At 38.6% G+C, this 72,089-nt stretch overlaps 1 protein-coding gene across 2 annotated transcripts; it reads left to right on the top strand.

Annotated features, from left to right (window-relative positions):
• Positions 1–32,632: 32,632 nt before the first annotated feature.
• On the top strand, positions 32,633–58,864 carry fam174b.L (family with sequence similarity 174 member B L homeolog). Of its 2 annotated transcripts, none has more exons than XM_018253242.2 (3): positions 32,633–33,459; positions 50,751–50,888; positions 55,089–58,864. In XM_018253242.2, exons 1-3 carry the CDS (start codon positions 33,185–33,187, stop codon positions 55,090–55,092), a joined length of 417 nt encoding a protein of 138 aa, XP_018108731.1. In that variant the 5' UTR covers positions 32,633–33,184; the 3' UTR covers positions 55,093–58,864. The 2 variants fall into 2 exon arrangements, with proteins under 2 accessions (XP_018108731.1, XP_018108730.1); XM_018253241.2 differs by having other exon boundaries at positions 32,638–33,459; positions 55,086–58,864.
• Positions 58,865–72,089: the final 13,225 nt, after the last annotated feature.

The raw sequence follows: 72,089 nt of genomic DNA, 5'->3' as shown, positions 1-72,089 counted from the left end.
CTCCAGCTCATACTGTGCAATGTAAAGATTTGAAACCACATCATAAATCTCATGTACGAAAATGTGTAAAGTTTGTTACAGGTCTAGTCGCCTATAGCAAGCAATAGGCAGTACTCATTGTAATCACAAGTTCAAAAGCAAACATCTTATTTGTTGCTTTGGGTTACTGCACCTGGGTAAACATCGTTCCTTTTATTACATATAAGTACAGGTCTGTGAGAACTATCTGCCAGATGTGGATGGTCCAGGTACAAGTAGTTTATTGCAAGTTGCTGAATCATACTGGAATCAGCCAATCAGACCTGGTAAATATGTCAATGACTCACAGGATAAACATGTTGGCTGCAGAAAGGACAAATAAAATGTTAGGTTGAGGAACTGAAAGATAAATCATTTAATATATACATAACTGATATCAATATATAAATAACTATGAATAGTTTTACAAACCATTTGTAAACCAGATCTAATATCCATTACAGTTTTTTTAAGTGAAGATTCCCTTTAAGCACATTGGAAATGGTATATAATACAGACAGTTTCAGAGATCTCTTTAACTACTGCACCATATTCCAATGAACTGGTTTCTTCAAATGAAGATTAAAACACAATAATGGAATTAAGATAAAATGATATTATTAGTCACAATGATATACAGGTATGGGATCCATTATCTGAAAATTTGCCAGCGATGGCTTTGCAGGTAGCACAACGCTAATTCACTAACATGCGAAGTTGCACCCAGGGCGCTGAACGCTGACGAAGTAGCGCTAGCGTTAATTCGGCAAGCAGAGCGAAGTTGCACTAGCGTTGGCTAATTTGCATATGGCTGTATATGTTGCAGCAAATACATTACACATTACATTTCAAAAGCCCAGGGAAGCTTAATAAAAGAAAATAGAGTTGTTATAATGCCCTACATATGAGCGTTTTTTGGGACTTAGAATATTGGAATATTATTCAACTAAATTTTGAGGTCCTATCTACTCTATTGCACTTTGCCTGGTCTGAGGTGGCAAAGGCAAGTCTGCCGCAAGAGGTAACTCTAGCCATTTAATTTTTCAAATTTCAAGCCTGTGAGCTACAAAACACAAAAATTTTGACATCTGGTGCAACGCACTAACGCTAATTGAACTATATCTGAACCCAAATCTAATTCTATATAAATAAAATTAAAGAAACATTTAAAATCAATTTTTAATTCCGTAAGTTGCAATAGTAACTGTAATGATTTTAACAGGATCTGTGGGTTGCTACAGCATGCTTTTACGTTTTTTTAACACTAGATGGCAGCAGGGCTCCAGGTCTACTTTAGACTGAAGAAATCAAACTAAAATGTTTCTTCTTGTGTTGTGTTACTATTTTCGTGTATGACCTGGAAACACAAGCAATTTGCAGAATATATATAAGGTATTATTTCACATATATACACCTACAAGAACAAGAACTAAACAAGTGCTGCATATTAGAATACTTCTTACTTTTTTAACATAACAGTTGCAGCCCTTTTCTGAAAACAGATTCTGGCCCTGGGCCCCCTCATGTACTCATATAAGTACCTGTGCCTGATGCCAGTTTAAATAACGCTTGTGAATTTTAATTACATTCCCACTTAAAAAACTTATAGTCTGGGTAGAACTGACTACAAATCAATCACCTAGTTGTAAAGGGGTGGTTTGCCTTTACGTTACAACATTTCAATTGGTGTTCATTTTTTCTTTTTTATAGTTTTTTAATTATTTGCCTTCTTCTCACTGTTTCCAGCTTTCAAATGGGGGTAACTGACCCCATCTAAAAGCAAATGTTCTGTAAGGCTACAAATATATTATTATTGCTACTTTTTATACTCATCTTTTTATTCAGGTCCTCTCCTATTCATATCACAGCCTCTTATTAATGTCAATGCATGATTGCTAGGGTTATTTGGACCCTAGCAACCAGATTGCTGAAATTGCAAACTGGAGAGCTGTTGAATAAAAAGCTAAATAACTCAAAAACCATGAATAATGGAAAAAAATTAAAACTAATTGCCTTGGAATATCACTCTCTACATCATACTAAAAGTTAACTTAAAGGTGAACAACCCCTTTAAACTGAGACTAAAGATAAATATCTGAAGATTTATTAATGCAGTGCAATGCAGACGGTAATTTTCAAAAGTCGATCGCCATTATTTTTTACCTGCATGCATTTTTCCAGGAATTTTAGATAATTGTAGAAACCGCTACATAGCAATAAATACCAATACCACTAAATACTAATGACGGAATTAGCTTCAAATTCACTTGGTGAAAGTCCACTGGGGGAACCACTGAATTAACATAAGGTCAAGGCTGGCAGTTTCAAGGTTGATTAGCACCCAGGAGGGACATTTTCTGACCAGGTCAGAATTAAATAACAGTAAATTCACTGTTTATTAAAGGTGCTGCATAAATCTATAGAACAGATGCTAAAAATGCAGTGTTTTTTTAATTTAAAAAATGCATAGTTTGAGATTTCTCTGAATGAAAACAATAGGCATTAGGCATTGAACAAAGGGGTATACTGGCCATTTAATTCACTGCTGGGAAATTTGCAATTAGCAAAAGAAGTAAACCAAGGACACATCTCTTCATGGATAATGAAGTGTTATGGATTGCCACAGAGCTGAGAACAAGTCATACTACAGCAAAATGACACATCATATTACATGTATCCTGCAAGGAATTCTGATCAAGATATATGTATCCGTTTTGCATGCTAAAGACTTCAACAGAAATGCAAAGCCATTGCACAAACCAGATCAAATGTCTTCTGTTTGATATCTGACATCATTTTATGACCGTTTAGTGATTAAGATCACCTCCCCAACCCCTGGTGCCTCTCTAATGCCTTTAAATGTCCATTGTATGTTTTATTATTTTTTATTCTAACACAACAGAAGAACTTGGGTTAAATCTTCCCCCCATGGGGAATTCATACCCCCATGGGCCATTGCCCTAAAGCTCAGTGGTCAGTACAGATCCCACATAGTATTCTAATCCTCAAACTAAAACATAGGGTGGGAGTTAGAGATGATCCATGTTGTTGGGATCTTCTTCTTCTTGTTATAATAGGGATTTGCCCTAAAGCTTGAAAAGTGAAGAACTAAGATTAAGGGCAGATTTATCAAAATTCAAGTTTGTGAAAGAAAATGCTGATCCAGTAAACAAAACAAATACAATTTTTTTTCTTGAATGCTAGCCAACTCGATCTTTGATAAATCAGCCCTTAAAGGGAAACTAAAGTCTAACATAGAATAATGCTAGAAATGCTGTATTCTGTATACTAAACATCAACATGAACTTAGTGCACCAGAAGCCTAATAAAACAAATGATTTATGCTTTCAGTTGCCACAAGGGGTCACCATCTTGTAACTTTGTCATACATCAAGGCTAGACCAAGACCATGCACATGCTCAGTGTGGTCTGGCTGCTGCTTAGGGATTGTCATAATTTATCAAAACAGCACAAGTCAAATAATATCTGCCAGAAGCCGATACAGCAAGATTAATGATCAGAATATGCAGACTGCACTGGGTCCTGTGTTGTCATGTAATCTAATGTGGATTTTATAGTTTTTGTATTGTTAAATACAAACTTTCTTCAACTCTGCAGAACCAGCGGCTGCAGCAAAATAATCCTCCAAATAGAATCCCAGTTTATCTGTTTAAATCTGGCTCCATGAAATTAGTCCCTGCAACTGAAGTTGAAAACAGAGGTGTAAAGATGTAAAGGCAAAAATAAAATCCCATTTTTACTTTATTAACTGAAAAAGACATATATCCCCAATACTAAATCAGTACTGTTTTTATAAGAAACCTGACTGTATGCAGTAAATTTCCCTTTTACATGCTCTGTCTGCTGCGGATACGAATCTCTACTCAGTCGCCAGCCGCTCTACAGGGAAACAAACAAAGCTGCTTGAGTTCTGGGAAGTAAGGTGGGAAGGGGCTCCCACTGCTGTTTAAAAGTATGATCCTTTCTCTGCAGAGCAGTTAGGGACTATCTGAAGCTTCCTATACACAGCAGTCAGAGCAAGTAAATGAATTTCACTGCATACAGTCAGGTATCTTATAAAAACAGTAGACATTTTTTTTTTGACTTTACATTTCCTTTAAGTGTATGACTTTTACATTGAAGCTCTACTTTTGCTTCATCGACTATTAAGATTTTCTTGACTGAGCTGAAGATCCTTGGATGTATCTGTCATCTTAGAACAATTCCAATACCTTGAATGCAGCAAACGGGTGATCCTAAATTTATTACATGGCGCTCCAGACACTTTACACAAGTTTGATCATATGTAAAGTGTCTGGAGCACCATGTAAAAAAATTGGGATCAGCCCTTTTGCTGCATTCAAGGTATTGGCTCTTCAATTGTTTCAGGAATATTTAACTGGCGTGTGGTTAAGCCATTGCTAATACGGTACCTATATCCCCCATCTGCGATAACTAGTTTTGAACGGTATCTGTTATCTTGCCTTGAACATACAAGCAAACCACTACAGCAGAAAAACTTCTACGACAGAGGCCTAAGGTAATATATACAATCAACATTTCTATTGTGTAAATAAAATAGAAGAGAGACAAGCCTAGATTAAAAATGTGTATATCATTGGTATTTGGAGAACATCACTTTGAGTTTGGTCAGAGGTCCATATAACAACAAGGTTACTGTTTAAATTTCCATGCAAAAACAGGATTAATGAAAACAATGACGTGCAATTTGTCATTCTGCCATGTTGTCTTTATCAACAAACAGTTGGTGCTTCATGATAACTGCCCTTCAACCTTTTACTGAATCATATAACCAATTCCACAATTCATGAAGGCACGTTCTTTGTATTTAGCCTTAGAATCTGTATCCTATTGTCTAGCAAAATAACAGCAAGTAAATTGTAATCTTTATACAGTATTTAAACAGTGACCTTTTGTCATTCCAGCCTCTAGAAGGGAAAATTCTTATTTTTGACCTATACCCCCGCAAAAATATTGTATGATTTCTTACAATCCTTTTAAACAGACATAGCCTCCATCTATTCTAAATGGTACAAATTGCAAGTAAAATACAGTTAAAGGGGAAGGAAACCCTTTTGGCGCAAAAATCCCCCCCTCCCTCCTGGCCTACCTCCCCCCCCCGGGCAAATGCCCCTAACTTGTTAGTCACCCCTCCGTTCAATTCCTCTCTTGCCGAGTTCATGGGCGCCATCTTCATCCGAGCGCTCTTCTTCCTGTTCTGATCGGCGTTTGGCGGTGCATGCGCAGTAGGAGGAATTTGTCGGTTGGATCTACTGCACATGCGCCCGAATTTCACGAAGTTCTGATTTATTTTTTCAGAAACTTTGCGACTTGTGCAGTAGATCCAACCCGGCAAATGCCTCCTACTGCGCATGCAACGCCAAATACAAGAAGAAGAGCGATCGGACGAAGATGGCGCCCGTGAACTTGGCAAGAGAGGACCTGAATGGAGGGGTGACTAACAAGTTAGGAGCCTTTGCCCGGGGGGGGGGGGGTAGGCCAGGGGGGAGGGGTTTTGTGCCAAAAGGGTTTCCTTCCCCTTTAAATCAGGATGAAGATTGGATGAAATTACCAATAATACTATTATGCATGTAACTTTAGATAATTTAGTATTCATGAATGTGGCTGGAACAGAAGGCTCATTGATTAAAGGAGAAGTAAAGCTTAACTAAAGAAGTAGGCTAGACATGTTGTCCATTATGTTTTGAGATTGTACATCAGCCCAAGGCAACCACAACCTTTTAGCAGTAAAGATCTGTGCCTCCTAAGATGCCCCAGTAGCTCCTCATCTTCTTTTCTGCTGATTCACTGTATGTGCTCTGTGCTGCTGTCACTTACTGAGCTTATATAGTACACATAGAATATAAATGTCACAGTATAAGGCTGATTAGTAATTAATAACAATAATTACTACAAGGCAGCACAGAAACTAGAGCAACTAGCATGAATGCAATAATCAGCCCTGTAGCATCATCATATATTACAGGCTAAGCTCATTTTCTGCTTGATAATTTCAATGAACCCTAAGCTTAGCTTCTCAACAGCTGCTCAGAGTCCACTGAGCATGTTAGTGTTGCGGACACTTTCCAAGATGGTGACCCCCTCTGACAAGTTTGAAGTCCTGGATCATTGCTGCTATTGAGAAGCTGATACTTTAGGCTGGTGCAATATAGTGCAATATAGTATAGTATAGTATAAGTGCAGTAAATAAAATATGGCATTTTTGGCCATATTCATTTTTAGGGTTTATTTCTCCTTTAATAGATCTATAATAGAGAGAGAGAGACATGTAGCGACAGACTCTGCCCATGCTTGCATCCCCTTCTAATTCTGCCGGAATCATAAATATACCTTTTGCTAGTTCTCATTTGTCATGGTAATGAATAATGAAAAAGATATGGAACTGCTCATTATTCTGCCCAGAGGGCATTTAACTTGTCTGTATTTGTTGTGGGCTGCTGCCCCCTGCACCACACGCATAAAAACTAAAGCATACTGCACTTTTTATATACATTAAATGCTTTTAGAGACAAGGTGCTGCCAGGGTGTAGCAGTGGGGATCTGCGGGCAGGATTTCTGCCCCTCTTGCTTTGCATCTTATGCTGTAGCCACAGCAGGGAGCAGCCACAACCATGTAGTTACTGGCTGATTGAAGCATTCTGTTATGACATAGACCTGTGCTGCTTTCTGCCCAGCATTTTGTCTCTATTATTATTATTAGTATAAATTTTATTCTTGCAGTGCTATGGATTTTTAGCTTTTTTTTTTTTGATTGAAGGGGGATACAAGTGTTACAGATGACTATTTCCAATTGACATTTAGGTAGAGGAATCTTCAGTAACAACCCTCCTTTGCAGAGAAATGAGTCACAAACTGCAATCTCTTTTCAAATGTCTGTCTGTGAGATCTCTAATCCATTGCAGGCAAGGACCTACATTCAACCAGGGGTCACCTTTTTTGCCTCCTTCTACTCACCCCACTCAATGGAAATAATTCCCTCATGGCCATCACTTTCCATACAAACTTGCATCGTAGCTTATTCAGTACACCATATTCAATCTGTCCCTCTCCATAATTATGTCCTTTAGACCAGGGTGAAATGAAAAATGAAAGAAGTATTACAACATCCTTTAACATATTTTGTACCATGAACAACGGTATATTGTTTATTTGGATAAATAATTTATGAACACTTAATGCACAACTCACCAATCTGACACAGTGGTCCAGGTGCTCCAGCCTCAGACCCTCTGCTCCAGTGAGCAGACAAACCATATATATATGTGACAGGAAAAAGTGGGTGCTGGACATTCGGAGCAACTCCCCCCAAAAAGGGCCAAGCAAAACCTTTATTCAAACCTTCATCTCTCAAACCTTACACATTTCTTGTCCCAGAGATACTTAGGGGATTATTTATAAGAGTCCAAATTTATCTCAATATTTTCTGCTACAAACTCCGATCAAATCCACTCTTTTTTATGCTTATTAATTATTACATTTTGGCTAAAATTTGATTTGCGTGAAAAAATCAGATTTTTTGATCTGATTTTCACTTTTTTTTCGGAATTTTCATCCGAAAACTCAGAAAACATTGGGGGATTGCACAAAACCCAGTGCACATCAAAAAATCATTTGGGACGTCTCCCATTGACTTATAAGCAACCTTGACAGGTCTGAGTTGCTTGATTTTCAGATTCTGACTTTTCCATCCTGGGGGTTTAATAAATTCCGAAAAATTTGTGATTTTTGCATTCGGAGTTTAGTAAATAACCCCCTTAATTATAAGTTTCTTTATATCATAAAACCTGTGTCTCTTGGACACAAAACGCCTAAGGCTTGCTGAAAGTTAAAAAAAAAAAATTTAAGCATACTTTTTCACTTGGCTTTTTTTGTGTTTCCTCTGAGTGCCCAACACCCGCATTTTCCTGTTTCGTATATTGTTCTTTTGGACCACTTTGAATAAAAAAATTAATTTCTTTATTTTTAACCTGCATTTTATCCATTAGCAATAAGTTGGCCTTTCCCTTTTATTTTATGATACTGCCAAAATGCTGCCAATTAGTCTGAGTCTGACAAATTCTTTATAGATAATTAGTAAATCAAAAATAAAAAGAAATGAATATACATAACCAACATAAAGAAGGTACTTAAGAACATGAATTTAGTGCCCCACTTATTTAGTTCTAAAGCAAAAAAAATGCAGTTTAACCTATTTCACATGCTTCTATTTATGTAGTGATATTGTTAATGATTCAACAGTTAATTGAAAGCAAGCAGGAGAGAAGACAATGCAGCATTATGAACAGAGTCTCCCAGTTCTTTTCAGGGCCGTGGAATGGAATTTAGTACAAAATAATATCCTCATTTCTTATGACTGCTAATCAGCTGATTGCAGTAAAGAAAGAATCAGCTACATATTTTCCCAATCACTGACGGGTCGAGAGTCCATGAATTTTATAGGTCCATCTTGTGAGCGTTTTGTGGTGGGTCTTTGATAAAGAACAGCCCCTCCCATAATGTTGAATCACAATTATAAGCTTGTTCTCCTCTGGGCATGTTAACAAAAACTATTGTACAAGTCCAGGCCTCTTCCTCTTTCACTTATGGGCCAACTATTTTGTTGTAGGCAGATGGAAGACATGGGATTTTGTATGAAGAAGCCTTTTCATTTAGATTGGCGCTGATAAAATTTATTTTCTGGCAGATAATGGTGCCCTGGTCTAGTCAAATGGAAAGGTTATTTACACATGTTTATATGGTTGTGTGCCCTAAAGACCTGTCTGGCACTGTAAATGTTAATTATGTGCTTAATGGTTAATTATTTTTATATTTATGATTTTATGATAGATATATAGCTGTTGATGTGCTGTTGGCTTCATATAAGTGTGGATCTTTTAGAGTTTTTTCCCAACATTTTTCCCTGTCAGGTAAGTCACCTGACTGAGACTTTCATTTTATGTGCGACAGGAACCTCATATCATGAAAAAGTATGTTCATAATTATTTTTATTTTACATTTATTTTCTTTTTATATTACAAAAAGTTGTCTGTAGAAACTCAATTTTGAGAAGAAGTTCACTGTTTAATTCTTACCTGTTGAATCACACACAATTGTACTCCACATGCAGCAATGGCCTCCAGCCATACTGTAATGTTATCCAGCTGCAATGCTTCCCTCATGACACCATCATGATGTCATCATCAGGCACCAAAGGCCCTTTAAATTCAAAACTGCGTTGGTACCAGAATAAAGGTCTACTAGTTAGTTCCTGTGCACTGTATTCGTTATTGCTTCTATAGTTTCCTAACCTTTGGCCATTCTTTGCTGCTACCCGCTTTGACTCCTTTCTGATATCATTATTATGGCTTTGCCTCAGCCCTCTGGTTTTTAGACTTGGAGTCAGGGCTGGAACTAGGGTTAGGCAGAAGACACATGTGCCAAGGGTGCAAGGGTTGGGGGGCGTTAGACATGTACCTCTTCCATCACCTAACCCTAGTCTTGACACTTGTCCTCCCACTAGTCTTCTTGTAGCTCCCAAGTCTCACTGTTAATGAGCTCATATGCACAAGCTCATGGGCGGGAGCTACAAAAAGGGAGTGAAGTGGCCTAGGCTACCTGGTCGGCTTGGCCCAACTCTGCTTGGACTTTGGCTGTTCTCCCAGACCAACTTTATCCTCCAAATTACCAGGTTGCAACAGCCTATGGCCCTGACCTTACCTTTATACCGATATTATCATGTATATAATATTTTTATCACTGTATAAAAACACTATACTGTATATTGCTTAATAAAGTCTAAATACAAGATTATTATAACATAAATAATTGAAATAACTTTTGTACTTGACCAGAGGATTCCTGTGACTTTAGTGTTCCAGAGCAACAGTCCTGTTATGCCTAATGGCTGAGATTGTATCTAGCTATTTTTATAACAGGAACAACAATTACATTTGCTAAAAACTGCTTGGTAATTTTAGCTCAAAATTGGATTCCTAACGCATTTTAAATGTCCTTTCTTTTTAGGTGATTCTTTTTATTGTCTAAAAATCTATTGCCAATACTTTTTTAGTGTTCATGAAAAATGGAAATGGTAGAAAAATGGTGGAACAAAATATAATATAAATGTACAATATAATGGAGTAAGGGCTGCTCACTAATCCAATTGCCTATTGTCATTTAATTATAACAAAGCAGGTGATTAGTCTCAGCTCATCTTGTATAATAACTGAGGCTTTCTTATTGATGAAAGTAAGGTGATGAGTGTGTGTGTATGGTGGATTAATTCATTAATTAATGCCATTAGTTGAGACACACCATAGTTCCCCCTACTAATAATGTGGGGGGTTGTATACAATATTACTGGGGTGTGTGACTACATTCACATGACCACATATACCCCAGGGCACATTACAAAAACACTATATAACACAGAAATCACAATTTTATTACTTGCAAGTGGCTTTGTGAACTTTTACATTTAATATGTTTGTTTGTTTGTGCTTTGCACTTCTTACATTTGTAAATGAGCATAAAAATGTATATTTAATCTATTGCCTGGGCTTAACCCAGGGGTCCATAACCGTTGTTACCTGTGAGCCACATTCAAATATAAAAAAAAAAGTTGGGGAGCAACACAAGTGTGAAGAAAGTTACTTGAGGTGCCAAACAAGGGTTGTGATTGGCTATTTGGTAGCCCCTATGTGGACTGGAAGTCTAAAGGAGGTTCTGTTTGGCAGCACAACTGTATTTTTGAACCAAAACTTGCACCCAAGTCATAAATCCAAAAATATGCACCTGCTTTGTGGCGATTGGAAGCAACAGCCAAGGGGTTGGTGAGCAACATGGCTTGACCAATCTCACAGCCTATTAGATGTCCACAATAATGCTGGAATTTGGAAAATATATAATGTGTGCCGCATGCAAATCTGCATCCAAAAATTTTATTTTGCACTTTGTACTTGCTTCAAAAAAGTGTTGTCCTGTTTCTTTAAGGTTTAGAAGTTTAATAGCACAAGACAAGTATGAGGGGAAAAGGTAATTATATTACACAGGATGATTTATTGTTGTGAGTTCCCCTTCTGCACGAGGAGATATTACAGCTGACTTTGGGCTTGTGGAAGGAACAAACTGAACCCATTATCAAACACCCAAGGTCAGAGGTTTTATGTCAGTTTGTTCTCCATATACTAAGGAAAAAAAACATTTCCAAAGAGATGAATGAGCTGCAGGCCATGTGACACACTTTCTGAAGCCATCCAAAGGTAGTCGGTAAAACAACCATGTATACATATTTACTGATAAAAGGCATTATTGATAAAAGGCATGCTAGTCTGTACTCTTTTGACAGTAAATAATCAACAGTAAAGTCAAATGTACAATACATTTAATTGTGTACTCTATAAATGTACTGTATATTGTCAACTGCCTGGTAACTGTACTAACATGAGCACTAGCTGAAATATAAGCTGTTTTTATCTGAATGTGTATTTTACAGATAAATCTATCATAGACATGGGGCCTTGTAAAGGTCATCACACCCTTGTATACTTTTCACATGCTGCTGCCTACATATATTTATGGCTTAGCAACTTATCCTTTGACCTTCTACCTGTGGCTTGGCAGCTGCCTCACTTCATCCTATTCATCGGTATATCTTCAAATGTGAGAAAGTTCGAGTGTGGAAGTGTGTCATGTACAGAACATGTTTACATAAATATACATAATAGTTGCATTATATATATATATATATATATATATATAATTTTTTTTCTACATAATATGTAGTGATTTAGGTATGAACTATAATAAACATTAATAAAGAGCATAAGGGAATTCTTGGTATGAACAGTTTATAAAGCAAGTGTATAGCACAGCATGCAGAAACAGCAGGTTTCCATTTGTAGGGAAACATATGCATACATATACATGCATGCAAGAGAAGATGTGAACATAACTGTGACAATCTCATCCAAGACGTCACTCTCCATCCCCCATAAATTCAGCAAACATCCTATTTTTATTACCACCCTTTTTTGTCTTTTCTTTGGTCTTGTCTTGATGTTGAGTGTGAGGGGAAACATGATGTTTTTTTCTCTGCCAGCAATTGCATTGCCAATAACAGTCATCAAAATAATCAACAGCAAACTTTGCTTTGCACATGACAGTGACCTGCTCTATGACTGGACAGTCAACAGGAGGTTGAGGAGGTCTACTGTTCAAGTGTGGAGTTGATCTTTTCTGCATAAAGTGACGTTTCAGGCAAGGTTTTTGTGAGAGCAAAATCTGCAATTGTAGATGTGGCCATCAAAATTCAAGTACCAGTTAGGTGACTGCTGTTTGAATCTTCCCTAATGTCCATAAATGATGGGCTATGAAGATCTGTACATTAGTACAGGGCTCTCTTTAACCAGCACAGACACAAAGTGCCATCCTGAAAGGGTTAGATATAAGTATTTTGCATGGGACTCCAAGGGTTGCATTTTTATCACCTTTAGCACTCCTGCACTTGACTCTAACCCATTGTAAATGGCCCATATATATCTTCCAGTATAGGTCTGTCTTTTATTTGATGTTTAAAGTTAGTATATCTTACACAATTTTTTATTTCTTCTATCGCTAACATTAGTTGGCTGTACTTATGTTCCGTATCTCTCTCTGCTTCAAACTAGATACACATCACTCATTAGTATACTATTAAAATAAATACTGAAGTTAATAAGATAATGTTGAGCGATTTGTTGATCTATGCATGGTTCATCTTGAAAATCTGTTCCCAGAATTTGATTGATACATACAGATAATATAGACAGATATGAAGCAATTGAAGAGCCAACGTTGCTGGGTTGCTTTACCCACAAATAGAACAGTGTGTGTGTTTGATTGAAGCATATGCACTTATTCATTTCTCATATTATATTTATCTGCTATGCTTTTTCAGCAACAGTTCTATGTATTTTGGCTCTATATTCTCCTGCATTCATTGTTCCAGCTAAACTAGAATACTGCTATTACTTGTTAGCAGAAATATTGTCTGTCAAAAACCACAATGACCCTTTGTAAATACATGTATTTCCATCCTACTTAATTTGTTCTAACTGTCCATGGTGTTGTTATGTAGGTCAGTAATAATATGCCCCTCTTTTCTTATGGGTGAATGGTCACTGAATACACCTACCCCAACGCGTAATTGGTAGAGCATGACATTGAGGTGTGGCTGTTAAATTCGCTGTGCAACTAGGCATTTATCCACCAGTTGGGAGGACCACTTAGCTTTTTATAGTCATGTTAATGTGGTTGGGAAGAGAGTAGTGGGTTTAAGAGGAGGGCATTTCCCCTCAAAGCACCATTTTAGCATATGAATGCAGTACAGAGGAGGTCATGTATTGAGACTTTTTTTTTGCTTGCAAAATAAAGTTCACATCTTTCAGTTGCTGTAGCCCTTGTTTATTTTCTAAGGCTGCATTCACAATAAACTTGTTCTCCTCCACTGGATAGGGATGCAGTCTGTCAGGATGTGTTTTACAACACACATGAGCTCATGTTCCAAAAGGATTTGTTTTTATTGTGGTTTCTTGCCTAAAATCCTTTTAGCAAAACTGTTTCCTGCTGAATGACACAACAAACGAAGTGGCCAGGAAGAGGGACTGGCTGTAGGCAGAGCAGGGATTGTGGGCGAGATCTTTAATTATAAAGGTTTCATTAGAGGATGACTATTTATGGGATTGAGGTAAACTTGCTTGCCGCCCGGCCTACGCCTGTTGGGTAGATCAAAAAACAGTAGCTCATTTGCATTTGTAACTTGGTGACTTGAAAAACTGAAGTTGAAAAAATACAGATTCACTTTTGAAGATGCCAACATGAATTTTTCACTTAGGGGCCGATTCACTAACTTCGAGTGAAGGATTCGAAGTAAAAAAAACTTTGAATTTCGAAGTGTTTTTTGGGCTACTTCGACCATCGAATGGGCTACTACGACCTACGACTACGACTTCGAATCGAAGGATTCGAACTTAAAATCGTTCGACTATTCGACCATTCGATAGTCGAAGTACTGTCTCTTTAAGAAAAAACTTCGACCCCCTAGTTCGCCATCTAAAAGCTACCGAACTCAATGTTAGCCTATGGGGAAGGTCCCCATAGGCTTTCCTAAGTTTTTTTGATCGAAGGATAATCCTTCAATCGTTCGATTCGAAGAATTTTATCGTTCGATCGAAGGAATAATCGTTCAATCACACTATTTGCGCTAAAATCCTTCCACTTCGATATTCGAAGTCGAAGGATTTTAATTCCCAGTCGTATATCGAGGGTTAATTAACCCTCAATATTTTGCGATTTTTGCCATATTTAGAAAGCTCTTATGACATTTACAGTTTGAAAAAAATGTGCAATTCTGTTAAATAATACACCACTCCTATCCAGCTCTATAAATATAACCATGCACAGGACAAATATATTTACTGTGTGAACCATTCTGCCCTATGCAAAATTTATAAATGAGCCACAGTCTGTTTTATTACATTACCCTTGTAGAAGAAAAACTATATAGTATAATACAGTATATTATAGGGAAATGCTACAGTGTCTTATAAATAGCTGGTGGTAGATTCATTACTTTCATTTTGATTTGGCACCTTGTAGAAATTAAAGTGGAAATTAAAAGCATGGTTTTGGGGAGGATACCTCCTTGGTAAATGGACATATTAGTTGTAAAAATAATAAACAGAAGCAGAAATGCAAGCTGTTCTAGAGTATAATGATCTCCCCCTGACCTGATGTAAATTTATAAAACACACAATATATAGGCCAATTTTAACCCCCTTGTAATGAATAACAATATAATTCAATCCATAAATTATACATATCTCGTACTAAAAAAGTACTTCTCAAAGCCATAAAAACAACAGGGGATAGAGGCAAAAATGGAGGTCTTCAATGTACGTCTACAGTAATTGGTAAACAACTATTAAAAATAAATCAATAAACAACAGATTTAATAACATTATTTCCTTAAAATGGTAATAAATATGCGTGCAGAATTAGAGTAAGTAACCTACTGGTAGCTTAAACCATATGTCAGTTCCAATAAGACCACTCTGAAAGAGGGTCTGCAGCACATTACAGGTTTTTATAATTTGTACTTTTTAGGAGTCTTAAATTACAAACAAGTTATGTTTAAAGGATCGTTTGAAGATCTGGAAAAGGAAATAAACAGTGTGACATTTCATTCTTTGTTTTTCTCCAACATTCCACGGAGTTGTATGGTAAGTAAGTAAATATCACACAGTTCCTTAGAATAATCCTTCTATGTAAACAGCACAATGTACTTAGCAAGAGCAAACATGAAACCCAGATCAGTCTTGCTTATATGTTAATCTCTGGAAAAGCAATACACAATATGTCAGCACAATATAAATAATAGACAATAATAAGAGAGAGAACCAAAGAATATCCCAAGCCATTTTCTAATACATTATTTATAAAGTTGTGTAACCAAAAAAAATTGATGTTGAAATATACCAGACTGTGGCACAATTAATTTACACATTGGTTTATTCCAGTTACGAGGATAATGTGAATTATGTTAGTCATATACACCTTTATAAAAAGACAGTTCAGCACTTTGTAATTATTTTTTCTCAATTGTGATACACAGGGGCACATTTACTAAGGGTCGAATATCGAGGGTTAATTAACCCTCGATATTCGACCATCGAAGTAAAATCCTTCGACTTCGAATATCGAAGTCGAAGGATTTACCGCAAATACTTTGATCGATCGAACGATTAAATCCTTCACATGAACGTTTCGAAGGATTTTAATCCATCGATCGAACGATTTTCCTTCAATCAGAAATAGCTTAGAAACCTTATGGGGAAGGTCCCCATAGGCTAACATTGTAGCTCGGTAGGTTTAAAGTGGCGAAGTATGTAGTCGAAGTTATTTTTAAAGAGACAGTACTTCGACTATCAAATGGTCGAATAGTCAAACGATTTTTAGTTTGAATCGTTCGATTCGAAGTCGAAGGTCAAAGTAGCCTATTCGATGGTAGAAGTACCCAAAAAAAAACTTAGAAATTTGACGTTTTTTTACTTTGAAATTCGAAGTTTTTTTACTTCGAAATTCGAAGTTTTTTTACTTCGAAATTCGAAGTTTTTTTACTTTGAAATTCGAAGTTTTTTTACTTTGAATCCTTCACTCGAGCTTAGTAAATGTGCCCCACAGTGTTAATTAACACAACAATGGAATTCACAGTGCCATATATTGTATTTCACTTATTTGTGTAAATTATTTTACACCCATGTATAAATCAAAAGATCTAAAGAGGTGCTTACAGGCCCAAATTATTACCTGTGTCACTATTCAGTCTCATGCATTTACATTTTATATGCAGTTGCAGTTGCATAAAATAATGCACTGAAGTTCAACTTACAATTCTAACTATGGAAATTCACATAACAGGAATGTATTGTTGTTGCAATGATACAAGTAGAACCTCACCCAGTCATACTAATTACAACTTCAAGGTAGATGGTTATACCCTTTTTAGGAGGGACAGAGGAATGAAAAAAAACAGAGGCGTTTGTCTTTATGTAAAGTCAGAATTAAAGCAGTGCACTAAAATAATTACCAGGGATTGTACTGGGGTGTGTGTGTGGAAGCCCTATGGGTAGAGATTTCAGCTGGATTTAAGATTACAAAGGAAACTTTTATTAGTGTATGCTACAAACCACCCAGTATAAGTGAGGAGATTGAAGCCCAGGTACTATTACAAATGGAAGGCATTTCACAAATAGGTCAAGTTGTTATAATGGATGACTTTGCATATCCAATAATGGGATAGCCAAGTCAAAAAAAGCAGGTGTGTAAATATGCTAATTAGCAACTATTTCATTCAGGTAGCCAGAAACCTATTAGGAAAGATGCTCCTTTGGATCTGGTAATTCCAAACTTATCTCTAGCTTTTGCATAGGCAAGCATTTTTAGGGAACGGTGATCATAACACGGAAGATATATTTGATGTTCAAACTTTTCTCCAATGGGAGAAAGAAATGTTGTGCGTCAAAAAAAATGACACGCGTCAAAAAAATTTGTCCCCGTAGACTTTAATGCGTTTCAGCAAATTTTTGTAGAGGACACTGTAGACTCTGCTTTCCCTGTAGTTCAAACATATCTCTTCTCCCCAGCCATGCTTGTACCTAATCTGGTGGGAATGGTGGTCACAATGGGTGCTGGGAGGAATGGTTAGGGGATGCTGGCGCACTGTTGTTATGATGCGGAATACACATGTGAGTATACTGTATTTCCCTTGTAAGCAAGAAAAAGACATCTCAAAGTATAACCTTTATGGCTCAATAAAAGAGATTCTGAACTACACAACTAAAGAACTAGTTAATGACCACTGATGGATGGGTAAATCATGAGAAAATCGAAAAGACGCTAAAACATTTGGTAAAGGGTCCAGAACTGGTATTCATCCCAGGGTACTAAACAAGCTACGTTATATGATTGCCAAACCTCTTTACTCAATTTTCCAGGCATGGTCCAGAGAGTTTCGAAAATTGCTACTGTGATGCCACTATTCAAAAAGGGATCTTATTCTTAACCTGAAAACTGTAGGCCTGTTAGTTTGATATCAGTGGTGGCAAAGCTTTTGGGCCAGGGTCTTAAGGCATAAGATACTTGAGTACATTGCAAATCACGATGCTATGAGTTTCTCCAGCATTTTTTTATGCATAATAGCTTTTGTCAGACTAATCTAATTGCTAGCTATAAAGGGATGAGCAGAAACCTAGACACTGGCAGAGGATGTGAATTCCATATGTATGCAAAAGGAATAAATACAATTGCAAATAAAAACTTTCAAAAATATTTACACCTATAACATGTTACTAAATCTCCTCTAAATAACAGCATTTACACAGAGATGAGAATAACAATATTAAAGTCTACACAGATGACAGTCCAAGGTATTTACCACAGGAGCGAGATACAGACTATTTGCAAGAATCCTTTCCTAACTCAGCTGAGGAAAAGTGCAATTGTACAGGCATATTAAAGAGTTCCTGCGTGTTGCTCTCAGAAAAAAAGCTACTTTTATACATACACTAAAATGCACGGAAATGCTTTCATGTGTTACTTAAACCAAGGTATTCTATACTTTCATGGGGTGTTTTATACACAGGGCAGCCATCAGGGGGGGACATGGAGGAAAGATGTAGGGGGCCCGAGGGTAAGGGGGGCCCGGTCACGCCACACTTACTTGATTAGCTGGGTCCCCCCATCTGCAGACTTGGGAAGGCATGGATATTTAAGGGGCCCTGGCCACCAATTTTCTCATAATGGGGGGGGGCTGGCCACCAATTTTTTTTCTCATATGGGGTCCTAGCCACCAATATTTTTTAATGGGGGGGGGCCCTGGCCACAAATGTTTTTTTATGGGGGGCCCTGACCACCAATATCTTTTTATTTTTTATTAACATGTGGGAACCCTAGCCACCAATATTTTTTTTGTTGTGGGGGGCGGACCTAAAGAGACTAAATAGATGGAATAATAGATTATAGTATGTAAAGAAAAGAGACTAGAAAAATAGAGGTTGAGTGAGTAGAGGAAGAATAATAGTACTGAGAGTGGCCCCTTGTCTAAGATTAATTGGTGGGCCCCTGGTCAAAGGTTTTTGGGTGGGCCCCTGGTGTCTCAGTCCGACACTGATAACATGCTAAGCATTAACTTAATGGTAAACCACCCCTTTAAAAACAAATTTTGGCACTTGCACACCATGGGGCAAATTCACTAAGGGGCAAATTGTCGCCAGTGAGCGCTTCGCTAATTCACTAAAATGCGCAGTTGAGTCCTGGGCACCGAATGCTAGCGACTTTTTGCTAGCGTTACTTCAGCAGTGCGAGTGTTTCAAAGTGAAATGACACTAGAGATCGCGTCTGCCTAGCGAAACGTCATTATTCCTCTTACGCTTAGGTCAATTTGAATAGGGTGGGAACATTAAAGTCGTATTGACTTCTATATTAGTAATGTTGGTGCAAATTTTATTACAAATGTCCAAGGAACCTGAATAAAGACAAAATAGATCCTCTAATGCCCTACAAATGAGCCCACCCTAAAATGAATGTTCCATGCCCTTCAAATGTCTGGGGAAAAATATTGTAATGGGGTAAATTTTTCAGTGTAAAAATAAAAACTGTGTAAATAAAAACGGTGCAAAATAACGAATGTCTTTAATATAGTGAGTTAGCCAAAAATGTAATGTATAAAGGCTGGAGTGACTGGATGTCTAACATAATAGCCAGAACACTACTTCCTGCTTTGCAGCTCTCTTGGTTTACACTGATTTGTTACCAGGCAGTAACCAATCAGTGACTTGAGCGGGGCCACATAGGTCATAACTTTTGCTTTTGAATCTGACCTGAATGCTGAGGATCAATTGTAAACTCACTGAACAGTTATGTCCCATGTGGCCCCCCTTCAAGTCGCTGACTAACTCAGAGTTATAGAGCTGAAAAGCGGATTGGATTCTGTTAGACATCCAGTCACTCCAGCCTTTATACATTACATTGTATTCTAACTAACTATATTAGAAACATTTTTTTATTTAGCACAGCCTATCTGTTTAGCCAGTTTTTATATTTCACTGAACTGTTGCAGGCAATCCTGTTTAAAAAATAGACAAGTCGTCAGAGTTTTTACAACTTTAATGCATTCCAGGCAGACAGGAAATGATGTAACTGACATAAGATTGAGGATTGAAGATGTACTGTAGCTTAATTTTAGCAGTTTACCTGGTCTGAGGTGGTGAAGGAAACTCTGACGAAAGAGGTAACGTTCAGTAAAATTCGCATCTTTGTGATTTTGCGGAGTTACGATTGTTCGCTAGAGCGAAAAGTCGCTTGCTGAACAAATGCTAGCTACGGTCCCATTCGCTAGCAAATTGTTGCCTACACCTGTTAGTTAATTGGTGATCTCCATGCGGATGGGATTTCTGCTGAAATGTCGCGTTAGCCATTTAGCCCTTTATTGAATCTGCCCTATGTGCTTCCCTATTAATCCTGGGTTCTACTATAAGTGCTAATATTTAAAATATATTTTAGATTTATAATATCTCTTTCAATACTACTGTAACCCTTTCTTGGCAGGAATATCCAGGGCCACACTGTGGCGCTAACAGTATAGATCCCAAGCCTCCGCTAAGTGGGAGATTTGCGGGGTTTGGATAAGTTAAGTGCCTCCACCCAGGGCTAAAACCAGATATTGGTGGCATACAACTCCCTGGGAACTGCAATAGCAGTGATTTTGGTACCAATTGTAGCAGACAATAAACCACACAATAGGCAGATATGCAGTAATATGTAATATTAGAAATGCAATATATGCAAATGCAATAAGAACAGTGAAATAACAATAATTCGATGAATATTAGACAATATAAGTATCACCCTTTTGTATGAAAATGTCTACTGTCACTTTAAGAATGGTGAGTGTGCACACTAGGGGTCTGAGGGGATATACCAAAGTAGTAATAGAAGAGGTATGTGTTGCAACACTAGATTGATGCACCCCGGGGTGTGTAAAGTGAAGGTCTCACCAACTCCCAGTGATAATGAAAGAATAAAGATCCTGTGAGGCAGAGCAGATACAGGGAAGCAGTCTGGCAGCTTTAATCCACACTGTGCTTGGAATGCTGGTGTAGGGAAAGGCTTCCTAAATTCCTGAGGATCCACTGCACGTGTCACGGAGGCTGATGGGAAATCCACAGTCCAGATCCAGTGTACACGCTGGCAACTCACTACAGGGCTGAAGTCCTATCTATCCTACAGGGATTACTTCCCTAGCAATAGCTCAGGCAGCTGCACTAGTTCCAGTCACTATGATGGCTGACTGGAAAGGGTTAACTAACTCCCTGTGCTCTGGCTATAGGATTCCCTATATGGGTAAATGTTCTATATGTGAAATCCCTAGCTTCCTACTCAGATAAATCAGCAGGAACACTCACAAGAGAGAAGGAGAGATTGCAGGCTGCTCTCAGTGTATTAGTCCATGCTTTCCTCTTCTCTTCTTCCTGGTTAACCTAAGCCTCACTTTCATTTTGGCTCCAAACTTCTTTCAGAGAGGTCACAAGGTCAGAAGCAAATCCTTCTTGCTGATTGGACAGGCTGTGGCTGAAAACTGTCTCACTGCAGTGCAAGCAGCAGCCATGCTTTTGGTGGATCCAGATTTAAAGTCACAGGGTTATGCAGTTAGGGAAAGGGCAAATAACACTTCCCTACACTACATTTAAGTGCATTGCACTTTCAGTATAACACACCCACACTATTCTTATCCCTTCCATTGTAGTTTGGATAGGTTAATGGAGAGTTTCTCCTCTCTCTGAGTTAATTGGTTAATTGCATTACAGAAGTGTAAAGGTGTGCTAATTATCCTTTGTATTTTATGTTCTTACCCCAAAGCAACATCCTTTTAAGCTGTGTGCACAAATTTTGTCTAACAAAGTACTCCCTATTAGGTTTATTCATGGAGAATGGAGTCTCGAGGAAAACTCCTGTGTGTTTATTATGTAAAAAAGCAACATTTGGGGGCACACCCCTTCGTCAGGCATACAAACTAGTGTAAGGTTCAAGAATATAAGGGCAATAAATTAGCATCGATTAGCATAAGGAAAAGTCCAAATGTAAAACGCTTTTGTAACACAGCACATGAAGTTCTTAAAGAGGCTTTAAGAAAACATCTAAATAAATTGTATTCACTTCTGGTGAATGAAAGCCAATTACCTGTAACTTTATTTACTTGTCAGTAATCCTACTTACTACAGTAGGTGCTTCAATAAGAAATACAATACTTCCGTGCCATAAGAAGAACTATAACTAGGGCTTCATTTGTGATTATGTTGGGGAGATAAAGTATTGCAACTAGGACGCAAAGTAGAACATTGATGGTGATATAGCAGTCAGGTCATTTTCCAAATGGAAAAGGAAAGTGATATCCATATAGAACTAGGGCCCCTACAGAGCCCCCCCCCCCTTCCCTCAAAGCACATCCACATTCTTGAGTACAAGTCAAGCAGCCAGACACAGTGATCCCAACACTAGATTTGGGAGGGGCCCTATGATATATTTATATCACTTTTATGGCCCTTTAAAGGAGAACTAAAGCCTAACTAAAGAAGTAGGCTGGAAATGTTGTACGTTAAGTTTTGGGCTTCTGAAACAACCCAAAGCAACCACAGCCCTTTAGCAGTGAAGATCTGTGTCTCCAAAGATGCCCCAGTAGCTCCCCATCTTATTTTCTGCTGATTCACTGCACATGCTCTGTGCTGTGGTCAGTTACTGAGCTTAGGGACAGACTCCAAATATACAGTACACACAGAATATAAATGTCACAATATATGGCTGATTAGTAATTAATTAGATAAGTTGATAATTACTACATGGCAACACAGAAACCAGTGCAACTAACATCAGAATGTAATAATCAGCCCTGTAGCATCAGTTTATATTACAGACAAACTTCATTTTCTGCTTGACAATTTGCAAAGGAAACCCAGTTGGCGCAAAAACCCTCCCCCCCTCCCGTGTGTTGTGACATTCACATTCTCAGTGGGCTCTGAGCAGCTGTTGAGAAGGGAAGGAAACCTAGTTGGCGCAAAAACCCTCCCCCCCTCCCTTGATCTTACCAGGGAAATGCTCCTACTGCGCATGCGCTGGTCAAAGCAGGAAGAAGATCGCGTGGAAGAAGATGTCGCCTGTGAACTCCCTGGACTGGACCTACGCAGAAGGGTAAGTAACAAGTTAGGGGCATTTGCCCAGCGGGACGGGTAGGGGAGGAGGGAGGGTGGGCAGCACACGGGAGGGTTTTGCGCCAACAAGGTTTCCTTCCCCTTTAAGTTTAGCTTTTCAACAGCTGCTCAGAGCCCACTGAGAATGTGAATGTCGCAGACACTTTCCAAGATGGTGACCCCCTGTGACAAGTTTGAAATTCTGGATCATTGCTGCAACTGAGAAGCTGAAACTTTAGGCTGGTGCAATAAGTTCACTATATAAAATATGGCTTTTTTTTTTTTTTTATTAAAATTCATATTTAGGTGTAATTTTCCTTTTAAATGGAAGACACAATTCTCAGAGAGATTTATATTTTTCCAATGTTTGCTCTGATTTTTATCCTACAAAACGTACTTTCCTATGAGAACTATGAGTGACGTCTCCATCATTCTTTACAAAGATCAGAATGAAATATATTTATAGCTCCTTGATGTAAGGTAACAATTTACTCCTGTGTTGCTGACAGACTTTTGATGGTTGGAGAATTTTATTACCATGTTACCGAAGCCATTTGACCTCAAAGGCAGTGGCACTACCACCATGACAGGTACGGAATGTACAGCAGCATCTGCAGTTAGTTTGTCTGCTTCCTTTGTAAAGGGGCATTCCTTTTATAATAGTTGTGCCTCTGTATATCCTGCCATCCGGTTATTATCAAGTCATGGTGCTGGATAGGAGGAAAATTACATTACGCTACATGCCAGCAAGATGACTGAAATTTGACAGGCCTCACAGAGCAAAGAACGCTTGCCTAATTCTGAATATGCAGTGAATTGTGTACCAGTAGAACTGCTAAAGTCACATGTCATGCAAATGCTTCTAGCACAACAAGAATTGGGAACGAAAACCCGTTCTATTTCCTGGAGGTTTGTTTACTGTTTACTCTAGACTAGAAACTAAACTAGAGACGTCCTTTGGGGCTTTTTTTTGTCTTTTTATCTAGATATGCAGGCAAATAATGTAAATATGAAAGAGGAGAGGACATGCAAAATATTTAATTAGAAATAAAATTAGATTAACTGTTTCAACCTACATTCTCAAAATCAGATTTGGATAAGCTTTATATATTCAGGGGCAGATTTACTAAGGGTTGAGTTGTGTTTTCCACGGAAAAAAAGGGTCTTTTTGAGTCAAAATCGATTTTTCGGGTTAAATATTAAAACTCCAATTTGTTCCGATTTTTTATACCCGACCATGTAAATAGCCTGAATCCGAGGTCATGTAGAAGTCAATGGCAGATTTCCCTTGAACCATTTGAAGATGTTAATAACTTTCAGGATTGATTAACTCACTTCCATTGAAGTTTTTTTTTCTTAAATAGAAACCAGTTGCGAGTTCATTCAAGGTCTAAAAAAGCTCACATAACTCTAAAATTTGACCTTTGATAAATAATGCCCTAAATGTATTATGCTTGTAGATGCTTCAGTGTGTAACACAAATAAATCTACATGAACCTGGAGTTACATTTGAAGCTTTATTGTACTACTACCAATAGTCATATTACCAATCATATAGTAATTTATCTTTGGTACACCGCAAGGCCAAAGGTTATTACTATCATTCTTTATTTATCTACATTATATTGTGAAGCGATGCAATATTATCAGGAGCATGTTACATGGGTAGTTTACCTTTGAATTAACTTTTATTATGATGTCACAATTTGTTTTCATTTTATATGTTTTTTTCAGTTATTTATATTTTTTTTTAGCAATTCTCCAGTTTGGTATTTCAGCAGCTATCTTATTGCTAGGGTCTTATATAACATAGCAACCAGGCAGCAGTTTGAACGAGACATGGAAATATGAATAGGAGAGGGCCTGCATAGGAGGATAAGTAGTAAAAAAGTAAAAATAACAATATAATTTTAGCCTCAGAGATCAATAGTGTTTGGCTGCCTGGGTCATTAACCTCCCCTACATTAAAAGCCAGGAAAAAATGAAAACGAATTGCAAAGTTGCTAGTAATAGGGTTTTTTTTAACATACTAAAAGTTTTTCAAAACGCATCAGATAATAGTGCTACTCCAGCAGAATTCTGCACTGAAATCCATTTCTCAAAAGAGCAAACAGATTTTTTTATATTCAATTTTGAAATCTGACATGGGGCTAGACATTTTGTCAATTTCCCAGCTGCCCCAGGTCATGTGACTTGTGCCTGTACTTTAGGAGAGAAATGCTTTCTGGCAGGCTGCTGTTTTTCCTTCTCAATGTAACTGAATGTATCTCAGTGGGACATGGGTTTTTACTATTGAGTGTTGTTCTTAGATCTACCAGGCAGCTGTTATCTTGTGTTAGGGAGCTGTTATCTGGTTACGTTCCCATTGTCCTTTTGTTTGGCTGCTGGAGGGGAAAGGGAGGGGGGTGATATCACTCCAACTTGCAGTACAGCAGTAAAGAGTGATTGAAGTTTATCAGAGCACAAGTCACATGACTTGGGGCAGCTGGGAAATTGACAATATGTCTAGCCCCATGTCAGATTCCAAAATTGAATATAAAAAAATCTGTTTGCTCATTTGAGAAATGGATTTCAGTGCAGAATTCTGCTAGAGCAGCACTATTAACTGATTCCTTTTTTATAATGTTTTTCCCCATGACAGTATCCCTTTAACTTAAAAGTAAACCAGTCCTTTAACCTGTATATTCTTGGAAAGTGGTTGGAAACTGGTAGAAAACCCATGCATATGTAAAAGATACAATCTCGTTGCAGACAGTGTCTTAGAAGGAATTAAATCTAGGATGCCAGGGCTAGCAATTACACCACTGTGCTGTTATGATTTTAGTTGTCAATATAAATCATTCCATAATCCTGAGATCAAAGAGGTGATGATTAAATTGACTCCTAGACATAGATTGATATAATCATCTCCCACTAATGTCAGAGTGGTAAGTAAAGTAACTGAACTATTAGACAATCATTCTAGTGGCCTCTTGCAGCATATTTGTGACATCGCTCATATTATAAAGAGTAAATACATCCCCCAACTAAAATTCACAAGGACATACTCCCTGCCATTTTATGTATAGTTGACAACATAGTAAACAAAAAATGCCTCTACTGTATATCTTTGTTTAACTGTACAACAAAATGCACTGCTTCAAAGGTGAGGCTGCAGAAATGGGATTTTGCTCTGTTATTCATAAGAATTCTGTAAAACTGGTCTAACTAGAAGTGTAGTAAACCAGCTGCAATACTCTCTGTATTCAAGGTCTATATTCAAAGTGGGCATACTGGTGTAGGCGACTTTCTAAATGTGGTTCTATTTTCCTTAAAAGAAAAAAAAAGATAATATAACATAATGGACTTCCTGAAAGCCGCTCTATAAAATGTCAGCATTACACTTGAGAGATGTGCTTTCTGCAAAAAAAAAAAAAAAAGGTTCAAGGTTCTTCCTACCCTAGACTAGGCAAGTATATTAAAAAATAATGGCACATATGCAACTACAAAAATATGGGCAAACCACATAAAAAGATGCACTTGTTATTTTAGGATCTGCCTCTTATAATTGGTCGTTTAAAATTTGCTGCCACAAAAAAATGCCATAAACCACATTACATTTATAGCAGTGTGAAGCTGTCTCCAGACTGTTTATGCTTGCTCTAGACTCATTGTAATGAAACTGTTTTCTGTTAAAAGCTTCAGCTGCTTGGAATTAAATGTGAAAATATTTAAATGTCATCCATCTGTATGTAAACTGAATATCATGCATAATCAGAGCGAAAAGAAAGAACGGTACAGTAGATACCAACTGTGCAGGGTTTATCAAGCTTCCCACGTTTATTGGTACTTCTTGCACCCTGTATAGCTCAGCTTCTATGTTCACTCCAGTAAAAAGTTTTCGTTTCTATTTAGATAAATATGGTCCTTTATTAAGTAGAAGTGCATTAAGAGTTTCTGCAGGCAATTACGCTCTTCCTGGATTCTTCTAAAAACAGTCAATATTTATTTAGATTCTGCTTTCAGAACTAGAGCAGACCACAATAAAGTTGCTAACGTCCTGCCTGCACAGATAATGATGGTAAAGAATGAGAATGTACCAAACCAAAACCAAAAATGTGCACATAGGACAGGACTTTGATCTGGCTTTTTGCTTAGCAGAGTGCGTGCTGTTTGCTTTGAGGAAGAGGACTGGCAGATACATACCAAGTTATTCTCCCAACAGAGATATTAAAAGATGTTGTCCTCTACTGATCTGGCCCTGGGGCACATGTTGATTCCCACAGATACTTACACATTAGCCATATAAAGATATATGCAGAACTGGAAAATTATGCTATTTTTAGGCATTTTCAAATATAAAACAATATGGTGGATCTTACCCTCTATGAGGCAATAGAACACACAGGGGCACATTTACTAAGGGTCAAATATCGAGGGTTAATAAACCCTCGAATTCGACCCTCAAGGTAAAATCCTACGAATTTAAATATCGAATACGTAGGATTTACTGCAAATCCTACGATCGAAGGAAAAATCGTTTGTTTATTCGAAGGATTTTAATCGATCGATCAAAGGATTTTCCTTCTATCAAAAAAACCTTAGAAAACTGATGGGGAAGGTCCTAACATTGTAGCTCGGTAGGTATGCAGTATGTAGCGAAGTATGTAGTCGAAGTTTTTTTTAAAGAGACAGTACTTCGACTATCGAATGGTCGAATAGTTGAACAATTTTTAGTTTGAATCATTCGAATCGAAGTCGAAGATGTAGTCCAAGGTTTAGTAGCCTATTCGATGGTCTAAGTACCCAAAAAAAAATTGAAATTTGAAGTTTTTTTACTTCGAATCCTTCACTCGAGCTTAGTAAATGTGCCCCACAGTATTTTCATTGCTGCAACTAGTCGTGGTATTCAAAATTCTACTACCTGCCACTGATCACTTTCCATTATTCTGCTGATAATGTCTGTGCAGACTAACCTACTCAGTTTGCTATTCATGTACAGTAAATAAGAAGTGATCTGTCATGGATGGAGGTATTGATATACAAGTAGCCTTTATCCAGAAACTTGTTATCCAGAAAGTTCCAAATTACAGTCCATCTCCCATAAAATTAATTTAAAGCAAATAATTCTAATAAAAATATATATTTTTTCTCTGTAACAATAAAACTGTACCTTGCACTTGCTGCATTAATACATATAGGTGCCAAAACATTCCTATTGGGTTTATTTATTGATTAAATGATTTTTCGCAGACTTAAGTTCTAGATATCTAAATTACAAAAATCTGTAAAACCCTAGGTCCTGTAGTATCTAGACATACCCACACAATACAGGTTTCAAAAGATTCAGCTCAAAGCCTGTTTCAGAAGGGTCTACTGTGGAATTGTCAACTCCAAAATAAATAAAGGAACTATTCTATATTGGTAGTATTGTTTTTTCTCACCTGCTTTTAAACACTTTCAGCTTTGATGGAAAATCAGACTTCATCCATTTAAATCTTACATCCTAGCTCAAAGTTTAGACATGTAGTTCATAAGGATATGCTTTGGCAAGAAGTATTAAACATTTCACATACTTCGGTGTAAAGCATCGGTAGTCCAAGCAAACTACCTTGCTTATATTATAGCATAGTCCCGTCTTTCTAACAGATCAGCCTGGCTCATCTTCCTGCTTATAACTCACCTGCTAACCCCACAATCACCACTTATAGTAAGACATGCTTATACACAGAGTACAAGAAATACTGCCTCAAGGCCACTGGTCGAAAATGCAATTACCCGCTATTGTTATTTTGCATGATCTGTAAATATCTGAGTGTACAATCGCTTCAGATGTTCCTGGCTATTTAAAGACTATGGGGCTGATTTACTAAAATTCAGATTTCTATTTTTCTCACAAATTGCAATTGTCTCTAAGGCTTAGTCCACACCAGGTGATTGGTGGAGATTTAGCACCCTGGTGACTTATCGCCTCTTCTTTGAGGTGACTAATCTCCCCAAACCGCTTCCCCTTCTCCTGCGCCGGCTGTAATGTGTCGTCTGTGTTATGACACACGCGGCGCTTCATTTTCCGAAGTTGCCTCACGGAAATTAGTCGCCAGGGCGCTAAATCTCCCCGAATTGCCTGGTGTGGACTAAGCCTAAACATTCGAGTTTTTGTATTACTCTAAAAGGGTTATTAATCAAAGGTCTAATTTTAGAGTTTTACATAACTCGAATTAACTCTCAACTCAAATAATTTAAAAAAACTTGAATGGGAAAAACTCAGCGAGTTCGGGGTTAACAAGTTGAAAACTTGAACAGATCAAGTTTTCTGCGGGGGAAAAAACTCGCTATTAACATTTTCAAATGGTTCAAGGGACCTCTGCCATTGAATCCTACATGACCGCAACAGGTGTTAGATGGTGTTTTTTCGGATTCAAGCTATTTCCAGGTTCGGGGTATAAAAAAATTTGAGTTTGCCTTTTAACCTGAATATGTGAATTTTGGACAAAAAAATAAACTTAAAACTTAACAAATCTGCCCCAGAACTCTAAAATTTGCAAAAACTTGAATGCAAAACTGCGCCAAGTAAAAGCTGTCAAGGTCCCGTAGAAGTCAACGGGAGCTGCGCTGATCCTATTGGACCATTTTTAATCAAGTTAAATGTTTAGAGGTTTTCTGATTTTTTTTTTTCACGAGTAATTGTCTGAAAAACTCAAATTTTTAGAGGTTTTCATATTTTTTGTGCATCACTCTGTTTAATTCCCTTTGTACTTTTTATACTCATCTTTTAATAAGCTTCTTGGTTTTAGAAGCTTCAAAAATACGAATAGAAGGCTCAAAATGCTCTAATACCACTAAATGCAACCTTTAATAAATGGGCCTCTAAGTAACACCAACATAAATAGTATGAAAAATAATAGTTTGAAGCAGGGGTAAATCACTCCACTGCAGTAGCTCATTTCTTAAGGAAGTAACTTCTCTAGGAAAACTCCTGCTCCTTAGTAGCACAACCTGTATGGGTCAGAAATACAACCTGCTTCAGACAACTTCCATATACATCCTCATTCTTTGGTAATGCAGTTTGCCTACTTTAAATTGTATTTGCATACTTCAGTAGTGGAATCTATACCTGTACATTTTTTACTTCTCCCTTCTTCAAAATAAAAACAGTTGTGGAATCAAATAGAATGCATCAATAATGATTATGTACATCATGATTTAAACATATATACACATTTCGAATTGAAAAAGTAGATCACTTAAAATAACTCAGGGTAGGATGTCAGTCATAAGTTCACAATGATCTAAAAAGCTTTTTAAGGGGGTATTTTGGAGACAAAAGGATGAGTAATGTTTACCTTTCTGGGAGGCATACTGATACAATCAAACCTGGTGACTACTAAATGATGGCAGATAGCAAGTAAAGGCTTGTAGTCTTAATATTAGATTACTGTTGCTGGTGCCAAATAGTAGTGGATAATTACAAGTATTTAAGAGTGGAACTTTAAGCTGCAGCTGGATGGAACTTCTTGACCTTCTTAGTGCACTATATAGAAGAATTATAACCAATGCACTGGTAATATATGTTGCTCCATTTTACTAGCAACACAGTCAACGTATAAATTCCTCCTCATTTTGAGACCCGGATACAATCACCACATGTACTTTATTAAAATATTGAATAGTGCTAGGTGGTTTGTCTGTTACTAAAGATTTCATACAATTCACTATAGTGCTGCGGGATTGGTTCATTTGCCACGCTAAGCTTTCTTACATCAGGGCAATTACCCATGGACATTTAAATGTGCCTCTATAGATGTGAATAAAACTCAATTTTTTCTATTTAAGGTGTTTTATTAACATGTGCATTTCCCTATTCCATTTAGAAACAGCATTAAATGCAACAACATGCAGCCTGCTGTCTTTATATAAAAATGCAATGGAATGTGACTGTTCTAAAATGAAACCCGAAGGCTTATTTACCAGTGAAGTGCAAAGTGCTACATGATTGTAGCAATGATGGTACAATGACAGCACATTGCAGCTGCACCCTACACAATTGTGTGTGAAAACATGCTCTAATTCCCTTGCACATATTAATATATTCTACACACATTGTAGTGATGGGGAACGGCATCACTTCTAGCATGCCAGTGTGCAGTGTAGGGTTGCCACCTCACCCCTTACCTCACAAATGGTTATTACAGGATTGCTTTCTATCAATGCATGTGGGGGTGGTTCACTTTTAGTATGTCATAGACTAGATAATTCTAAGCAACATTTCAATTGGTCTTGGTTTTTTTCTTTTTTATAGTTTTTGAAATATTTGCCTTCTTCTTCTGACTCTTTCCAGCTTTCAAATGGGGGTAGGGTTGCTACCTGGCCGGTATTTTAATGATGGTAAAAATGATGGCTGATCCCAAAGTTATTAATAGAGAAAAAAGATAAATATATAGGAAGGCCGGTATTTTTTTCCAGAAAAAGTGGCAACCCTAAATGGGGGGTCAACTAAAAATCAACTGTTTTGAAAGGCCACACATGTATTGTTATTGCTACTTTTTACTACTCATCTTTCTATTCAGGCCTCTCCTATTCCTATTCATATTCCAGTGTCAGGGTAACTTGGACCCTAGCAACCAGATGGCTGAAATTGCAAATTGAAGAGTTGGTGAATAAAGAGCAAAAATAACTCAAACACCACAAATATGGATGTGAAGAAAAAGCAGGGCTGACCAGCACTCCGACGGATCCGCAGGACCAGAGAAAATTAGTTAAAAAATATTTTTAATTATAAAAAGTTAAAAAATGTATAGTTGCATCTCCATCCGCCCTACGTGTTTAGGGCACTTAGTCAAGTGGGTGCGAAACGCGTAGGGCGGATGGAGATGCAAATATAAATTTTTTAACTTTGTATAATCATATATATTTTTGTAACTAATTTTCTCTAGTCCTGCGGATCCGTTCGAGTGCCGGTCGGCCCTGCTCTTTCTTCACATCCTTTGCCGTGCCGCTCCCTAAAGCTGGGGCTTCTGGGACCACATTCACTATTTGGTAATGTACAATTTATTCTGGAGCACCCTGTTTCTCATAAACTATTGAAATAAAAAATTAAAGACATTAGCAAATTGTCTCAGATATATATCACTCTGTATCACATCACAGTAAGGCTGGTGGCACACGTGAAGATTCAGGGGGAGATTAGTCGCCCAGCAACAAATCTTTTCTTCTTCCCGCGACTAATCTCCCCCCGAAATGCCTTCCCACTGACAAGAATGGGAATCTCTGGCGGGCTGGCATTTGGATCACTTTGTTTTCTGAAGTTGCCTCATGAGGAAACTTCGGGCGACTTCCCGAAACAAATCGATACGTATGCCATCCCGCCGGCGATTCTCATTGTTGCTGGCAGGCATATTGGTGCTCCCACGAGGAGCACGTTTGGGTGTATGAATAGCAGATCCATACACAACTTTGCATCCATTTTAATGCATCCATTTAATGCACTTCCATTCATAAATAAGACTTCTGATCTCTTGTACCCACAACCAGGCATACACAATTGGTTAGTTAGGTGTGGCCAAATGTGCATGTCACAAACATATGAAAGGACTTTTACAATGAATCATAATGAAGAGGCAATTAGCCATTTATCATACAGATTATATATATATGTGTGGCCTAATCTGATTTCAAAGGTTTAAGGTGGCGCCTGTAAATGAACCAGTCCCTAGAAATGTGTTTAACTGTAACAAATGTTGTTTAGTCACAGAAATAGCTGCTGGCGCTGATGAATATGAAGCCAGACAGGAGTGTCCACATGAAAGTGATCAGGGAACGCTAAAGTTTTGCCAAACCCCTATTCCCACAGGTTGGACCATTCCTTGAAAGTGCAACGAGACAATCCATTCCCTCCCCTAGAGGTTCAGCCCACCCCGGAGGTGAATGTAAGTGCTCTGATAGTGGATTGCACTGAGCCCCGGCTGTCCCCCCCCCCCTGCACCTCACAAGTGCTGAGATCCGGACGAGTCCGCCTATCATTATAATGGGTGTGTGTGTGACAGCTCTTACTGCGCCACAAACCACAAGGGAACCAATAGGAAGCTTTTGTTATCGCAGCCAATTCCCCGCTCAGCCCTCCCAAGTGTGAGCGCCTGTGCCCCTCTCTATCAAATGATTCACTGCAACGTGGTGTAAAAACTCTTCCGGGTTCCCCATCCCATTTCCTGCGCTGGGCAAACACAGGGAACAGCGGGAGCTGCGAGGAGAGTGGGAGAGCCGACCCGTCTGTGCTCGCGTAGCCACGGAATCCCCCTTGTGTCCTGACAGGGGTCGGGAGCCTCCCACCACCACCTGCTGGAGGAAGCGGCCACCAGGAGGGATCTGTACACAGCGTGCGGGACACCATGAAGGTTCTGCTGCTCTCGGTGCTGGTCTGTCTGCTCTTATATCATGAAGCCCTCGGGATCCCATTGGAAAAGCGAAAAATGGAACCTTCCACCGTAGTTAGTCAAGGGGGCAACAGCACCGCGGAAAGCCCGTCACTCCGGGACAACTCCACGGAGAAGGTGTCCCGATTCAATGTCATCGAGAAGTACATGCCCACCATCAAGAACGTCTTCATCTTCGTGTGTGGCCTGAGCACCTTCCTCATCTTGTGTCTGGTCATCAAGATATTCAGGTACCCGTCTCCCCCCATACTACCAGCTCTTACCTAGCGCCCACTCTGCCATGTTAACTCTGCTTGTGCCATGCTAACTCTGTGCCATGCTAACTCTGTGCCATGCTAACTCTGTGCCATGCTAACTCTGATTGTGCCATGCTAACTCTGTGCCATGCTAACTCTGTGCCATGCTAACTCTGCTTGTGCCATGCTACCTCTGCTTGTGCCATGCTACCTCTGTTTGTGCTATGCTATTCTATTATTCTATTTTACAGCTGTTTATAAATGCAGTTGCAATTGAAAGCTGTGTTTTTGGTTCTGACTCTTGCAGCAATATAGCACCAGTCTGTAATGCTGTGTCAAGAGTCGGAACTAGCAATGCAGAGCATAAATCTAGCCAGCCAGTTGCTTTTTTCAGTATCAATTATATTTATACTTTATATATTAATTGTAAGTTGGTTAGTTGTTCAGAATAGCCATTTCATAATGCATTTTTGAGTTGATCTCCCCTTTTAAGCAGGGTGTACACATAAAGTGCAGGTAGAAGTGTGTCCTGTTGCTGGCAGCTTGTATCCTGGAATACTTGCTAATGTCAGGTATTTAGGGTGCACACTTCACCCTGCGGCTGCCACTCCTTACTGTATAATGCTTTCTTATAGCGCTTGCATGGCTGTTTGGGTTGCCGAAGGAAGGCTGTAGTTGGAGATTTTAACACATTTATTCCAAGACCTGTTTAACAGTACCTGTTAAAGCAAAATATGATATAGCGAGCTGTAGTGGAATAGTACAGTGTGCCTACAGCTCTACTTATTTACAATTGTTTCTGCTTGTGGCAGAGCACTTAGCTGACTAAGTAGAAACTGTACAAGTCAGGCCGTGCAGTCAGCCTCAGTGAGCCCCTTCACTTGCACAGCGACGGTTAATCTTTTATTGAGCATTACAATGAATTTTAAAGCAAGCAGTGCAACAAAATTATATTAATACTTGAACTGTGTAATGTATGCAGTGACTGTTGGTGCAGCACATATTGTGGCCCTTCAGCTCCTGGCATACAGTACTTTGCTGATCCCTAAGCTGGTGGGGAAATAATGTAACATATGGAGTGTCAAATTGTCATAAGCGGGTACTATTTGGATCTCCGCGAAGAACCGGTGCCTCAGAAAGAACAATCACCTGTAAGATGATATAATGATAGCGATGACGATGCAATATCACATACACTTTAAACACTCTAAACAAATATTGAGCCTTGATCGTTACAGCCTGAAGGTGTATGTGCTAAGAGTGGGTGTGCAGTTACGTTTAGTTCTTACTGGTGCATCCTGGTATATTTCCTGGTCTTCTTTATATCTAGATCTAAATCTCTTTAGAAAAGGCTTGCTTAGAGTTTTTATTGTCAAAGGACTAGGAAACATTAAATTGTTTGGGGTGGTGGGGTGGCAATATTAAACCACTATGGTTTTTTTTCCCTTTTCAGAAATTCCCAGGGTGTCCCTTGGGTAGACTCAGACTTGTGCAGATGCAACTCTACCTCTACACAAGGGACACCTAGGAAATGCAGGTAAGGTGGTGGAAGAGCGCTGGGCTGTGGAAAAAACCTTGCAAAACAAACCCCCGTATTTAGGCCCCTTATTGGTATGCCATTGTATATGTCAAGTTAAAGTTCCATTTAAGCAAATCCTTTCTTACATTCATTCATCAGATGGAAACTATAAATGGGTAAACCTGCAGTTATGTCTGCTGTTTTATTTGAAGTTGCTAGGTACTTGAAGGGTAACTACATTTCTTCAAGTGTCCTCTAGTCACAATGTGCAGTTACATATACTAGAAATATGTCCCCTGTACCCCCATTTAATATGGTGACTCCCTGGTACACAACATGTAGCTAACTGTGATACAAAGTGTTTATTTGTGGGAGTGTGTCATTTCAACCTAACAGGGTTGATTATTCATGTGTGCCTGTATGGATGCCCTGTAGCAGAGTTGCACTGAAGTGTCTGTGCTTTTTGTGTATTTATATGCACAGGTGTAGCGATCCCATGCTGTGCTCAGTTATGTTTCTCCCCGTGTGTCCTAACAAACAGGAAGTGTATTCCCTATTATTGTATATTTAAAGAAGAAAACAGCTGGCAACAATTTAGATCCATTGACACATTTTTCTGTTTAAGCAAAACCTGTTCTTGATGGGGGGGGGGAGAATAAGAAATTCACAACATAAAATTATTTTTTTTTTTTACGTGTGTATTTTTTTTTTTTTTGTAGTAAGTAGTTGCCTGTGGAGCATTATGTCTAGGTCTATGATTGCCTGTAGAGGCAGTTGGTTTCATTGACTATGATTAGGCAAATTTGCACTAGAGATGTAACCTATGGAACCCAGACATATTTTTCTTCTACAGGCAAAGCTAATCACTGATTGGGTCCTATGGTTTACTGCCCAGTTTGTGGGGGCACAACTCCAGTATGTAGCCATTGAGTGAGTGTGCTGGACAATGAATGGGTGGACGCAGTAGGCACACACACACTGGACGAGACAAGTCTGCAGCTGTACTCCCATGTGCGTGGATTTTAAACAAAGTATGTAAACAAAAACAGGAATTAGCATGATTAAGTCATTTTAGAATTGCATTCTTGGTGTGTGGTAATTAAAGGGATTACTCTTGTGCTGTGCAGTTTAAAGACTCAAAATCCACTTATGGTGGCCATACATGGGCAGATTAAAGCTGCTGATATGAGTCCTTTAGGCCAATTCGTCATCTTATCTGCCCGTTTAGGGGGCGCTCCGACGGGTCTATCCAATTGTTATCAGGCCAAAAATCAGCCAGATATCGACCGGGCAGGCTTGATTTTTCCGTGATTGAGGACCGAATCGGCTAGTAGATGTGGTCCTCGTCATCTCGGTGCCCATTTCCTTTGTTGAAATCTAATCTTTTGGCCCTCGGGCCAAATGACCGAATTAACTCAATATCGCACTGTCTTTAGTGGGCATATCGGGTTAAGATCTGCTTGTTTAGTGACCTTGCCAAAGAATATCGTGTTTGGCCACCTTTACTTTCTGCTGAAAGATAGTATCTTTCAAGAAGGCTGCCATGAGTTGCCAACATGTCTGTTTCACCACAGACTGGTTGTTCAGGTTGGGTATCTGCTCTGGTGATCATATAGCATTGAAAATCATCCATGCTAAAGTATTTCAAGGATATAAAGAAATACAGACATATTTTACAAACCATCTGGATGTCCTCCACAGGGACTAAAAACTCCTGTTGTGACTCAAGAAGAAGTGAGGAAGTCTGTTTGCTGTTGATTCTGTGCAGAAATATGTACCGCAGCTTTACTTCTAGTTATCTATAGAGGTGTGTGCATTTGTACCACTGAGCATCCGGTCATACGGGGCATAAAGTCACCTCCAGTAAATATGACCATTGATGGTTTTTAGTTTTGATGGTTCCATACACATGTTTATTCCTGCATGTGGGACAGGAATATTTGTGCTTCTCTTTAGACAAGTTTGTTCTTGATTCAGTTGAAGTAAAGCAGAGGTATCTGGAGATGGGCAGCCCACTTTACCAGCTTTGTCCTTCTAAGCTGTGTCCTTCCTCTGAAATGCTGTCAACCCTACTCACTCTACAAAATTACTTGTGCCCTCTCCATGTAAGGTCAGCGACAGTTGCAGGCTGGAATATATTTTTCTGGAGCCTGCATCTTGGACATCCTTACCATCCACTCTTCCATAAACCACTTATTGCAAGCTCTAATTCCCTAGTCTAGTCCAAGTAATATTAAATTAAAACTTTTGTTTGTTTTATATTTTTATATATATATATATATATATATATTTATATTTATATATATTTATTTTAATTATTGAAGAGCATGCACAACTAGATACAGCCATTTATGCTACAGTTCTATAAACTGAAGCTGATGCACCTGCACTTAGGTCAAGTAATGTAACTGAGCTTATGAAGGTTACAACTACAGTTATAGTTTTGAATATAAGTGGAACAATATGACTGTTGCAACTATTCAGAAGGGAAATCTTGTGCTTATGCCAGCTTATTGTATTAGCCTGCACAACCTTCTTTGCACTCCCCTTTCCCAAACATGCTTGCTTTCAGCACTACGTTACACCCATATGAAAAATTCATGCCAAGAACAGGCCTGTCTGTTTTTAGGTGGTAATGTCATATTTGCAGTTCCAGTCTGAAATCGGAAACATTTCATGTCATCTTAATGTGGGACATTTTAGATTTTTGAACAGTTCATGTCTCAACCTGTTTACTTTCTAATTGTTCACTAGGTTTTTAACTAAAGGAGCATTTCCAAATGATATAAAGATCTGTTTTATCTTTGTCTTTACAGTAGGAGGCTGACTGAAATAAAAAGTAGCCATTCTTAAATTTCGCTCAAATTCAGGCTCAAACCCCTATCTACTCATTAAGCCCCATACTGGGCCAGCACCGCAGACTGGTAACATCTCCTCCTAAGGGGATAATAAACACCCTATTTAAGAATAACATTTCTTTTCCATAGACAGTTAAGAAGGGAGGCACAGAGTATTGTGTGCTTATAATGTTTCTTTAAGAATGTTTGTTATGTCAATAGGAAATGCCTTTTTTGACTGTGACATTTTTCCATAGACTACAGCAATAACCCTGAGGGTTGCTGTAAAGTAGAAAAGGGATCTGTCATCAGTGCCATGCCACCAGTAGGATGGAGCTGTTATTTTGCTGTTGCATGTAAGAGCCTGTTACATTCTTATAAGGGGCCTGCAATTGGGTGTGCAGGTACAGTCTGCTTTTTGCTCATTATGTTTCTAGGAAGTTTGCCCTTGTAACGGCAATGTTTTCTTTATCACGTTGCCGGTGTTTGTTTGAAAAGTAGCAGCTTTGAAATACCAGGGAATGTCACTGTTGTGTTTTTCTAGTGGACAACTGGTCATCTGCATTTGCAAGTGACATTTGGCAAGTGCTGTAGGAAACAAGTAAAAATACATAAACACATTTTGTTGCTGTTACTCTTTTGCTCTGCCATCACCAGCAATGCAGCAACTATGTCTAGATGGCTTAATATGATACCTTTTGGGGAGGACTTCTGCCATGTATTGCAGCACAAGGATGCCATAGTCACCATTGTATTGATGTGTAAATAGAATCCGCACTTTATGTTGCTTGAATTGGTCTAGCAGCACCCGTTCAAGTTGGGGGACCCACTAGTCCCTGGGGGTAAATGCAAAGTCCATTCTATAGTCACCATTGTATTTCTATAAATGGTACTAGTTTGTGATTTCCTTTAGAACTCATCTGTGCCTAATTAAAAGCCTCCCAAAAGTTGCCACTAGGCCCCTATTGGGGAAGGCACTGGACTGATGGCTGAAGACTTGCAGAACAAGTAGATTAACTTCTAGTTGGCACTTGGTGACTCACCACTTGCAAGAAACGGATTCCTCGTGACTCCATTCTCAGATGCCAGTCACTGTGAGCTTGCCAGGGATGTCAGATGTGTGACTGTATGTTCTTTGAATAGACTGAAGAAAACCATGTAGTACTGTTAGACAAATTGGTCAAAAAGCTGCTGTTTTTCATTCAACATTGGACACTGCCACAAGATTTTGCATGTGTGTGTCAGTCATTCTTATTATGGGAAGTTTTCCTCTTTCTCTGTTAAAACAAGGCTGTCAAATCCATAGCCCTTTGCATGCTGGGAAATTGTTGCTGTTCCACAGCTGGGTTAACGCATGTTGGACAGTCGTTCTGCAACATGTGCTTTCGTTTAAGAGCATCGCCTATTTTAGCCTTTGTATCCCTTTTAATAGATTTCCTTTAATATCAAACAGACGCACATAGCTTTATTGCAGCCTCCCCCCACCACCCCTTGGCTCCACATGCTTTTCCTCTGCCAGGTCTGCAATTGCTAAAAAAAAAATATATACATAATTGTTTTGTTGATGATTCTGGTTTAGTTTCTGTAGCATGGCGAGCAGATTGTGCAAGACAGCAAGAGTTTATGTGGTAGGAACCGCATTATTTATTGCTGCGCTTTCCTTCAAGACAGTTTGTAATTGTTGTGACGTCAGCGTCCAGGAGGCCCCCCGTTTCAGCATCTTGTATAGATTTGATCTACACAGCAACATCATGGATTACTTAAAGCAAAGGACAGCAATAGGGCCCCAGCAATGAGCCTGATTTTGCCGTCCCCCTTCTCCCTTTCATTACAAGTTTCTTATCTAAACACATGCTGGATTAAAGCAGCAGATGGCCCCGTGGCAGCAGATTTTAATTCTCCGCCATTGTCATTTCAGGATTTAATCATAGTGCTGTTTGTATTGGGATACCCAAGGTCCCAATGCCACTGCTAATTAAATTATGAGCCCAGCAAAGTTAGGGGGTTTGCCAATGCAGCAGCAAATTTCAGACTGTAGTTTTACCTCAGAATGGGTTTATTCTGCTCCCGTGTGGGTTCTTGAATTGCTGTACTGCCTAAATGTTATGAGATATTTATCAGCACATAAGACTTAAACAGTGATTTTCCCAATGCTTTTCTTCCGGTCTGCTGCAGGCCTCTTGAAAACTGCAATATTATTTAGAATGTTATGTTCTTTAAAAGAGAACTAAAGCACTGTAGGAACTCGGGTTTTAATTAGGTTTATGCCTTCGCGTGCAGGCCCTCTCTTTCTAACAGGGCAATGCGTATACCATGTAATGCATGTGCACATCAAGTTTCCTGTCTCTCAGGTTCTTTTTCTAGCTTAGTGGTAGGGGTTTTAATATAATCATGACAGCAATATTCTACGGTAAATGTCAATAAAACATTCTGAATAAATGGTGAAGACCAATTGAAATGTTATATTTTAGAATAGGTTTCTTGATAAAGTTAAAACGTAAAGCTGGATTTACTACGGTTTCTTGTGTGCGTGTGTGTATGTATGTATATGTGTATATATATATATATATATATATATATATATATATAGAAGACTTCCTTGAAATGGTGGTGGACCTTGAGCAAGCCTTATGTCTTGAAGTTCCCTACAAAAGTATTTTTAAAAGTTTTTCAGTGTGCATTCTCAGCTAAACATTTCTACTGTTTAGGTGATCCAGCAAGTATGAGGATATAGATCTGTATGTGTAGAGCAGTTTTTTTTTTTTTTTTTTTTATCTTGGCACTTACGTATAGGCATGGAACTAAATCACATTATTTTGCTATGTGACAAATAAGAATGACGTATGACACTCACACACGTATAAAAAAACAAAAAAAAGTTTTGCACTCATCAGTCTTCGGCAAGTAAATATATTTAATCAGTGAGCTCATGCACCTGTTGGATTGCTGGCCACAAGACCAGGAATTATTTGCTAGCTGCCATCTCTCATTGCTGCATTTCCTCTCCCAGCTATTTTGCGGTGGTTTCTTCTGATATACCCAGGTATAGTAAGTGCATCTTCCTCGTTTGTCTGTGGGCAGCACAATAGGAAACCAATTCATATTCAGTAAAATGTTCTGCACTTAGTTTTGTCGCTGGAAGCAAGTTACCCACACAAAACCTACAAATTATACAAATCGCTTAGTTCTGTAAGGATACTAGATGCATGGAAGTCTCTTACTGTTGAGCTAATGGGAATTACAGATGACTTTTAGCTGTTATGTGCTTGCTACTTGACTGAAACGAAATAGTTTAGTTATCTAATATGCCATATTATGAATACTGGCATTTGTCACTCCTATTATATTTACAATTTCCTTGGGTTAACAAAGACCTGCTCTTCAGTCAAATCAAAGCACTTTTTCCCAAGCTGAGTGAGCACATGGGGTCCATGCCAAATTTCCCTCATATTTTATTAGTTGGGAATCAGGAAAGCTGTGCTGGAGAAAAGCAGCAGTTTCCCCCCAGCTCTAAAGTCCCAAACTGCCAGCATATTTAAACAACCTGTGTCTAGGGTGCCAGCTTTTGTGTGATGTCCCTCTGTTGCCTATATATTTAAATACATTTTTAAAAGGGGGTACAGGCTTCAGCACATTGCAAGCTGGAAGTGACGTTGGCTGGAAGGGATGTCCTGTACACCCATGCATGTGATATCACTTCCATATGTTGGGGAGCTGTAAGGTCTGATGTCTAGGGTGACACTGGATCTAAATACAGCCCTGGACATGATGGGATACATTACTCTCTTGATAGCTTTGGTTAACAACTGTGATCGCAACCGTGATCACCATGCCAGCATTATAATATTACATAATTGTGGAAATTTATGTTCATATCAAACCAGTCCTGGCCATCATTCAGACCCTACATGTAGTGTGTTTTATTCACAAACATTCCCATTTTCAATGAAACTGGAGGGAAACTCGGAGAGAAGCACTGGGGGTTTAGCTTTCTGGTTGTGGTAAGGCAACTGCATTTATTGATTTCAGGAGAGATGGAATGAGGATGGACCACGGAGATTAAAAATGGGTGTGCTGTTTAGTTTGGCAATGGCACCAATGAGGAAATATTGTTGTGCTTATATGACCAAAGAATTATATCAGTCAGCCAGACTATAACTATTGCTACTCCTATTCCTTGTGTGTTTTGGTCCATGATTTTATTAAAAAATATATAGAAGAGATTTTAGTTTAGACTAAATTATTATCATTGTAGAAGCTGCATTTTAGGGAAATGTGGCCCATGTTGTAAAGCCGAAACATTGCCTGCTTTTGGCACAATAAAAACACTTCTTTAGTGTGCTGCATCGTTGGATATACGCAGGGCAGCCATCAGGGGGGAGAGTTGTAGGGGGCCCCGAGGGTAAGGGGGGCCCGGCCACGCCACACTTACTTGATTAGCTAGGCACCCATCTTTCTGAGAACTGCTGACTTCGGGAAGACATGGACGCTTAAGGGGCCCTGGCCACCAATTTTCTTATAATGTGGGGGGGGGGTCCTGGCCACCAGTTTTTTTTTTTTTCTCCTATGGGGTCCTAGCCACCAATATTTTTAATGGGGGGGCCCTGGCCACAAATGTTTTTTTATGGGGGGCCCTGACCACCAATATCTTTTTATTTTTTATTAACATGTGGGAACCCTAGCCACCAATATTTTTTTGTTTTTTTACTGTGTGGTGGGGAGGGCGGACCTGTAGGTGGGGCTTGCGGTGGGCGCAGCCCAGGGGGCCAAGGAAATTTTGTCGTACGGGGCCCTGCGATATCTGATGGCGGTCCTGGATATACAACTCTGAATGCTCCCCTGGCAGTGGGAACTTGGAGTGCACCGACACTGCAACAAGTGTGAACTGTTTACTGTGTGACACTTTCTACATAGTGATAGCCATGTTGTAAAGATATACCAGAGGAACATGAAGTACTAGTTCAAACTAAACTTTCACAAAAGTCCACAGCTGAACTAATATGTCTATCATCTTGGGTGTTGTCCAAATCACTGTTTAAGTATGGCAGTATAGGGTGGTATATACTGTATATTTAGATGCCCCTTAAAATCTTACAGGTGAATAGTGGCAGACTCTATTTTTACTTTACTACCAGACTTCATTGTCTGGTTTGACCTTCAGACAAAACATTTGACTTGATGTTATGTTTTACAAATATTCATTTCATTTATGTAGGGTATTTTATTCCCTATAAGCTAAGGGACTTTGCACCTGTAATGTAGAATGCTGTCATTGTTTTTGTGATTTTAACTCGCTGAAGTTAAAAGCCAGTACCATGTTGTGACATAAGATTGATTTTAATTTAAACTCGTATCTTAGAAATTTAGATACTAGCAAGTTCTTTGACGTGTGTGTGTAAGTATACATTTATGCGAGTCTAACATAAAACAGGCAGGGTAAATGTAAGCCATCAAGTAAGTATGCACAAGGTAGATTTCGGGGGTTTTACATGCCATGTTCTTTCAATATTCATATTTAGGGTGTTTTATCTTGGTACCTAGTGATATGTAGAAGATAACATGCTGGAAATGTCACTAAAATCATCAAATTTAGGAAATCTTTGCTGCTTGGTACTTTGGAGTAAACGGACATGTGTACCCGCTTTGGATTTAGAGGAATGTGTACTTTCCAAAAATATATGGCTTTCTGGGGTGAGTGTACCTTTTTGTAGCTTTACTTCTCATGTAATGCTGTAAATGGGTTGATTTTGCAGTACCTGAAATGACAGCTTATATGGGGTGTGTTCATTTTGGGTCCCCTATATGCCACATACTTAAGTAAACCTATGCATATTGGGCACTGTTCAGAGGACCCCAGGCATTCATATTTAGGGTATTTTATCTTTATCTAATGATTTGTGGGAGATAAGATGCTGCAAAATCAAGCTTTGAAATGATTTTTGGAAATGTAACCAAAAAATCGCCAAATATAGGAAAGCATTGCAGCTTGGTGCTTTGGTGTAGAAAGACGAGTACCCAATTTGGTTTTGAGGAAATGTGTATATACTGTATAGTTTCAGTGAGTGTGTGTGGGTGTGTGAGCTGGGTTTTATTTAGAGGGGCTGAACTTTTTTTCAACCCAAGTTAACGATGTAACTATGAAATATGGTTTTTTGGGGTGAATGTACTTTTCTGTACCATGGCCCCTCAAAAAGTCCTAACCAGGGGCGTAGATAACCATATTTGATTGCATCCTTCATTATTGTTCTGAACATTCATGGTATATCATCTAATATACCTAATACATAGAAGATATTGGCTAGCACTGCCTAGAACAGGAAGGTCAAACTATAAGCTCTTCAACAACACTTGCCTCTACCATTATAACTAAATCAAATATTTTTTTATGTAGCTTGGGAAAAAGGAGAACATCAGTAATGATTATATGTGTCATTAGTAAGATTTATTTCACCTTAGTGAACCTCTGAATAAAGTGGTAGTTCAGCTCCACCCTATGCTTCATTTTTTGTTCTGCAGTTAGCCTCATCAAAGAATAAGGTGGCATTCCTTTAAGCAGGGAATTTCAATGCTTTCCTGGCAGGCATTCCAGAATATAGCTGGCAGTCAGCATAAAGTTTGTTTTGAAGGAAATGTAGTAGGAAATGAGGGGAGAAGTTAAAATACTTTTCTGAAAATCTGGTTGTGGGAGGAGAAGATGTTGCATTAAAGGAGAAGCAAATCATGCCAATTTTCTGAAGCTTAAAATAGTTCAAGACATTACTGGCACAAAAGAAAACTGTCTGTAAAATCTGTATTTGTACATGTGAGCGTATATTTATATATGTGTGTGCCTACTTGTGATGCTTTTACAGATTGCCATGAAAAGTTTCCTATGACTAGGACTTGGGGCAAAAAAAACACCCTGAAGCTTTAAAAGAGCCTTCTTTCTCCCCCGCTGCTTGGAAGGCATGTCATAAACATCAATTCGGGTTTGTTTTGTTGCCAATAAAAACAAGATGTGTTTTATGTCCGTCATAGGGATTGTTCATGTTAACATTAGGGCTTCTTGTGTTTATAATAAAAATGCTTTGCCTTGAGGAACCAGTCAAAGTACCGGAAACATTCTAACGTTACAAGCTGGAAGTTGCATGAGTTTGATATAACAGTAAGGGCAATGAATTTACCTTCTTAGTTCTACCTTTTTGGCTGTAGAAGGCGTGTGTGTCAATTTATCAGTATTCCCTTATGTTTTAATGAGTTTTAATGCTCATACAATGATAATGATCTATTTCCTATTTCATCATTTTTGTTTCTGTTGGAACAATTCATTCACTGTGAAAAATAATGGTGCAAATCCTTTATCCCTGCATTGACCTCTTTACCTCTTGTATCGGTTATTGTTTTGTTTTTTTTTGTATGTAAATCTGTGTTTAATGTAGGGATGCACCAAATCCAGGATTCGGTTTGGGATTTGGCTTTTGTAAGCAGGATTCAGATTTGGCTGAATCCTTCTGCCCAGCCGAACAGAATCTGAAAAACGCATGACTTTTTGTCACGAAACAAGGAAGTAGAAAATGTTTTTCTAACCCCTAATGTTTTTTTATCACCCCTAATTTGCATATGCAAATTAGGATCCGGTTCAGTATTTGGCCGAATCTTTTGCAAAGGATTTGGGGGTTCAGCCGAATCCAAAATAGTGGATTTGGTGCATCCCTAGTTTAATGTATATACCAATGCACTGAAAAGTACAGCTTAAGTTCAGGTACATGGTGCGGAGATCAGCCCGAAAAACATAAAAGCAGGCATTTTCGGGACACCCTAGAAATTACATTCCTATCAAAAGGAATATGATATGCATTGGCACACACAATAACAACAAATACACAAGGTATAAACTCCTTTATTACATTCCCAAGCTATCAAATAGGATTTTAATAACATCTAAAAAATAAAAAAAATTCTAATTTGCACCTACATTAAAAGGGGTGTGTAAAGCAATGTGCGTTTACAGTAATATACAGCAGTATATTTCCAATGTAAAAATATGGTACTTGATCACATTATGCAGCTGTAACTGATTCTTGGTTCAGTAAGCAAGTAATAGGCATTTTAAGACATCTTTAATGGATGTTGATTTTCATAAATATGGATATGGCTCATGCCTTGCATGAATGCTTCTTGCAGCTTGTGGCATAGACAATTTGACTGGTTACACAGACTCCCTGATGCTGGCCTGTGACAGGGTTCAGGATGGAATGGCCCTTATCATGAAGGCTGTAATTTATTTGAATAATCCAATAATCTATTTAGCATATTTTCCCTGATGTAGTCCAGCCATGTGCCTATCCCTAGTCTAGAAGATGACACATTTTATAACCATGGACGTCCAACCGGTGATCCTTCAGTTTCTTCTAAACACAATACCCAGCACCTTACAAAAACTGCCTGTTGGTGGGTGTTGAGAATTGTACTTCAACAACAGGTGGGATATCCCGGATGACTATACAGGTATCATTCACTGAATAAGTAAGCAGATTCACCCCTTCTGACTGGACTTTTTTCTGTTGTGTTGTGTTACATCCTGAAATTAAAATGGCTTTAATTCGGATTAAAGAAAGAAATAGTATCAGTTATATTGGACACTGGCTAAAGATTATGGTAATCCACAAATAACATATTTTCATTCAGGGCTGAAACCGTCACGGTTAGTGTTTTCTTAAAGGAGAAACAAACCCCTTATTATATAAAAACCCCTACCCCCCCCCCCCCCACATAGATACCCCCTCAGCCTTGCTGGCCCCCGGGGAAATGCCCCTAACTTTTTACTTACCCCTCGGTGCAGGTTCAGGGATCGCAGTTCACGGCAGCAATTTTACGGGTCTTCTGTAATCTGAGAATGAGGCTGGCGTAGCGGCGCATTTGGAGCAACAACTGCGCATGCACGGAAATTGCCGAAGTGCCGGAAGATGGCTGCTATGAACTCCGATCCTGAATCTGCACCGAGGGGTAAGTAAAAAGTTAGGGGCATTTGCCCGAAGTAGCAGCTAGGCTGGGGGGGGAGGAGGAATGAGGGTCTAGGTGGGGTAGGGTTTTTTTAATAAGGGGTTTGTTTCTCCTTTTAAAGGGGTTGTTCACCTTTGTATTAACTTTTTAGTATGACGTAGAGAGTGATATTCTGAGACAATTTGCAATTGGTTTTCATTTTTTATGATTTGTGATTTAGTATTTAGTTTTTTATTCAGCAGCTCTCCAGTTTGCATTTTCAGCAACCTGGTTGCAAGGGTCTAAGTTACCCTAGCAACCATGCATTGATTTGAATAAGAGTCTGGAATATGAATAGGAGAGGACTTGACTAGAAAGATGAGCAATAAAAAGAAATAACAATACATTTGTAGTGTTGCAGAGCATTTGTATTTAGATAGGGTCAGTGGAAGAAGGCAAATAATTAAAAAAAAAAAAAAAAAAAGTGAAGGCCACTTGAAAAGCTGCTTAGAACTTGCCATTCTCTCACATACTAAAAGTTAACTTAAAGGTGGACCACCTCTTTAAGTCTTAAATTTTTCGTTAAGCACAATTTTGCCTTTAAAAAAGCAAAGTGAAATGAAGAATTTTGCCTTTGATATCGGGTCCAGATAGGTTTCCAGCGTTCATGACGTGTGCCTCAGAAGTTTTACATCTCTTGCTGTTTTTCTAGTTGGGAAGATGGACAAACCTAATGAACAGGCTGTCACGAACAGGATAAATAATATTCAATCCATTTGCCCCAGAGGAACATTTTTATGATGTGATTTTCCCTGGCCCTGTGACTACTTAACACTTGATTACATAGTCTGGCATGTTTATGATAGCACTTGGACAAACTGAAAAGAGGCACCAAACCTGCACTTTTTTTTTTTATATGTACTCGGCTCTTCCAAGCTTGATCCTCCCATCCTTACAGCCAAATAAAACCTTTTTATGAGCTTTCTCTCTTGCACAGTCTATTGATGTTTCTTCCAGGTTATGCACAGTAATATGTTTTTATTTTAGTCATAACCCATTCTTTTCCCCTACCAAACCTTTTCCATTGTGTGCCTTTAGCTCAGTTGAGAGAGGATTATGGTTCCATAGAGTTATCTGAAGTAGCTCTAACTGCTGTGACATACCGTAGTTGGGCATTCATGCCTATGGTAGTATATACTGTAAACTGCATGAAATTTGCTTGTACGTAAGTGCTGCCCTTTACTGTTTGGTTCACCCTAGAATATTTACTGCTAATTTCAGGGAAGTTCTGTTGTAGTTCTACAGGCTATAGATTTTTAAGGCTGGGGTCCGAAGTGCCATTTGCCATTCATAAGGGCCATTAAACTAGGAACTTGTAGATGACCTGAAGTATCTATTTTTTTTGTTAAAGAGCTCTGCTCCTGATAAAAGGTGTATTAGGCAGGGCTGTGGAGTTGCTAAACTGAAAGTTTATAAAAGTAGGTAATTAAAATATAATGTGCTGTTGCTCTGCAATGGTAAAAATTGTGTGTTTGCTACAGAAGACTACTAGCTGCTGGGGAAAAAGGAGAAAAGGCACAAGTGACATAGCAGATAACAGATAAAACTAGGGATGCACCGAATCCAGGATTCAGTTCGGGATTCGGCCAGGATTTGGCCTTTTTCAACGGGATTCGGATTCGCCCGAATCCTTCTGCCCAACCGAATCCTAATTTGCATATGCAAATAAGGGACGGGAGGGAAATCGTTTGACTTTTTGTCACAAAACAAGGAAGTAAAAATGTTTCCCCTTTCCACCCCAAATTTGCACGCTAAAAGAACAGTATATTATCAGTATATTATATGTTAATTACTTTAGAATTATTTTTTGGTGTTTCTATTCCTAATGTAATTTGTTGATTTAAAGAAGTTAAGTAGACAACATACAAGGCATGTTATCACTGCCAAAGCTCAAAATAATCAAAGTTAAATGACATACACCATATTTGAAAACTTAAAAGAACTTATATATTAATTGAATCTGGCATATAACTGTAACATAGCTGTTAAATAAAATCCAAATCTAATTTTTGTTCTTAGAAAGAGAATTGTTTCTGCCATATCTTCCTTGATAGAAGCTCTTAAATCTGATTTAATTATTTTCAGTGCTTGTATTTAAAGTTATTAGGCGTCGGAGTCGGTACATTTTTGGCTACTCTGACTCCAGATACTCAAAATTGCTCCCGACTCCAACGCCAAAGCTCTGGTATTAAGCTGATGGCACACAGAGTGTATTTCAACCAGTGGAGAAACACCTGATACCACAACTAGTGCATTGCATTTATTAATTAGGAAAGGCATTAGTAATGTTAGGGTTGACCTAAAACCCACGGTGACCTGCAGGTTGACCACTGGTTGGGTGGTTTCAGGTTGAAATTTGGGTGGCCATTGCAGGTTAGGTTTGGTGCGGGTCAGATTGAGGAAGTACACCCCTCCACTGCTCCCCAAGATTTCCTGTCGTGGAAACAGAGGTCCACACACAAGTAGCATACAGAACAAGAAAACGCAGGTATGGATTGGGTGTGGGTCCTACAATTGCCACATTTTACAGGTTAGGGTCAGGTTGGGGTTAAGGTTTTGCGGTTTAGGGTCAGGTGTAGTTTGAGCTATCCTGACCTTCACATAACTAAAAGGCATGTTAGTTGTGGCACAAAAGTTCTCAAGTGAAAGTCTTCCATGAGTTCCATAGTAGCTGCATCACTGCAGAAATGGCCAGTGAGCACTCCATTAACTCCACACATGCCAGTAAGATCACTTCATAAATGGATAGTCTGAAAGAATTACCTCACTTGCACAAAGCAGAATACCACATAGTTGTTGTTCTTTCCCAGTGCTTCCATACTGCTCGTCTCTCTCTGCCTGCGTTCCCTTGTGAAGGAACTTCAGGCTACTTCGGAAAGTCAAATCTGATCATATGTTTCCCCACTGGCGATTTACATTATTGCCAGTGATTAAAAATTTTCAGAAAAAGCTAGGGATGATTTGTTGCCTGTGGCAGAACAGATTTATTGTGAGCAACAAAACATCCCGGGTCCTGTGGGTGGCTAAATGTTTGTAAAGCTCAGCTAGTCCCTTTCAACATGAAGCTGTAGGTCCTAAAGCCGCATGTTCCTGGCATAGTGATCCTTAAACTCATCCTAATTACACAGTTTGGAAGAGTGTAGTAATACATTCTCCTACAAACATTTGTTAATGTTATTTTGCAAAGGATAATTTTGTTACTGGTCAGGATATGCTGCAGAGGCTAATGTTAAAGGGAGAGTGCCAAAAAGAATAATGAAACTCTAAGAATATCAAACATTATATCAAAACAATAACCTTACAGCTGTTGATATAACGTTTACAGTATATGGATATTTTGACTCTATGCCCTTTGCAATCTACTCTGTAGTGTTACCTCTAGAATGAGACAGATGGCCCCAGTTAAATCTGTGCTGTAGGAGCAACAATTCCAAGCCTGCAGTTAGATTTTTCCTTGAATTTGTTTTTTAAGTCATTTCATGTAATCTTGGATATCCTGCTGTTCTGAGAAAATCTCCAGCCCTTTGAAAGGTGTTTATGTATCTGCCAACAGAGCCTCCTGCGTTAGAGAGCTTCGTTATTTTTGCTGCTCTCCATATGAGCATTCCTAAATCCAAAGTGGCTTTCCCGCTATGTGTAAGGGATGGTTTCTCTTAGTGCCTTTGATTTGAAAGAACTGCCAACGTCTGCTTTGTATTGATCAGTTGTATAGTTATCCCCTTATAAGTGTAGTCTATCCGGTGAGGTCAATAAAGTACATTGACGTTTTCGTTTGAATTCTGATCCTAAGAGCAGAACCTAACCATTGTATCATTGGGTATCCATTATTCAGAAATATGATTTTTGTGTTGCAGTTTTTCTGGCACTCTAACACTCTAACCACATTCTTTTCTCCTCACACCCTATAGGTCTGGAAAAAGAATAAGAAAAACTCGCAAATATGACATAATTACAACTCCTGCTGAACGGGTAGAAATGGCGCCTCTAAATGATGATAACTATGAGGATGAAGATGCAACAGTATTTGACATAAAATACAGATACAGGTACTGTACTACCTTCATTTATATTCTTTAACCTTGTAATTCTCCCTGGATTGCTCAAGTCCTAATTCTTAAGCAGTGGACCTCTATATTTTGTTGTCTTGCTTTAGTTTCAGTGATCCATGACTTTCAATAAAGAATAATGATGTGTGAACGACCCTTGTCCCTTTCAGCACCTGCACCAGACCCTAACCTGTTGCGCTTCTGTATTTATAAGAAACCTGCTAAATATGCATGTGTTAAGTAGGGTACAAAGAAAAAAACACAGTACATATGATAGACATGGGACCTGTTAGCCAGAACCAGGACAAGGGGTTTTCTGGATAAAGAATATTACTGTCATTTGGATCATCATACCTTAAGTTTGCTAAAAAATAAACATTAATTAAACCCAATTGGATTGATTATCTTAGTTGGCATCAGGTACAAGGTACTGTTTTATTATTACAGAGAAAAAGGAAAACGTCTAGCCTATATATTCATAGGTCATTCTCAGAACCTCCCTTTCACCTTTATTAAACATTAACTTGGGTCAGAATGGCTACAGAGAGTTAAGAGCTAATTTTCATATTGCTTACACTTCAGACAAATACAGACATTCCATAGTAATAACTTCCCAGGCTTTATGTATTAATTTTCTGCTCAAGCACATGTTACAAACTGAAACAGGCACTGCTTATTATATCTGAAGCAACGCGTTCAAAAAGCTGAGTAAGACAGTATTTTGCATATTATCAGCCAGATACAGGTCAATGAGAGAAACTTATCTCATGATTTATTTCTTAAAGACACCATTAAGTCTATGGGAAATCTGCAATTTTACTGTGAGATGTTTTTTTTTTCTTATTCAGATTGAATTAATCTGTTACCTGCCAGCACATAAAATTTGAAACTGGCAGTTTATTTTTCTCACCATGTAGTAGACACAGTGAGTACCAGTTAGTTTTTAGGAAAGTGGATATTTTTTATTTCTGTGCCTCTAGAAAACCGAAGTACCTAAAATCGGGATTGCTTTGGTATCCCTATATAGTCCTGTGTGAAGTGCTAGGGATAACTTGGTGCTATCAAGTGACCAGGTCTTCACATGCAGCAAGAAACATGTCAACAAAGAAAGTACAGGGACGGGACCTGTTATCCAGAATGTTCGGGACCTGGGGTTTTCCAGATAATGGATCTTTCCGTTATTTGTGTCTTCATGCCTTCAGTCTACTATAAATTCATGTAAACATTAAATAAACCCAATAGGCTGGTTTTGCTTCCAATAAGGATTAATTATATATCAGTTTGGATCAAGTAAAAGCTACTGTTTTATTATTACAGAGAAAAAGGAAATAATTTTTAAAAATTTGGATTATTTGGATAAAATGGAGTCTATGGGAGACAGCCATTCCTTAATTCGGTTATCGGGTTTCCGATAAGGGATCAAATACCTGTAGTACCTATCTTGATTAACACAGCAAAAAGAAAACTCTATTGATCTTTTCACAAGACTCTTTGTACTGTATGAAGTGCTTTCTGACTCCCTTTGAGCTCCTGGCAGGTACTTTTGAAGTCAGGCTTTGTATGGGTTATTTAAAGCAAGCGAAACAATTTGAACAATGAAACTTAATATGTTCCAGAGACACTTGATTTATAGGATGTATAAAATACAATACGTTTATAGGCTATTGCTTGTTTTGCTGAAATAATTGCCGTAGTCGGGCTTGTTTAACCCCTTGGTCCTACTGTAGAATCCATTATGGCTTTTGAGCTGTCCAGCAGATTAGAACTATAGCAATGCTGTTCCTTTTATACACTACTTGGGAGAGAGATAGAAATGCCCTCAAGGTATAGTCACAAAAATGAGAATACAGTGTTCATCCAGAGAAAGTAACTAAGTCTGTATAAGCAAGTTTTTTTCAACAGCCTGACAAATCTGATGCTCAGACTTTTTGATTCACAGCTAAGGACACTTACTGGCCTGTTGCTGAGATCTGTATTTATTGGGGATTTTCTATCTTTTGTACAAATGGCCAGCTTAAAGGGGACCTGTCACCTTCACAAAAAAAGCTGTCTAATGGATGTCCTTTGCAAATTAAACATGGAACCCAAATGCTTTTTTTTTCCATTAAAATAGATATACCTGTTATAAAGGTGTTTAAATATCTGAGCTGTCAATCAAATATTACCTGCCCCACCCCTATGCCTGAGGCATAGAGGTGGGGCAGTCAAATACTTTCACTTTCCATTCAGCAATTCCTAGATGTCACTACTCTCCTCACATCCCCCTTCCCTCCTCACACACTAATTGTGTAGGGCACTGAGCATGGGCATTAGGTCCCCTATTCTGGTGCATACACAAGACTTTGGGGTGATACACAATTTGTCTTAATAACAAATTGCCACAAAATGGCCCCTGCCTGCTTGCTATGATTGTGTAATTCCAAGACTAAAGGAAACAAAGTGTAAATAAGAAGTATAGTGCAAGTAACGTTTATTTTGCTCAACTAACATGATAGAAAAGAATATGGAATTATTTCTTAATTTAATATAGATCTGCAGATTTTTTCAATATGCCCATTTTTAGGTGGTTAGTATCAGTCTGAGGGCCAAACACAATGCAGTACAAGCAGGCTGTTTGGGTGAAGACTGCATCAGATGGTGGTTGGGAAGGCCAGTCAAAGGTCCCCATATATGGGCCAATAAGCTGTCTGCCTGTTACAAACATTTTCCAACCTGTGTATGGCCACCATAAGACCCTTGCTCCATTGAGATCTCCATTTGCAGCTCTTCTACAACACCAGGGGTGCTCACCAACCTTTTGTAAAGTGCATTTATGTAGTAGGCAGTTTTTTTAACAAAGGAACTCCCAAACTGCCTTCTTTTCAGTTGAAAAAGCTACTACTTTACTCACCGTACCCATAATCCATAATAAAGTAAAATTATATTGATTTTAGTACAGGTATTGGATCTGTTGCCGGAAGCCCGTTATCCAGAAAGCTCCAAATTATGTGAAGGCCATCTCCCACAGACTCCATTTTAATCAAATTATTTACATTTTTAAAAATGATTTTCTTTTTATCTAATAATAAAACAGTACCTAGTACTTGATCCCAGCTAAGATATTATTATTCTTTATTGGAGGCTTATTGGGTTCATTTCATGTTTAAATACTTTTTTTAGCAGACTTAAGGTATGGAGATCCCTTATGCACAAAACTCCAGATCCTGAGCATTCCGGATAACAGGTCCCATATCTGTAGTAGCAAAACCATTGAAATAAGTGGTGCTCTGTGTGGTCTAAGAAGATTCTTTGTGGAATTCTTAATTTAAAGCCTCCTAATGCCTCCGGAATGCTAGAAATCTGGCATTTTCCAGACAAGGAATCTTTACATAATTTGGATCTGCTAAAAATCATTTAAACATTAAATGACCCAGTGGGATTGTTTTGCCACCAATATGTATTCATGTAGTTTAATTAGGAACAAGTACAAGGTACTATTTCATTATTACAGAGAAAAAGGGTATCATTTAAAAAAAAAAAAAATAGATTTATTTGGTTATGGTGGACTCTAGGGGAGATGGCCTTCCATAATTTGTAACTTTCTGCATAACTGGTTTACAGATAAGGGATCCTGTAGTTTGTGTATGTGCTTTATAAAAGGGAATTAAAGGAGAACTAAACCACCCCAATACGAAAAGCCTCTACCTACTACCCTAGATAGTCCCCGCCCCTCCCTGCACTGTTCATTACCCCTGAAAGTGTCCTGAATACATTGCTCAATTCTTTGGGTCCTCTTCCTTCCCTTTGGCAATTCATGGCACTTTTTGTGCTACGAACTGGAAGACTACTCCAACTGCGCATGCGCCAATACAGCGCTCTCTTACAGAAGACTGAAGATGTGCCCATTAGCTCTTCTGTACTTACTCTGTACCAATACGTGAGCAATTTATTTGGGACACTATATCTAATGAACTATATGGGGGGGGAAAGCAGGGAGGGAGACTATCTAGGATAGTAGTAGGGACTTTTCTTGGGGTGGTTTAGTTCTCCTTTAAACTATGCATTTTTGAAAAATATAAATCCTATTCTGTTCTGCTACATGTATGCTGGAAATTTAATTATTTGCTTTTGTACATTGACACTTGGTTAAATTGACATATTTGGGTAAACCCCAATCAAAATTCTTACATTTAATTAAGTTTCTTTTATTTTTTCTAGCAGGTAAATGTATTTGATCTCCTAACATCTGGTCACCAAAAATTACACTGAAGCCAAATATCTGAAGTGGAGGTTTCTTTTCTCATTCCCAAAGACATAATACCAAACCACTCCAATCTACATGCGGCACGATGTGGCAAGAAATGAGAAAGCATCGTCTGTGTCCAACACCTATCTGTTTATTTGTATTAAAAGCCCTGGGGACTTCACAGTCAAAAGAGAGAATTATGGGCCTCCCTATTTCAGACTAATTTTTTTTTTTCAACATGCCAAAGAGGAATTGTGGCTTTTGTGTTAAGATATTATGTGACTCAGTGACTGCATTAATTACAGGAAACATTCCAAAGTCAATAAGCCCTTCAGGTAAAACTCCAATCAGTTCTTTTCTTTTTCTCCCCCCCTTTCATGTAATAATTAATTACGCCTCCCACACCATGGTCTACAGTCATCTGCTGTGACTTAAATCCTTTACAAGGGCTAAACAAACTCACGGAGATAACATCCAGATGACAAGCTCACCAATTACAAAGTTCCTCTGAAAATAGAACACACAAATAGATGGTTCCTGCATGGATTAACCTGTTGGTGGATCTCCACCAACGTCTCAAGGCTTTTAAACCACGGACCAGTTTATCATCATTTTGTTTTACTGTGCGTGTAAACCGAGCTTGTCTCTGCTTTTGTATTTAAGAGATGATGTGGGATGGAAGGAGATATTTCAATGAATTGTCTGGGTTGGCTTTTGAAGCTTACTTCTGATTACAATAATGAAAATGCACTTTTATGAAAATATTTGCTTTTTGAGTATATACTGTTACCAATTCAGTGCATAGGTGTCCTGTTCAAAAATAGAGAAAGAAAAGCTTTGTGCACAGGATTCTGAACATGGCTATCAGAGACGATCTTTTCCAAGAACAACTAGGTTTGTCTCAGGGGAACTGCTGTACATTCTCTTGATTCTGGGATTGAATACTTATGTAGGAGCAAAAATTTGAGATATCAAATATATTGGGTGTGTTAAAAATGCTTCACTCCCATTTTCCCTAGGCCCTGCTCACTTCTCGGAATCAGAAAGTCCATTTCTGTGCCTCCTGATTTCTTATATGCAAAAACAAGCCCCTTACTTTTTGTAGGGGCATTATCTGGGATGAATTAACCGTAGCTTTAAGGCAAACTTTGATCGGTTCCTCAGTTGGTTTTACAGAAAAGATTTAAAACACAGTGGGGCTCGTTTATCAACACTGGGCAAATTTTCCCATGGCCAGTTACCCCTAGCAACCAATCAGTGATTAGCTTTGTAAAGCCTGCTGCAAGTCGAACAAAGAATGCAGCAATTTGATTGGTTGCCATGTGTAACTGCCCATGAGCAAATTTGCCCAGTGTTGATAAATGAGCCCCAGTGACTTCATGTTGCCATCAGTATGGGTCTGTATTAAAATAATTTCACAATTCACCTTTTTCGTGTCCTCAATGTTGACACTGACCCTATAAATCTTTTATTGCTCAGTGTAGATGAATGTCCAACCTCGGCGTCTTGTATTATTGACCCACAAGCTTATTTGCTGATATTGTACTTCAACTTTTATATCTCTGTTGTCTTTTACAGTCTAGAAAGCTAGGGTAGTATGCAACAACCTGGAATAAAAAGGATGCTTGTGGAAAACCCAGTGTGCAGGGCTATGCTGCAGTCTGTGTAGCCCTACTTTATTTAGGGTGGGCTGTTCAATAATCTGTAAATTAGATGATCATTTACAAGTTCAGTATTCCTATCCCACTCAGTAGTGTTGAACTTAAAGCAAAAGCCAGATAGGCAGTGGTGCTCATTGGGCTTTGTGCATAGATTTACACCAGGTAATGGACACAATGTCTCTTTAAAGCTCACAGTATGACACTCACTCCTTGGTCATTTAATGCATTTTACTTATTTAAATAAGCTTTCCAATAAATATCTAACCAAACATCCCCCATTAAATGTCAGTGATATTTTAGCAGTAAAATAGCATTTCCTGGCTCCAGCAATCTGAGCAGTGCAAGGCCCAGGAAGATTAATTGGCCCAGCCTTAGAAGCTGACAGTTTGTGTGCACTCTTCCACATATAAGATATTGTCCTTCCCTGTGGAAAAACCTGTTTATAGAACAGCATTGTTATTCCAAGGCATTGTGCTTACGGGAGCAGAGAGTTACTTCCTTTACTCCTCTGGAGTATTGCCTGCAGGATTTGGCCTGTTCCAGTTTCTAGTGGGTGGGCTGTGACACACAACACAGGTGGCTGCACATTAATCCTGCAAACCTTAGTACTCCAGGCAAGAACTTAATCCAAGAAATGTCTACTATTCCTAAAGGGGAAGTGAAACCCATACAAGTTGCTGTTGTATAGCTGCAGAGGCCTCAGCACAGCCAGGCAAGTGTGTTTTTCATAAGCATCTCATTTGGCTGGTTGGTAGGCCCTGCATGGTGTGACCTTGTACAGGTATGGGATCTATTATCGGTAATGCTTGGGATCTGGGATTTTCCAAGATCTGTTTTGTAATTTGCATCACCATACCTTACAACTACTAAAAGACATTTAATCATTCAATAAACCAAGTAGGATTGTTTTGCTACCAACAGATTTGTGCAGCTTCGTTAAAGGGGTGGTTCACCTTTAAGTTAACTTTTAGTATGTCATGGAATGGCTCATCCAAAGCAACTTTTCAATTGGTCTTTTTTATTTTTAAATATTTTTTGAATATTTACCTACTTCTGACTCTTTCAAATGCTCTGTAAGGCTACAAATACATTGTTATTGCTACTTTCTATTACTCCTCTTTCTATTCAGGCCTCACCTATTCACATTCCAGTCTCTTATTCAAATCACTGCATGGTTGTTAGGGTAATTTGGACCCTAGCAACCAGATTGTATTCAGCCGTTTCAGCAAAGCTTAATAACTTACAAACCACAAATAATAAAAAATGAAAGCCAATTGCAAATTGTGTCAGAATATCAATCTCAAGGAAATACTAAAAGTTGATTTAAAAGCGAACAACCCCTTTAAGATCACATACTGCTTCATTAAAGAGAAAAGGGGAATCAATTAAAAAATGTAATTATGTGGAGTCTATGGAAGATGGTGCTGGGGTTTACAGATAAGAGATCCAATACCTGTAATGAGTTCCTGTGATTTCATATTTTTTCATGTTGCATAGTTATATTGCCAAACTGCAATAATAGCTCTTCCCGCTGATGCTGACCTATCCTAAACCGTCAGCAGCAGTTGCCAGTCGCATATCTGCACGAGCATTCCTTTCTAAAAGGTGAAATAAGCTACTTTCCTATTTTAACATTGCACAACATGTGAAGCGGTTAACAGATAAGTGAATTATTTCGTTGTCTCACATTTGCTGTTGTAGGAAGGGGGTAAATGTAATAGGGCTTGCAGCATGGAGTTGCAGTGTTACAGCCTTCCAGAACGTGTGCTCAAACAATCCTGGCAGCTGGAGGGACAACATTATCCTTGGCTTGGCGGGAGGTTTATGATGTGCGCTCAATTTCACAAGTTGTAACATATAGAAAAATATTCAGGTGGGCGGGAAATCATTCATGCTGTGACTATGAACAGTATATATAAATATATGTATATCTCTATAGTTTATATAAATCTATTTTATGTATATGTATGGTATTTTATGCGTTTGGTTGTTGGTGTGGTGAATGGGTGGAGAGGGCTACGATATACCTTTATAAAGTTTTTTTTGCGATGATCCGCCAGTGTACCCTGGCAATGAAGGGGTTAATTCTTTCTGTGCAATGGAGTTTTATTTTTTTATTTTTTTGGAGTGCCGCGGAAGGGGTTAACTGCTGAGCTAATGATTTTGGCTCTTCTTTTAGGGAAGTGTGTGACACTGCCAAATATCCACAAGGATGTGATTGTCTTTATTTTCAACTTGCTGCTATGTGATCTGTGTTCTGGTGGGTTTTTTTTCTGTCCTGTTATGTGTGGTTATAGGGAAAAACAAGCTAAAAATAGTATTCATGTTCTTTGTCATTCCTTTTTGATTAGCTTTTTTAATGACTGCAAGACCTCATCTGTGCTTTAATTACCCGCTTCTTTAAGCCAACTAAGCATGCTGGCTGCAGTTTAACCCTGTGCATATTAAGGCAATGGCCATGTTTGGCTGATGTCCGTTACATGAGACTGATTGGCCTGCTCTCCGCCAGCCATATGGCAAAATACAGACACCCACACCACCCCCCCAAAAACATTTCTTCAAGGACAAGTTAACCCTAAAATTAAAATGTGCCTAATAAAAGAAAACATCAGAACATTCCAATATACATTTATTTTCAGTGTTTTTAGTTATTTGCTAAAACAATTTCTATTGAAAGCAGCATTTGCTTAACTCCTGGTTGTTACTTTTTAAACAATGTTGCAAAAGTTTTAGTTCCCCCAAAGACAGGTCTGTTAATCAGCTGCTTTGTCTTACATTGTATCAACAGTCTGATTCACCAGAGAATAGACAGGGACAAACTGCTTTGAATAGCAATATATATACAAATAACTTAAACACCATAGACCATTTCCATTTAATGTATGTTGCAAAGTTGCTTAGAATTATGTTTTCTTTTATAAGGCAAAAATCTAAATTCTTTTGTGGTTGACATTCCTTTTAAGTACACAAATGGAAGAGCCTAGGGTAGCCTGGCAGATACTGCTGTACAGCAATTCCTAGCCGATCAGGAAAATGCACAAACAGGCATCTAGATATATGCCTCCATCCAAGCAAATAAGAGTATACTGTAGCTCACCCTTATTGATTGTAGGTGGAATCTCCTGCAAGGGTGTCCTGTGTCCACACCCCAAAATGACACAATCATGTATAATGGTAAGAAGCAGGACAAATCCAGAGCAGTAACTATGACTGCAAAGTGCTTTTATTGGGAAAAATTGCACCACAACATGTTTCGGGCTAGGCCCTTTATCACACTTGCAGCCTGGATTTGTCCTGCTTCTTACCATTATACATGATATATGCCTCCATCAACCACCCTTGAGGGCTGCCAACTCAACCTTTTAATTTTGATACTGGCAACTCCTTGCAAACTGGTACTTCCACTGGTTTTGCAATGTGTAAATGTCCCTGTTCCCAAATTGAGAGCTTTCTATTGCAGTGGTTGACCGCAGGCTAATTCGTAAATTGGCCATACACAGGCAGATTTAAGCTGTTGATTCGGGTCCTTTATGGTGGCCATACACGGGCAGATAAAGCTGCCGATATCGGTCGTATAGACCAATTTGACAGCTAATCTGCCCATGTATGGAGGCTTCCAACGGGTCTTTCCGATCAATATCTGGACACGATATCGATCGGGAAGGTTTGATTTTTCTCCCGCCAACCCGTTAGAGCCTATTGCGATCATTGTAATCCGATCGTTCGGCCATAGGGCCGAACGTTCAGATTACCCCCGATATAGCCCTGCCGTTAGTGGCATATCGGGGAAAAGATCCGCTCGTTTGGTGATGTCGCCAAATGAGCAGATCTTAGTGTATGGCCACCTTAAAACAGATTCAGCAGCTAATCTGCTAGTGTATGGGGTCCTCCAATGTGCCTGCAGACTGATATCGGCCAAAAATTGGCCAGCTCTCGAGCAGATTTAATTTTCCCACCTGATCAATTACTACATTAGATCAACCCGATATTGCCCACCTTATTGTGGGCATATCTGGGGAATAATCTTATTGTGTATAGCCGCCTGAACCCTGGTAACTCAAAGGTGGCTACACAAATACCAAAATTTAATAGGTCACCAAAGCCATAAGTCTATAGAGTAAAAGGATCAGTTGGTAACCCTATAGTGCAGAAACAATTTTAGAGAACTTTGTGATTTAGTAACACCTGGCCATCTTCACTTTATTGTTCCCAGAGTAACAGTTGTGTAGATGAAGTAGTTTTGCTGCCTCACAACAACATAACATTTCCAGATAGACTTCCCAATAGAGTCTGATTGCAATAATAATAAAAAAAAAAAATATATATATATATATATATATATATATATATATATATATATATATATATATATATATATATATAGTCAAATACAAGAATCCTCTGCACTCAACCCATTATCAATATATTTAAGACAGAGACATTTTGTGCATACTGCTACTAAATATATATATATATATTGATAGTCACTATGGACCACACAGGTCTCGGTTGCCCTCCATTATATCAAAACTGCTTCCTCTGAAACCCTGTACTGTTCACTGACTGCATTAAACCGCTGCTGCTTTAACTCTTTCACTGCTGGACAGGTCTGCAAAGCATCATTTGCCCTTTTTTCCATTTGTTATTTGTTGTGTTGCAAATCTTTTTAACTTTTTTTTTTGTTCATTTGTTATTTAAATATGGTATACATTATACTTGGTCAAATTTGAACTGAATAGAGGTTTTATTAATTTATGTTACCAATAAATTGTACATAAAATATGTTACAATATATATATTTCTAACTCTAGAGCATATGTATTTATGCCAGTGAAAATATATATATATATATATATATATATATATATATATATATATATATATATATATATATATATATATATATATATTTTTTTTTTTTTTTCCCTATATGGCCCAATGGCCTGCAGGAGTTTTCAGGACTTTTATGTTAAAGGTATAAGCACACTCCAAGGAAAAGAGGTCAGAAACATTTAGATATCCTGTTTTCTTCTGGGAAACACACAAGGTGCCAAACTGCATAATAAATAGTTTATACAGAAGTGACGGTGATGCTATACTGAGTGTGTGTTCTCTTATTAAGCACACAGAGTGCCAATAAACTGTATGCTATAACATGAAGAATACAGTCATTGTCTCTATTAAAATGCCAGTTGAGTCTGGTTATTTTTTGGCCTTTTTTTCTATAGTTTCCCTTTACATAAGATCATGAAACCTGCTCAGAATGTGTACATCCAAGGTCTGTTTCTTTTAACTCTATACTGGTGCATTTTGTCCTGTTTTCTTTCACATATTATAAATGTTAAATTACAAAAAAAAACTCATAGCTGTTGTATTCAGACTCAAGTCTCCCCGTCAATGGAAACTGATTTTTATGTTGTGTTTTGTTGACACTCCATTGTCATTGCTATGGTAGATTTCTGTTGCAAATAAAATGTTCTTGGAAAAACACTGTGGTCATATTGTCTTTTCTTGCTTTTTTTAATGTAAGTTGTTGAAAGAGGGCTTGGTGTTGTTTCACTACAAAAAGCAGATTAGGTGGGACATAACTCATGTTGAACGAGGGGGTATGCTTTCTTTTTTATTCTTGCTTTGCTTGGTATGGATTATTGTCCTGCCGTGTCTTATTTCTACCTCTCTAGCTCACCTTTGCTCTGTCCTACTACTCTCTGTCCAGAGCTTCACCTGCACTTTCCTGCTCCTGTCTATCCAAACATTTGCCCTTTCCATCTGGTTCCCCTCTCTCCAAACCTTCTGTGGCTCTGTCCTATTCTGTTCAGACCTCTATCCAGCTTCTTCTGTCTGTCCATCCATTTCTAGTATGTCTCTTATCTAGGCCCCTGTTTTAGGATTTATCTTCCCCAACCTTAACATCATTAATTTGAGAAGTTTCCCTTGACAGATCCCTGACACTCCCTAGATTCCAGTATGTTTAAAGAATCCTAGTATAGAGCATGATGAAAAATGCGCATTCTGTAATAAAGTCTTAACAGTAACCCATAACCTTCTATATTTTCCCATAGCCAAAGTTTAGATAAACCAAAAAGAAACGTGGCTTATTTATCCTGTTTGGATTGATCACACTGTGAAAGATTAATTACACTTAAGTAAAGAAGGAATATAAATATGCACACATGGCTCTCTTCCAAGTCTCTTCCTACAGGGATCAATGTTCTGCTATACTATCTCTCCTGTGTTACAGGAATTAAACTTTTTTTTATGGGCTTACCATTTGGACAAGAAAAAACAATTCCAGATAAAACCCCTCCTCAAGTGTCGTAATAAAAACACTTTACTGCATATGATATGAATTTTTAAAAGAAAAAAAAAAAATATATATATATATATATATATATATATATATATATATAATGAACTCGTACTAACCGGTCCAGAAGAAGCGAGCTGGAGCCAGGCAATGCGTGGCCGTGGGTGCGGGGTTGGTGGCCTCTACCACTCCGAGCTCCGAGTGGGGGGGGGATTGTGCGAGCGCCGAGCAGAGCCCAGGTAACTTTTTTTCATAGTCAGTGGGCCTCCAAAACAAGTGGGCCCTGGGCACATGCCCCTTTTGCCCGCTTATTAAAGAGGCTCTGTCCATGACAACCAATAAGATTCTTGCATTTCAACCTATTGCTAGTAAATGCTACCTGCTGATTAGTTGCTATAGGTTACTGCCACTGGACAAACTTAGTGCCTTTTATTACATAACCCCATAAAAACAGGTATGGGATCCCTTATCTGGAAACCTGTTATCCAGAAAGCTCTGAATTAGGGAAAGGCCTCTCTCGTTGAGTCCATTATTAGCAAATAATTTTGCTTAAATTTTTAAAAATGATATCCTTTTTCTCTGTAATGATACAACAGTACATTGTACAGGTATGGGACCTATTATCCAGGATGCTTGGGACCTGGGATTTTCTGGGTACTGAATCTTTCCTTAATTTGGATGTTCATTGCTTGTCTGCTAAAAAATGTAGTAAATATTAAATAAACCCAAAAAGCTTTTTTTGCTTCCAATAAGGATTAATTACAGTATATCTTTGTTTGAATTCATGTACAAGATACTGTTTTATTAATACAGAGTTTAAGGGAGACTTCCTTTTCCATAATTCGGAGCTTTATGGATAACAGGTTTCTGGATAACTGATTCCATGCCTGTACTTAATCCTAACTAAGATATAATAAATCCTTATTGGAGGTGAAACCTATTGGGTTTAATTCGTGTTTAAATTATTTTTTAGTAGACTTAAATTTGGAGATCCAAATTACAGAAATATCCCTTATCCAAGCATTCTGAATAACAGGTCCCATACCTGTGCAACCATCACCACTAATATAATAATATAAGAAATTCCATTATACTCCGGCAGATGTTGCATAAATAATTTCCATAATAGTATTTTTTATTTTCTTACGTTTTTTTTTAATTCTCAAACATCTTATTTTTTCCAGCTGCAAACAAAACACTCATGTAGTAAGTCACTGACAGATTCCATCTGCTCTAGTTGGCTGATTATTGTAGGCAAACTGAGGTCGAGGTAGCATAAAAAAATAAATAAAAATCTGATAGATAATAGAATAAAAGCTTGTTAAAGCTTGTAAAATTTGCAATGTCAGACCTGCCGAGGTTGCATATAAGTCAGTGGGAGAAGTCCCGAAGATATCTTGATCTGAGCTGAGTTTCGTGCAATAATCTGAAGATTTTGCGGTTTTCAGGCAAAAATCAGTTTTTGGGTCGAAAATCCGATTTTTTGGGGGGTTTTTTCCCTCACATAAAATATTCGGCAAAATGTAATGATAAATAAGGGGAAAAACTGTACGGATTTGTTTGGAGTATTTTACAGAAAATAATGAGATCAATTTGGACTAAATGGGCCTCACAGTAGAAGTGGAAACTAAAATTGGACCATTTTCAGTGTTTCAGAATCCAGTAAATAATTTAGAAGAGATTCAAAAGAGAAGGTCCCCAACACAATACTTGTGAAAGTTACTAAGGTCTGTAGCTTCATCTATTCACTTATCCACATTCATTGTGAAATTTTGTATGGTAAAGGAATCTAAAAGGAACTGCAGAAAATAAGACATCATAGAGATTTAGTTCAAGGGCAGGAAACCTCTTCTAACAATACCTCTGTGACTAAAGATGTCTTCTCGCTAGATTCAAAGCCTTCACAAACACTGAGTAGTTTACATTCAGCATAGTATGTAGTAGTTTAACTCCTCTTGTCAATTTACAGTTCTATAACACTTAAAGAAAAACTTTACCCCAAAATGAATATTTAAGCAACATATCTTACCAAACAGATTATATATTTAAGTAAATCTTGCCCTTTAACATCTCTTACCTTGAACCACCATTTCGTGATGGTCTGTATGCTGCCTCAGAGATCAACTGACCAGAAATACTACAACTCATCGGGGCACATTTACTAAGGGTCTCAAGACCTACTGAAAGGTTGAGTAATAAACAGGAAGAGGTGTGGTGGTTTTCTTTCTTGATGCTGTCTCCAGCTTGGATTTATTTTGTTCTGGTGTGTGGTGCCTGCAATTCTAGTTCATTAATCAACCTTGTTGGTGGTGTACAGTACATAGTTATACAGTTAAGCAGGGTTGAAAAAGACCAAAGTCCATCAGTTTCAACCCCCCAACAAACCCCAGTGCACATATTTATGTAGAGAATAGGTGCAAAAGCATTGACTGTATCCCTGTAATGGCAGAAGCACAGAGCCTGTGTCTGTGTACTGTAAACTGTTACCTAGAAACCAGCTATTCAGTGCGCTCAGTGCAACAGGAAGTGACACAGCAGCTAAGGAGTGGCTGGCAGTAAAAGGAAGTCACAGATACTGGCAAAAGAAGAGAGCCTGGCATAGAGAGCCGCATGGTAGACGGAGAAGGAAGCAAGAGAGCTGCTGGTGGGCCCAGAGAGCTTAGAGGCTGCACCACAAGTATTCATTTGGATCAGGCTGGCACAGGGAAGCCACATACTGTGCCTGGAGAGACAGAGAGTGTGAAAGGAATACAGACTGGAGGAACAACCAGCAGGGGATTCCTATCTGAGCATCCAAAGGGGCTGGTAATCGCACTGTATGCCTGAATGTGCTGGATTCGCCTGGAGAGAGCTCTAAAGCATCCGAAGAGGATTTGTGAATATCCTGGATAAAGGGACAGTACCCAAAAGAGGCGCTGAAGAATAAAGAGACTATTTATTAAAGGACTTTGCTTTTGTTAGTTAGGCAGACAGTTTGGCGCTAGCAAGTTAGTTAGTGAGGCCCTATTGCCACCAGTTAGGAGTGCTGTATGTACTAGTTGGACAGTTAATTTATATAAACTGTTATTTAGTTTAACCAATACTGTGTGTGTGTTATTACTGTATTCCTAGTGGGGCCAACTGTAGGCACATTCCCGGATCCCACTAGGTGGAGGCACTGCGCTAGTAAGTACCAGGTACCCAGTCTCTCCCCATACCACTGTGGAGTGGCTCAGGTTTGTCCCGTGTCATCAGTGGAGTGTAACACCGACAAAGGGGTGTCGAAAGGGTTACATTTTTTAGGCACTGCTGAGATTACGGCTGGGACCTGGTCACAGAGAAAGTAAGTAGCAACTAGCTAGTCAGTGATTTCAGTGCAACAGGAAGTGACACAGCAGCTAAGGAGTGGCTGGCAGGAAAAGGAAGTCACAGATACTGGTGTAGGGATGTGAAAATTTAGCCACCATTACACATTACTGACAAGCACATCTCTAGTAATCCGGACGCCTAAGTGGGTCCTTATGGGGACCTTGTGCTTATGTAACCCCTGTAGTTCTCACAGTGTATACCAGATGGCACTGTGTCAGAATATAAAGGTGTTGGAAACCATGAGGTCTGGGTCCATTGCTTTAGCCCAACTAAGCAGGCTGGAAGGGAATGGGTACATGTCGATCCTAGGCACATTGGCTCTAGTAATTAGATAGTATACTCTTTTATAGATCACTCTAGGAGTGATAGAGAGTTTATATAGTTGAGCAGCTCAATGCTCCGCCGAGGATAATAGAGGGATTAAGATCCCAGGGTACTGACCCGGAGTAAGGACTAAAGTGTTGAGACTAGGGATGGTAGGAATTCCCCTAGACTGCCGAACTACTGGCGCCCATCATTGTGCTATTGTACCTGGTTACAGTTGCACTACACCCTGAGAGAGAGGGCTTCATATGTGTTATAACCCCACTCACATAGTAGCTTAAACTGACTACAGTAAAGTCAGTTTACTATAGCGCTACACTGGCAAAAGAAGAGAGCCTGGCATAGAGAGCCGCAAGGTGGAGCCACTGCGCTAGTAAGTACCAGGTACCCAGTCTCTCCCCATACCACTGCAGAGTGGCTCGTGTTTGTCCTGTGCCATCATGTAAGCGCCACAAGTGGAGTGTAACACCGACAAAGGGGTGTCGAAAGGGTTACATATACATATACCTATACAGAACAATTTATACACTCACATGTACAACAATATATACCAATATCAATACTAGCTAGCTGCAGATCTTAAGATCACAATAGGTGTCCCCTTGCAAGTACATTTTCTACAGAAAAAACAGTTCAACCTCGAGAGTCTAATTTGAGAGCCTAATGTAAATCTTTCATTCCTTTTACCAGTTTAAAAAAATTGTACTAAATACTCAAGGTGAGGCCTTACCAGAGACCTATAACCCAGCAAAATTATGTTTTCTTCTCTCAAGCTAATGGCTTTTTTATGCAACGCAGTACTTTATTTGCTTTAGTTGCAACTCAATGACTGCCTAAATGTACACAGTTTGTTATCCACAAAAATCCCCAGATCTTCTCAGTTAAGGAAACCCCCAACACATATACCATTTAGTAACTCACATTTCAATTCAATTGGCAAGATCTATTATGCATAGAAGGATCCTTGCTCAAACTCTTAGGGGCAGATTTATTAAGAGTCGAATTGAAAATTCATATTTAAATTTTCAAATTTTTACCAGTAAATTATCCAGATTGGATTTTTGAGATTTATCAAACTCTGGCCCTTTAAGAATTTAAATTTGACTATTCGCCACCTAAAACCTGACGAATTCTTGTATAAGTCAATGGGAGAGGTCCAGTGACAAATCTGAAGCTGTTAGTAGCCTTTCTGACATTCGAGTTTTTTTCAGAGAAAAAACCTGATTGCAGTTTGGTCGAAATCGAATTACAGTCGAGTTTCTGGGACAGTAAAATTATTCCAAGTTTTACATATTTGATTTTTCTAATAAATAACCTCCAAATCGAATTTAGAGTAAAATCAATTCATTAGAGTTAAAAACAAATTCACATGAATTCGAAATTCGACCCATGATAAATATGATGTTCAAGCACCACAGAAACAATTTGTCAATCTCTCTGCACCATGCCAGACCTCACAGAGCTAAGCTTGTTTAGTACCTTAGGGTGAATACCATCCAGTCCTGGACCTTTTTTTACCTTTACATGTTATAGTCTCTTTCAAAATTTCCTCCTGATTCACCCATCAATATTTATACTGTTAGAGTTTGGTCTATTAAAAGGAAGCCATCATTACTTGGTTTTTCATTGGGATGCACCGAATCCAGGATTTGGCCATTTTAAGCAGGATTTGGATTTGGCTGAATCCTTCTGTCCGGCTGAACCGAATCCGAATCCTAATTTGCTTATGCAAATTAGTGGCGGAGAGGGAAATCTCGTGACCTTCCCACCCCTAATTTGCATATGCAAATCAGGATTCTGATTCGGTACGGTATTCGGCCGAATCCGGTGGTTCGGCCAAATCCAAAATAGTGGATTCGGTGCATCCCTAGTTTTTCAGTTGTGTAGATGAAAAATATCAGGTCAGAGTCTCTGCTTTTTCCTTGCTCTCATCCACCAAAAGACTTTACTCTTATACTAAGGGTCCCAGCTTCATCTTTTTTACTATACACATACTTAAAGAATCATTTTAGATTAATTTTATTCTTCACTGCAACATATCCCTATTTTAGCTTGTCTGATAGCTTTTTGCATGCTTTAGTAGCATCCTGGTACCTGATAAAAGTGTCAACTGTCCTGGCTAACTTGGATTTTTTTCTTATCAACTCAACACTTCTATCACCGTTTCCAGAATGCTCTCCCATAGCTGAAATAAAAAGTTGACATTCAGCATATTAACAAACCTTCTAGCTTTTTTCTGTCTTGGCAACTCCATTACCCCAGTCAATGTCTGAATAATTGAAATTTGTAATAGTAGCTGAGCTTTATTCTCTTCACTTATATTGAGAGGTTTGTAGCATGCACCAATGATAATTTATTTTATATCCTTAAATAAATGTACATAATGGTGTGATGGTGTGCAATGATATTGCAAAATTACAATCTTTATCACTAGAGATTCTTTAGTTCTAGAATGCAATGCTATTTTAGGTCAAATAAACATTTTATGCGGCAAATCAAGCCATCCTTTCTTTCTCAGTCCCTTATCATTTCTTAGTCAGTGAAGAAATGTCGCTCACTTGCCTTTTCATAATAGATTTGGCCAGACATGCAGTGTGCTATGGGAATTTGATTTAGTCCTCTCCCCAAACCTGCTAGCCTTCAGAATTCCAATGTATTTGATACATGCGGCTTTTTTGCTGCTTTGACAGTTTCCACAGATTAAATGGAGGGTTAATCGGTGTACTGGAGAGCAGTGCTTTTTTTCTGCTTGATCCGATTCTCTTTGTATGGGTCAATAGACTTTGTGCAGGTCTCCTGATGTCTAAGGTTTGACACATGGAGACTTTATCTTTGTCTCTGTCTGTGGATAGTGTCACAGCTCATTTATTTTGATGGTTCTCTGTGGAGTTGTTTTCTTTTACCATTTAAGTTAACTTACTTCTGAATAAGGACAGATCAATAAGGACCTAGCAATGTAAGCCCGTCTTAATGCTTTGCTGATTCCCAAAACATATACAGAAAGTGAAAAGCACTATCTACAGTATATACTGAAATCGACACTGAGAGTTTACTGTTCTAACTGTACAAAAAGATTTGTAATGCTACATTCCGTTCTTCTTCTTTGCAAAGTTTTTTGTTTTTCCTTTTTTGATACATAAAATGATTATTGTGCCTCCACCACCAAACATACTACTCAGTCGTGCTGTTTCTCAGTTGGACATTTTAGACATCTAACTAGCTGTTGTATTCAGTTCTCTAGACCAGGATAATGACACATGTTCCCTGAAGCTAAATATTTCCACCTGCTACAACTAAATACTCTTCTTATCTGACTCGATTTCCCAGCATGAGTGAGTTATTTGAAGCAGAAAAACATACTAGGTTTGAAAAAATTATAGAAAAATAATTGTATGGTATATATGTATTGTATAGTGTACATTTGAAAAAATATATCTACATCTGACGGATTATTTTGTAAATTGCCTCTTTTGCTAGCAGATTAACGTATCACTTGTTTTAATCTTTTCTGGGACATTCTGGGAATGCATGCATTTGCAGGTTTTTTTCCTAGATTCAGTAAAGGGGACCTGTCACCCAGACATAAAAAGATGTATAATAAAAGTCCTTTTTTAACATAAACCCCACATTTGTATTTTATTAAAACTTCCATACATTTAATAAGGGTATTTAAAAATCTCAGCTGTCACTCATATATTATATTGTTTTCCCCGCCTCTATGCCTCAGGCATAGAGGCGGGGCAGGCACCTTCTTTCACTTTTCATTCTGCATTTCCTAAATGTCATTGCTCTCCCTCCTCACCATCAAATTGTGTAGTCAATACATGGTCATGGGCATCAGGTCCCCCATTCTGGCACATAATAAGATTTTGGGATAATGCAAAGCGTGCCTCAATGACAGTGTCCACAAAATGGTGCCTGTCTGCTTTCTGTGATTTCCAAGACAAAAGCAAAAAGGATTAAAATAATTTATATAGTGTAAGTAGCGTTCATGTTGTATGATAAACCCAATAGAAAAGAATTTGGAATGTTTGCTTATGGTGACAGGTCCCCTTTAAAAGCAGATTTATTAAAAAAGTGGAATTAGAGCTCACAACAGAAAAACTCACCTATTTTCTACTCATTTCTATGAGAGTTTTAGAAGCGTATTTATCAACACCGATAAAGACACTTCTAAAAATCACATAGGAATCAATAGAAAGTGGGTGAGTTTTTCTGTGGTGAGCTCTAATTTCACATTTTGATAAATCTACCCAATGATTGCAGAATTGCTAAGTTGTTTGCAAAGTGGTACCAAAGTGGCCCTCTTTGGAGAAGAGATTAATTGAACCACTCTTCCACTACTCAAATGCAGAGATCACAGCAGAGGCGTCCACAGAAAATTTTCCAGAGAGGGCATGAGGGAACACATTTTAGGACATCATCAGTAGAACACACCCTCCTGCGTGCATTGTCCTAACGAAGTATGCAGACTCGCCTCTTATCATACTCACTGATCTGAAGAGGCTGCAATTACACCTCCGTGCTGCCCTGTTGTGGCTTGGTCCTCCCTCCTTAGCCCTCCCTTCTCAGTGCATCTGTTAGGGTTGGCACCTTTTAGCCCGGTGGAGACCAGGCAGGGGGTGGGGTCGGGATGTGGAGGGGGTGGGTCATGACATCAAGGGGATGGGCAGTGATGTCAGGGGCGGGGCTATGCCGCCAATTGACGATTGCCGTGTCAATCATAGGGAATCCTGCCCGGTTTTCCTAATTGGGAGAACCATGCAGGCAATTTTGTTAAAACCAGACAGGTGGCAACCCTAGCCTTTGTCCATGTCCTTCCTCTTCCTTTTTCTTTACATATTAATCATATTCACATACAATTGCAAGGGGAAGCTGGAGTGTAGAGGGCCCAGTAAGGCCCTAATTAATGAGCTATTTCAATATATTTTAGTAGAATTAGTCAACATACCAATGTTTTAGGGCCCTAAATTAATTTTGTTCTGGGCCCTGTATCATCTACTTATGCCACTGCCTGTGTTGTTATTACTCCCCACTGCCAAACTCTCCATAAGCTTTGAAAAGTAATTTCCACTGCAGTTTTTCACAACGATTCTTATTGGAGAAAAATATTTTTCAAAGTCCTGCCTGCCTGGTGGACACTGCAAAAGGCTACCCATCACCTTTAATAACCATCCTTTTTATGAAAGTATTTCCCTATACCCCATACTGGCTTTCTCATCAGGTTCACCAGGTAAAAGAAGTCAATTGCCATTGTTTCCTATGGCAGGAATCATGCAAGGCTTTATAGTAAACTAGGAACCAATTCCTAAAGTCACCCTGATAAGATTAAAAAC

This window comes from Xenopus laevis, chromosome 3L, assembly GCF_017654675.1.
Source record: "Xenopus laevis strain J_2021 chromosome 3L, Xenopus_laevis_v10.1, whole genome shotgun sequence".
Classification (NCBI taxonomy): domain Eukaryota; kingdom Metazoa; phylum Chordata; class Amphibia; order Anura; family Pipidae; genus Xenopus; species Xenopus laevis.
This window is presented reverse-complemented; position numbering and strand designations above follow the sequence as displayed.

Bases quoted from the DNA above. Each gene is read 5' to 3' on its own strand.
- fam174b.L (XM_018253241.2), top strand. From the start codon at position 33,185: ATGAAGGTTCTGCTGCTCTCGGTGCTGGTCTGTCTGCTCTTATATCAT. The intron at 33,460-50,750 runs GTACCCGTCTCC...CACACCCTATAG, and splicing joins CTGGTCATCAAGATATTCAG to GTCTGGAAAAAGAATAAGAA.